Source organism: Eleutherodactylus coqui, chromosome 13 (assembly GCF_035609145.1).
Source record: "Eleutherodactylus coqui strain aEleCoq1 chromosome 13, aEleCoq1.hap1, whole genome shotgun sequence".
NCBI classification, from domain to species: domain Eukaryota; kingdom Metazoa; phylum Chordata; class Amphibia; order Anura; family Eleutherodactylidae; genus Eleutherodactylus; species Eleutherodactylus coqui.
The window spans coordinates 9,268,927-9,341,015 of NC_089849.1; the positions used below are offsets into that span (position 1 = coordinate 9,268,927).

The 72,089-nt window shown below is 45.7% G+C and overlaps 1 long non-coding RNA gene across 1 annotated transcript; it reads right to left on the reverse strand.

Moving 5' to 3' along the window:
- Positions 1 to 653: 653 nt before the first annotated feature.
- On the reverse strand, positions 654 to 28,435 carry LOC136588017 (uncharacterized). The gene is made up of 3 exons (XR_010787528.1): positions 28,330 to 28,435; positions 18,708 to 18,810; positions 654 to 724 (listed from the first exon to the last, which is right to left on the reverse strand). It is a non-coding gene; the product is annotated as an uncharacterized lncRNA (long non-coding RNA).
- Positions 28,436 to 72,089: the final 43,654 nt, after the last annotated feature.

Sequence of the window (72,089 nt, forward strand, 5' to 3'; positions counted from 1 at the left end):
CTTCCTTCCTATCCTTTTTCCTTCCATTCTTCATTCACTCAACATTTCCTGCCTTCCTTAATCCCTTTCTCTCTTTCCTTCCTTACCTCTTCTATTTCTACACTCTTTCCTTGTTTTCCTCTCTTGGTCCTTCCTTCTTTCCTTCCCAAATTTCTTTCTTCCTGCTCCTTTTTTTCCCTTCCTCTTCCTTGATTTTTCTTCCATTCTTCCTTCCTTAATGATTTCCTTCTTTTATCCCCTTCTCTTCTCTCTCTTTCTTTCCCGATCCTTACTCCTTCTATTTTTTCCTTCTTTTAATATTCTTACTTTCCTCACTTGTTTCTTCTACCTTTTGTGTCCCTTCTTCCCCTTTCCTTCCTCCTCCATATTGTTCCTATATTATTTCCTTCTTTTATCCCTTTCTCTTCTCTCTTTTTTTTCTCTTCTCCATGTCTTCTATTCTAAAGACAGGTCAGCAATATTAGAATATCAGAAAACCCCTTTAAGGTAAAAGCAAGCAGGACAACAATATTGGTCCCTTGAATCAGTAAAACCTTCCAGTCTAACAGAATCTACTTGTTTAAAGTGAACTTCCCCTTTTAAAATGTTTTTTGGAAGATGTTTCAACATTTTTATTACTATCAGAATATTGTCCATGGAAAATCATTGAAATCCCAGCAAAATATCTTTAAAAACCCATCTCTTTGATCAGAAGTAAATCTCTTGGTCCTCATGATCCCGCTGTCTGTAAAAAGGTAAAAAAAAAACAATTTTAAAAATAGAACAAAAAAATCAAAATGAATCAAAATTTAGAATTTTCCAAATTTACCCTGATTTTACCTCCAAAACAACTTCAGAGCGACTTCCTTATGCAAATGCCAAGAAATATTTCTCAAAGTTAACTTTACCCCTTGCGGCAATCGAGAAGCTTCTAACGATATAATAAGTCAACTTTTTTCTGCTTTTTCTTCTTTGCAAACGTTCTCCATCTCTGGCAGTGAAAAGTCTAATTAAATATTTTCCCCTGCGCTCACGCACCTCCCAGTATTATTCTCCTGTAAGACCTTGTCAGGACGACGCAAATCAGAAAAAAAACCTTCAAAATAGCAACTGCTTCACATCGCCCGAGGGACGAGGCCTTCTTAATTCCCACTTGTGTTTGCACCACTGTTCTCTATTATATATCACCCGTCTAGTAGAAGATGTCAAAACACTTTCTGCGGGAAATTACTGGAGATTCAGTATTATCTAAAGAAATGTCAAATTCTATTAAATAATCCGGAAAGGAAATTTAGTTTCTTGTTGTTGATTCAGATTGGATATTTAGTAGCAGAGAATGACAATATTTGGTACAAATACTCTGCACCCAGAGGTAGCTGAATAGCACTGCTGGTATCTGGCAAAGGTCAAAAATTGCAATAAACTCCTCCCCTTAAAACATGATTTGGTAATAATTATAGTCACATGTAAGAAGAAGTGCTTCATGGCTGCCGGTAGGCGGTGCCTCTTCTCATCTCCCTCTCCCTTTTGGCTGTCAGCAACCACTATGTCTTCAATGCACCATCTGCCAGCTGTCAGTGCCACCTGTAGGGTGTGTGCGCGTGCCTGGCCCACCACTTAAAGGGACAGCACATCCATACAGTTTTTCTATCCTCAACCAATCTTTCCCTGGTAAGTAAAGGCACCCACCTTTACTGGAGGATGCTGGGGTAACAGTTTCCGGTTCTGAGAAGGTTTCTATTTCTTTCTTGACATCTGGTTTTGACTCTTTCCTATTTACCCAGCTTTGCTGGATTCCACCTGTCCTGACCTTGGCTTGGTCTTGGACTACAATTTGCCTGATTGTTGCTTGCCCTGCTTATTTCACTGCTTTGCATGGACTCTATCTGTTCTGACCTTGGCCTGGTAAATCGACTACATCCCTGCCTGTCCCTTCAGTACTGTACCTCTGACTTGCCTAGTTAACTATCACTGCACTACAACTACTCTTGGGGCAGCAGCCAGGGAACACTTGCACCTAAGACCAGAAACTGGCAGTGTTTTCCCTGAATGAAGCTGCACGTAGTGACTGCGTATTTGGTCGTTCTTGCCTTTTTTTTGTTGCTGTCATATTCACTGCATTTTTCATGCACGCAAAAAAAAAGAAGGTTGCATAGATGACATCTGCCCCGGGCTTCCTCACACGACCGTATTTGCGCATGTTTTGAACACATAAAATATACACACGCAAAGCACAGAGAATAGAACCAATGGATTTCAATGGGTCAGTTCTCACGAGCGTGTTTTGTGGACACATTTTGCGCCCACACCCGCTTTATCTTTGTTTTGTGCAGCAAAGGTCCCCACAGAAGTCTATGGGAGGTGCGCAAATACACAAGCGGAGGCGTGAAATACTGCATTAAACCACAAAAAAAAAGAAAAAAACATATCTGGAACTCATTAAGCTAAATAGCCTTATAAATAAATCGAAGAGGTTTGTCACATGCGTGTGTGCAGTGGTCCTGTGTGCGCAGAAAGTACAGTACTATTCGCTGACCTGTGCAAATCAACATCAACAACCTCGTTCATGCACAAATACATCACCCTGAAGCACACATACTTGTGCATATGGTTGTGTGAAACTGCCCTTCATTCATATTCGCTGTGTACCTGCGCCATCCCATTGACTTTAATGAGAAATTTTGGTCTGTAATGTGGACCAAAGTAGGACATTCATGCGAGTCAGGAGGGTCTGAATACCCCAATACAAATCACGGGATTTATGCCGCCCGTATTGTGCATGTAAAAAATATGTGTGTTACGCGGAGCGCATATATGTCTGTGGCAATGAGCCCTAGGACTTTGGTTTCCTGAAAGCTAAAAAAAAAATATTAGTGTGACAAAATTATTAAAAATATAATTTAAAAGATGAGACCATTGAATTTGCTGAATACTTGAAAGTTTTCTTACAAGGAAAAGGGCAAAATTATTTAATGTTTTGTTGGTTTATTAAGGGCTCATTCACACTATTGCCTCATTAAAGAGCTCATTCACACCATTGTAGGCATTTACTATAGGCCGCCCGGACAAGCAGAAGATATGGATGAACTCTTTCTACATCCGATGGCCAAGCTCTCAAAGAAGCCCAACATGGTGATCATGGGAGATTTTACCCATCCAGACATTTGTTGGGAATCTCTCAGGTAAAAGTAATGGATCCAACAGATTCTTATCCGCTCTTGGTGACAACTTTATCTTCCAAAAGTTCAAAGAGAAAACAAGGGGATCTGCCATCTTGTACCTAATTCTTATCAACAGGGAGGGAATGGTGGAGGAAGTAAGGGTGGCTGGGACCGTAGGAGGCAGTGATCATGTGATCCTTGGATGTTGGATAATAAGGGGAGGAAGACCTGAGAAAACTCAGACCTCAAGGTTGGATTTCAAGGCCGAGTTTATTGGAGGTGGAAAGAGGGAAGAATCCAATGACTGGATGTTCTTAAGGACAGAAATGTCCAAGAAGGTTGGGAAATTTTGTGAAATGAGATTCAAAGCACAATCGTTACCAATCCCTAAAAGAAGGAAGAATGGGAAGCATTTAAAGAGACCTGGATGGATGAATGCAGAACTTGTACATATGTTAGAAACAAAAGAAAAATATGTTTATCAAATGGAAAGAGGGGGGAATATCTAAAATAGAATATAATGTGGTCTGCAGAAACTGTAGGGCAAGTGTCAGAAAAGCAAAAGCTAATAATGAATTGAGGCTTGCAACAGAGACCAAAAGCAATACAAAAGGATTCTGTGAGTATGTCAAAAGCAAAAGAAAAGTCAAAGATGCTATTGAATGCTTACAAGATTAAAATGGTGAATTGGTTAAGAATGATGTTGAGAAGGCCCAGCCAAATGAATTACATCCTAGGATAATAAAGGAAGCAGCGGCGGTAATTGCTGAACCCCTCACCATAATCTTTGAAAATTCCGAGAGAGCAGGAGAAGTCCCAGAAGATTGAAAAAGGCCCAGTGTTGTCCCTATCTTCAAAAAAGGGAAAAAGGTGGATCCAGGAAACTACAGGCCTGTGTGCCTGACTTCTATAGCGGGAAAGATCTTTGAACAAATTATTAACAGTATGTATGCAAGTATTTGGAGTAATTAACCAGAGCCAGCATGAGTTTGTAACCAACAAGTCATGCCAAATAAATCTAATTTCCTTCTATGACAGAATCACTGACTGGGTTGATCAGGGAAATGCGGTGGATATAGTATATCTTGACTTTAGCAAAGCATTTGACAAAGTATCTCATACTATCTCATACTATACTTATTGAAAAAATGACCAAATATGGGATTGACAAGGCAACTGTTAGGTGGATTCACAACTGGCTGAGTGATCGTACTCAAAGAGGGGTCATAAATGGCTGCACATCCAAGTGGAAGAATGTATCAAGTGGGAACCACAAGGCTCTGTCCTAGGCCCAGTGTTGGTCAACATTTTTATAAATGATCTCGAGGAGAGAATTGATGGGAAACTGATCAAATTTGCCAACGACACAAAGCTAGGAGGGATAGCTAACACTAGGGAAAATAAAGAGAGTATTCAAAAAGATCTAGAAAAGCTTGCACAGTGGGCGGCGACTAACAGAATGGGATTTAACAAGGAGAAATGCAAAGTCCTACATCTGGGCAAGAAAAATGAAGAAAGCACATACAGAATGGGAGGAATTGGACTAAGCAGCAGAACATGTGACTTGGGTATACTAATAGATCATAGACTGAACAAGAGTCAACAATGTGATGCAGCAGCCAAAAAGGCAAACACAATTCCGGGATGTATTAAGAGACGCATAGAGTCTAGATTACGTGAGGTAATTATCCCCCTCTACTTTTCCTTAGTCAGACCTCATCTGGAATACTGTGTCCACTTCTGGGCACCCCACTTTAAAAAAGACATAGACAAACTGGAGCAAGTTCAGAGAAGAGTTACCAAGATGGTGAGCAGTCTGCAAACCATGTCCTATGAGGAACGGTTAAAGGATCTGGGAATGTTTAGCTTACAGAAGAGAAGGCTGAGAGGAGACTTAATAGCGGTCTATAAATATCTGAAGGGCTGTCACAGTGCAGAGGGATCAGCCCTATTCTCATTTGCACAAGGAACAACTAGAAGCAATGGGATGAAACTGAAAGGGAGGAGACACAGATTAGATATTAGACAGTGGGGGAGATATACTATACTGAGCATCTAATATGTCCAGGAGGATCAGCAGACAGAACAAAGGACAACCAACGGCCTCTCATTGTACAATACTGGAGCTGGTCTCAGGCAACCAATTCTCCCCACTAGCCCAAATGGAACAGCCATCCCACAACTCTGAGAGCCCCCCATTACCAGTCAGACCACTGACTCATCTATAATGCCTCAAAATTCCGACCTTTCAGCATCGGAGTCTATGCTTCTTACCCACATCAAGAAACTGTTCCGAGATGAACTTCAGACTGCAGTACATGACATCTCCAAACAGATTAATGATTTAGGCCAACGTGCTAACGATCTTGAACACAAGACCGACGACATTATTGATGCGCTAGACCATGAGAGAGCAAGATGGGATGACTATGCTGAAAGGGTGGAAGCTCTCGAGCTAAAATGTGAAGACCTTGAAAACCGGAGCAGAAGAGCAAATATTCGTATCCGAGATCTCCCTGAATCTATCACCAACCTGAAGAAGGCTGCTAAAAATTTGTTCTCTGCCCTCCTCCCCCAAGTGGCTCATGAATCTTTCCGCGTGGACAGAATACATTGTGCCCTCTCAAGACCGACTAACATTGACCTCCCAAGAGACACAGTACTAAAGCTTCACTACTCTGAGATGCGGGACTAACTTCTATCGGCTGCCCGTAACCTAGATTCATTGCCGGGGGTTCCCCCCCTCTGTCTACATATTTGCTCATATTGCACCGTCCACCCTGGCTAAATGGCGAGCCCTGAGACCGTCACCCGGGCCTTGCAACAGGCAAACATCAGATATCGCCGGAATTTCCCATTTGCTTTACTGGTCCGCATCAACCAAAGATCGTTCTCTGTTAAGACACTGGAGGAAGGAAAACGTATGTTAGAGGAAGAACACATTCCCTTTGAAGCTGAAATCGGCAGGTCCCCCAGGCCACAACGACCGGCTTGCTCCTGGACAACGGTGGGAAATCCTCGCCACAGGGCGGCAACAGCTGAAAGTCGAGACCCGACCGTCTGAGACAGCTATGTATCCTACGATTTATCCTGTTTTGCATTTTCTGAGGGCCTGAAGTCTTCCAGGCTGCCCATTGGGGGGCCTGGGACAGTTCACTGCTCTTTCTCCTGTTCTTCAGTTCACGTTGGACATTAAACACCGGAAGGAGAATTCTTTGAGACCAGTGTGAGCGGTCTTATTCAAGTATGCTCACTGGCCTTATACAAAACATCATGTGATGATCTGCGCCTTGACCTTCGTGGATCGTTACGTGAAAGTTTGCATCTACTGATGTTTGTCCGGGTGAGACCCTGAAGCATACAATATACATATTGTTGGCCCCCGCGGTACTTGACGGATGTGAATAAGCACAACACCACCACAAGCTCCATACGGGTCTCATATGGATAAATGCAGAATTACATAGATATAGTGTCCTCCGGACTTTTTGGTTTAAACCAGTTTAGTTACTTAAAATGCCATGTTTAGACGCTTGTTATTATTATGCTATATTTACGTACTGGGACGGAGCGGAGAAACTTGATGCCCACTCCCTTCCAGACTCCACCCTCCACCCTCTATATGCATAGGGGGATACTCAGTTTGGGATTTCTTGGGTTTTGGAACCCAACATTGTTTGACACTTTGATAACTTTCTCATTTTCTTTCATGTTTTATCCTATGTTGAAATTTGCCTCCACACGCTGTTTGCCTAATGCTCAATATCTTGAGAGTCCTCAGTCGTTACGACAGAATTTTAGGGTTACTCGGCCTTCTCTCTCCTCCTCACAATGGTCACCATAATCTTACACAACGTTAAAGGATTTAACTCCCCACTTAAGAGAAAGAAATCTTTTACTCAGTACCTCAAAACTAGGCCTGATGTCATCTGTCTTCAGGAAACCCACTTCTCATCCTCCTCTGCTCCCAGACATCTGCACCCCCAATACTCGCGGACATACTCATCGTTAGCAGCCAAAAAACACCAAGGTGTCTTGGTCCTTCTATATAACTCTTCCCCCCTCGCGATCGACAACGTCGAAATAGACCCCTCGAGTAGATTTATTATTATACAAGGTATGTTACGAGATCAAAAAATGGTCCTGGGGAACTACTAAGCCCCGGTTAACGACCCCTACAAGCTATTCACCTAGATCTCCAGAAAACTTAAAACACTGCCTAAAGTCTCCATCTATTGGATGGGAGATTTCAATATGGTGCTCTCTCCTGCCCTGGACCGCTCGTCTCATTGTTTAGATAAAATTAGCCCTCATCAAATGGCTTCGATATCCGCTATGGTAAAAGATCTGGCATTAGCAGATAGCTGGAGAGAGGTCCATGGCTCGAGTAGGGGTTATACCTTTTTTTCGGCCCCTCATAAATCTTATTCGCGTATTGACTGGGCACTGGTCTCAACTCATCTACTTCCCATCCTTGCTCAGTCAAGACACATTCCTTGTGCATGGTTGGACCATGATATCGTCTTAACACATCTTGTAAGCCTCTCCCCCCAGCCTACATCTAGGAGATGGAGACTCAATGAGTCTCTACTGAAGGATCCCATAACCTATGCCCAGATATCGGATAAACTGGCAGAATTTTTGTCAACAAATGACAATGAAACCACACAGCCTGTGTGGATCTGGCTGGCGCGCAAAGCCTTTATGAGAGGCCAAATTTCCTGGATAGCTTCCATCAAAAAGAGGGAGAAAACGCAGGGATAACAGGCCTTGAAGAGGCGCTTCGCTTTACTGGAAATAGCAACCAGAAATGTCCTAGTATAGCCCTGACTAAAAATACACGGGACACAAAGCTTCAGATCAACCTTTTATTTACAACCCAGGTAGAGAGGGGCCTCCAGTGGACACAGTCCGTCTATTTCAAACTAGCTAACAAACCTGATAAATTACTGGCAGCCCGTCTCAGAATGAAGGAAAGGATTAATTTGGTCCACTCTAGTAGAGCAGAAAATGGGTCATGCACCTTGAACCCAGACAAAATAGCCCACACTTTTCTCGACTTCTATAACAAGTTATATAGATATAAACCTCAGAAATCCCCCTCTGCCCCTCAGGATTTTCTGAAGAACATAACTCTTCCACAACTTTTAGATCACCAAAGCGACCATCTTGGCCAACATATTTCAGTGGAGGAGACAGTCAAGCTCCTAAAGCCGGGTAAAGCCCCGAGCCCTGACGGTCTGACGGCCCTGTACTATAAAAAATTCGTCACCTCCCCTTCTCATCCCATAACACGTTTTTACAGTGATATCTTATCAGGAAAGACGGTTTCCGACGAGTTCTTAAAAGCACATATAACAGTTATTCCCAAGCCCAATAAGGAAAACACCTCACCCAAAAACTATAGACCAATTTCACTCCTAAATCTAGACTACAAGATTTTGACCAGTATCCTAGCAAATCTGTTAAATATCTTCCTTCCTGCATTGATCCATAAAGATCAGGTTGGCTTTATCCTCTCCCGACAGGCCCCAGACAATATTAGAAAAGTCCTCAACCTCATACATGACTCAAAAATCCTCAAAACCCCGCAGCTAACTCTGGCCCTGGATATTGAAAAGACCTTTGACAGCCTCTCGTGGTACTACCTTTTTGCAGTTCTAGGGAAGGCAGGCATCCAGGGGAACTTCATCATAGTGCTACGTGCTCTTTACTCAACTCCCTCAGCAGAATTAAAACTCCCTACTTCCATAGCAAATAAAATATCTGTGCAAAGAGGAACACGGTAAGGCTGCCCTCTGTCCTCAGCCCTTTTCGCACTGGCGATGGAACCCCTTGCCCAGATCATCAGAAAAAACCTGAACATCTCAAATGTGATGGCAGGAAACCAAGAATATAAAGTTAGCCTTTTTTTGCGGACGACATTCTCCTCACCCTATCTAGACCCCTCACCTCTCTACCAAATCTAATAACAACCCTAGATTCTTTTGCAGAAGTCTTGGGATTGGTAGTAAATAGAGATGAGCGAGCACCAAAATGCTCGGGTGCTCGTTATTCGGGACGAACTTTTCGCAATGCTCGAGGGTTCGTTTCGAGTAACGAACCCCATTGAAGTCAATGGGTGACCCGAGCATTTTTGTATTTCGCCGATGCTCGCTAAGGTTTCCTTGTGTGAAAATCTCGGCAATTCAAGAAAGTGATGGGAACGACACAGAAACGGATAGGGCAGGCGAGGGGCTACATGTTGGGCTGCATCTCAAGTTCACAGGTCCCACTATTAAGCCACAATAGCGGCAAGAGTGCCCCCCCCCCCTCCCAAAAACTTTTACTTCTGAAAAGCCCTCATTAGCATGGCATACCTTAGCTAAGCACCACACTACCTCCAACAAAGCACAATCACTGCCTGCATGACACTCCACTGCCACTTCTCCTGTGTTACATGCTGCCCAACCGCCCCCCCTCCCCCCCACAGCGCACACCAAAGTGTCCCTGCGCAGCCTTCAGCTGCCCTAATGCCTCACCACCCTCATGTCTATTTAGAAGTGCGTCTGCCATGAGGAGGAACCGCAGGCACACACTGCAGAGGTTGGCACGGCTAGGCAGCGACCCTCTTTAAAAGTGGCGGGGCGATAGCCCACAATGCTGTACAGAAGCAATGAGAAATAGAATCCTGTGCCACCGCCATCAGGAGCTGCACACGTGGGCATAGCAATGGGGAACCTATGTGCCACACACTATTCATTCTGTCAAGGTGTCTGTATGCCCCAGTCAGACTGGTAATATGTACCTTAACAGTAACCGCGTTGGTGGGAATGTGGTGGTGACTGCGGACCTAGTAGCACGGTTGTATTTTGTTGGTTTTCGGAATGCGGCCAGGATTAAGTGGGCCGTGGCGGGGGGATGGTGGGGGGGTCTCTCTTGTAGTGTCGGTAAAGGTGAAATTCTTGGTCTGCCACCAGACGAACCAATGCAAAGGCATTTGCCAAGAATGTTTGTTTTCCCTGTTGGAGGAGGAGGGGGATGTTTTTGAGGCACTACGTGTCCTCTACACGTGTCCGTGGTTATATGCACCTTTACAGTAACCGCGTTGGTGGGAAATGGCCTCGCCGCCATCATGTCTTTGGGAAGCCTCTGTTTCCACACCCCAGAGACATACCATTAGCAGCGGTATAGGCAGAGCCCAGAATTCGTAACATTTCAGCCGTAGCATTAGGGACAGGCCCCACTAACATATCACTAGCAGCATTATAGGAGGAGCGCAGTCTTCGTTCCATGTCAGCAATAGTAGCACTCAAGACAGGCCCCAGTAACAATTCCGAAGCAGCATTATAGCGGGAGCGCAGTCTTCGTTCCATGTCAGCAATAGTAGCACTCAAGACAGGCCCCAGTAACAATTCCGAAGCAGCAGTATAGTGGGAGCGCAGTCTTCGTTCCATGTCAGCAATAGTAGCACTCAAGACAGGCCCCAGTAACAATTCCGAAGCAGCAGTATAGTGGGAGCGCAGTCTTCGTTCCATGTCAGCAATAGTAGCACTCAAGACAGTCCCCAGTAACAATTCCGAAGCAGCAGTATAGTGGGAGCGCAGTCTTCGTTCCATTTCAGTAGCTGCAGTATAGCCAAGGCCCAAGTTACATTTATGTAGCTAAAGTGTAGGCCAACCCCACACACCTTTCTGTACCATGAGTGCAGGTGAAGAACATACAAATTGCTATGATTACACTGTAGGTGAGGGCCCCAAAAAATTGGTGTACCAACAGTACTAATGTACCTCAGTAAAAATTGGCCATGCCCAACCAAGATGGCAGGTGAAACCCATTAATCGCTTTGGTTAATGTGGCTTAAGTGGTAACTAGGCCTGGAGGCAGCCCAGTTTAACGAAAAATTGGTTCAAGTTAAAGTTTCAACGCTTTTAAGCGCATTGAAACATATAAAAATTGTTTCGAAAAATTATTTGAGTGAGCCTTGTGGCCCTAAGAAAAATTGCCCGTTCAGCGTGATTACGTGAGGTTTCAGGAGGAGGAGCAGGAGGAGGAGGAGGAGGAATATTAGACACAGATTGATGAAGCAGAAATGTCCCCGTTTTGGATGGTGAGAGAGAACGTAGCTTCCATCCGCGGGTGCAGCCTACGTATTGCTTATGTATCGCTGCTGTCCGCTGGTGGAGAAGAGAAGTCTGGGGAAATCCAGGCTTTGTTCATCTTGATGAGTGTTAGCCTGTCGGCACTGTCGGTTGACAGGTGGGTACGCTTATCTGTGATGATTCCCCCAGCCGCACTAAACACCCTCTCCGACAAGACGCTAGCCGCAGGACAAGCAAGCACCTCCAGGGCATACAGCGCGAGTTCAGGCCACGTGTCCAGCTTCGACACCCAGTAGTTGTAGGGGGCAGAGGCGTCACCGAGGATGGTCGTGCGATCGGCTACGTACTCCCTCACCATTCTTTTACAGTGCTCCCGCCGACTCAGCCGTGACTGGGGAGCGGTGACACAGTCTTGCTGGGGAGCCAGAAAGCTGGCCAGGCCCTTAAAGACTGTTGCACTGTCTGGGCTGTACATGCTGCTCGATCTCTGCACCTCCCCTGCTACCTGGCCCTCGGAACTGCGCCTTCGGCCACTAGCGCTGTCGGATGGGAATTTTACCATCAGCTTGTCCGCCAGGGTCCTGTGGTATAGCAACACTCTCGAACCCCTTTCCTCTTCGGGAATGAGACTGGGAAGGTTCTCCTTATAGCGTGGGTCGAGCAGTGTGTACACCCAGTAATCCGTAGTGGCCAGAATGCGTTGAATGCGAGGGTCACGAGAAAGGCATCCTAACATGAAGTCAGCCATGTGTGCCAGGGTACCTGTACGCAACACATGGCTGTCCGCACTAGGAAGATCACTTTCAGGATCCTCCTCCTCCTCCTCCTCCTCCTCCTCCTCAGGCCATACACGCTGAAATGATGACAGGCAAGCAGCATGGGTACCGTCAGCAGTGGGCCAAGCTGTCTCTTCCCCCTCTTCCTCATCCTCCTCATCCTCCTCCTCCTCCTCCTGAACGCGCTGAGATATAGACAGGAGGGTGCTCTGACTATCCAGCGACATACTGTCTTCCCCCGCCTCCGTTTCCGAGCGCAAAGCGGCTGCCTTTATGGTTTGCAGGGAACTTCTCAAGATGCATAGCAGAGGAATGGTGACGCTAATGATTGCAGCATTGCCGCTCACCACCTGGGTAGACTGCTCAAAGTTTCGAAGGACCTGGCAGATGTCTGCCAACCAGGCCCACTCTTCTGAAAAGAATTGAGGAGGCTGACTCCCACTGCGCCACCCATGTTGGAGTTGGTATTCCACTATAGCTCTACGCTGCTCATAGAGCCTAGCCAACATGTGGAGCGTAGAGTTCCACCGTGTGGGCACGTCGCACAGCAGTCGGTGCACTGGCAGATTAAAGCGATGTTGCAGGGTGCACAGGGTGGCAGCGTCCGTGTGGGACTTGCGGAAATGTGCGCAGAGTCGGCGCACCTTTACGAGCAGGTCTGACAAGCGTGGGTAGCTTTTCAGAAAGCGCTGAACCACCAAATTAAAGACGTGGGCCAGGCATGGCACGTGCGTGAGGCTGCCGAGCTGCAGAGCCGCCACCAGGTTACGGCCGTTGTCACACACGACCATGCCCGGTTGGAGGCTCAGCGACGCAATCCAACGGTCCGTCTGCTCTGTCAGACCCTGCAGCAATTCGTGGGCCGTGTGCCTCCTATCTCCTAAGCTAAGTAGTTTCAGCACGGCCTGCTGACGCTTGCCCACCGCTATGCTGCCACGCCGCGCGACACCGACTGCTGGCGACGTCCTGCTGCTGCTGACACATCTAGATTGCGAGACAGAGGTTGAGGAGGAGGGTGCTTTAGTGGAAGAAGCATACACCGCCGCAGATACCACCACCGAGCTGGGGCCAGCAATTCTGGGGGTGGGTAGGACGTGAGCGGTCCCAGGCTCTGACTCTGTCCCAGCCTCCACTAAATTCACCCAATGTGCCGTCAGGGAGATATAGTGGCCCTGCCCGCCTGTGCTTGTCCACGTGTCCGTAGTTAAGTGGACCGTGGCAGTAACCGCGTTGGTGAGGGCGCGTACAATGTTGCGGGAGACGTGGTCGTGCAGGGCTGGGACGGCACATCGGGAAAAGTAGTGGCGACTGGGAACTGAGTAGCGCGGGACCGCCGCCGCCATCATAGCTTTGAAGGACTCCGTTTCCACAACCCTATACGGCAGCATCTCAAGGCTGATAAATTTGGCTATGTGGACGGTTAACGATTGAGCGTGCGGGTGCGTGGCGGCGTACTTGCGCTTGCGCTCCAACACTTGCGCTAGCGACGGCTGGACTGTGCGGTGCGAGACATTGCTGGATGGGGCCGAGGACAGTGGAGGTGAGGGTGTGGGTGCAGGCCATGAGACGGTTGTGCCTGTGTCCTGAGAGGGGGGTTGGATCTCAGTGGCAGGTTGGGGCACAGGGGGAGAGGCAGCGGTGCAAACCGGAGGCGGTGAACGGCCTTCGTCCCACCTTGTGGGGTGCTTGGCCATCATATGTCTGCGCATGCTGGTGGTGGTGAGGCTGTTGGTGGTGGCTCCCCGGCTGATCTTGGCGCGACAAAGGTTGCACACCACTGTTCGTCGGTCGTCAGGCGTCTCTGTGAAAAACTGCCAGACCTTAGAGCACCTCGGCCTCTGCAGGGTGGCATGGCGCGAGGGTGTGCTTTGGGAAACACTTGGTGGATTATTCGGTCTGGCCCTGCCTCTACCCCTGGCCACCGCACTGCCTCTTGCAACCTGCCCTGCTGATGCCCTTGCCTCCCCCTCTGAAGACCTGTCCTGAGTAGGCGTTGCACACCAGGTGGGGTCAGTCACCTCATCGTCCTGCTGCTCTTCCTCCGAATCCTCTGTGCGCTGCTCCCTTGGACTTACTGCCCTTACTACTACCTCACTGCAAGACAACTGTGTCTCATCGTCATCGTCCTCCTCACCCACAGAAAGTTCTTGAGACAGTTGGCGGAAGTCCCCAGCCTCTTCCCCCGGACCCCGGGAACTTTCGAATGGTTGGGCATCAGTGATGATAAACTCCTCTGGTGGGAGAGGAACCACTGCTGCCCAATCTAAGCAGGGGCCCGAGAACAGTTCCTGGGAGTGTTCCCGCTCCTGAGCAGGTGTCATTGTAGTGGAGTGAGGAGGCTGGGAGGAAGGAGGAGCAGCAGACAGAGGATTCGGATTTGCAGCACTGGATGGCGCAGAACTGCGGGTGGACGATAGGTTGCTCGAAGCACTTTCTGCCATCCAGGACAGGACCTGCTCACACTGCTCATTTTCTAATAAAGGTCTCCCGCGTGGACCCATTAATTGGGTGATGAATGTGGGGACGCCAGAAACGTGCCTCTCTCCTAATCGCGCAGCAGTCGGCTGCGACACACCTGGATCAGGAGCTCGGCCTGTGCCCACACCCTCACTTGGGCCTACGCGTCCTCGGCCACGTCCACGTCCTCTAGGCCTACCCCTACCCCTCAGCATGCTGTATTACCAGTGATTTGATTTCCCAGGCAGGAAATAAATTGGCGCAAGCCTGCAGGCCAAATATAATTTCTTTTCCTTTTTAGCAAAGGGAAGACCCCACTGCGTATATTCAATGAACAAGAAGTTTAATATCTGTGGTGTGGCCCTCAAAAAGTGTCACACAACTATAGTGTAGCAGAGATATTAACTCTAGCAGAGCAGAGCAAGCCTGCAGTAAAGCGTAGCTGGTTGCGTCTGATTTTTGTACGTTGTACACGCAGCACACACGTACACGGAGACCTTAGGACTGACAAAGGCAGGCCGAATATAATTTCTTTTCCTTTTTAGCAAAGGGAAGGACCCACTGCGTATATTCAATGAATAATAACTGTGTTGTGGCCCTGCCTACACAATTCTGTCCCTGTAGTATCAATGGAGGGTGCAATGCTCTGCACAGACGATTTTTAGAAGAAAAAAAAATATGCAGCACAGCTAACAGCAGCCAGCACAGTACTGCACACGCTTAAATTTGGCCCTAGAAAGGACCGTTGAGGTTCTTGAAGGCTACACTCACTCCTAACACTCTCCCTGCCTATACACCACTTCTGTCCCTAATGCCAGGTGCAATGCTCTGCACTGCCGATTTTGAGAAAAAAAAAAAAAAAACACTGCTAGCAGCAGCCTGCACACAGGTAGATGTGGCCCTGAGAAGGACCGTTGGGGTTCTTGAAGCCTACACTGACTCCTAACGCTCTCCCTACAGCAGCACCAGCACGATACCACTGTCCCTCAGCTAACTCACAAGGCATGTGTGGCGAGCCGCGGGAGGGGCCGACTTTTATACTCGGGTGACATCTGATCGCCCCAGCCACTCACTGCAGGGGGGTGGTATAGGGCTTGAACGTCACAGGGGGAAGTTGTAATGCCTTCCCTGTCTTTCAATTGGCCTGAAAAGTGCGCTAACGTCTCAGAGAGGAAACTGAAAGTAACCAGAACACCGCGTGGTACTCGTTACGAGTAACGAGCATCCCGAACACCCTAATATTCGCACGAATATCAAGCTCGGACGAGTACGTTCGCTCATCTCTAGTAGTAAACAAGGATAAAATGGAAGCCCTATTCCATAACATCTCCCCACACTCCCAGAAACTTATAGAACTAAACTTCGGCTTCAAGGCATGCCCACATTACATTACCTACTTGGGTATTAAACTCACTCCCAATTTAGACGCACTATATAAGTGGAATTACCCCCCTCTGTTTGCTTCCCTAAAAGCTGAACTGAAAAAGTGGAGTCAACCCACCCTCTCATGGATAGGCCGTATCAGCTTGGTTAAGATAAACATCCTGCCTCGCCTCCTTTATCCATTTAGATGCCTCCCTATAGAGGTTTCTTCAAAAGATTTACAACAAATGCAGAAATCCATCTTCCAATTTATCTGGGGAAATAAAAGACCCAGAATTAAACAAAACGTGATGCAGTACCATAAAAGAGTGGGAGGTCTGTCAGTACCTACCCTGAAAAAATATTATTTAGCAGCCCAACTGTCGCAAATCCCCCTTATGTTTGCAGGCACAGGGAGACCCTTGTGGGTGGATCTGGAGGCTTCTCTCTTAGCCCCCACGGACCTTGGGGTAATCTTTTGGGACAGAGATTGGAAATTCCCAAATACCCGCCACCTATCTCCATTAACCTACCGCCAGTTTCTGATCAGGAGGAAAAATAGATTTAAATACGCCATGATGTCACCTATTTCGCCGCTGCTACTGGTTATCCCCAATCAGGCATTTCCTCTGAGTTTACAAGAAGAAAGCTATCAGTGGTGGTAAGCTAGGCGCATTACGCTCGTTTATCACTTTATGCCATGTGGCAAACTTCTCTCCTCGCACGGCTGATCAACAAATATTCAGTTCCAGAACGCCTATGGTTTGAAATAAGGCAAATATACGGCTTCCTGCGCTCCCTGCTAAGCGCCGCTGGCCCCTCCGTCACCCCTACACCCTTCGAAGGAACCTGCATTTGGTCTCCACTCCAATCAGGCATAATATCCTCACTTTATGCTAGCATGAACAAACCCCTCTCAGAAACCAAAATCCCTTTCATGCAACGCTGGGAGTCGGACCTCGGCATCTCCCTTTCCCTACCTGGATGGCAACATTATTGTACCTTTATTTCAAAGGGCAGTCACCAAGTAACTCTTGCTGAATCTTCGGTAAAAATCCTACATAGGTCCTACCTAGTCCCCGCAACGATCCACAGATACTCTCCATCCACTTCCCCGAACTGTTTTAGGGGCTGCGACAGCCTGGGCTCGATAGCCCACACATGGTGGACCTGCCCTTTGGTTGCCGCGCTTTGGAGAAGGGTAACCAGTCTTATCTCTGTGCGGGGCATTGCCTCTCTCCCCATCTGTCTGCCTCCTGGCCAACAAACCTCTGGGTTTCAACAATCAACAACATAAGCTTTCGCAACAGATATGCATGGCGACTAAAATCTATATCGCATCTCAGTGGCTGTCACCCACTCTCTCTCCAGAACCAATCATCGCAAGAATATCGAGAATGATGCTTTACGAAAAATTGTCGGCCGTGAGGGAAGACAGTATGGACCTGTTCCTTAAGACTTGGAAACCCTGGGCAGAGTTCCTAGATATACCAGGCTTAACTAGGCCCCTTTTTTCATGAGCCGTTGATCTGAGATTGGGGGTCGGCTCGCCCCCGACACTTCAGAGAAGGAGGAAAAGCGGGTGACCCGACTACATACTGAAATAGCAGATATAGGAGGGCCGTGAGCGGGAGACGGGAGAGGTCGGGGGATACAGACGTAAATGATGAAAGGGGTGATAGGGACATCACATACCACATGTGGGTAAAGACGGGGAGGGAGGAGGAGAAGAGGAGGACTGCGAGTAAATAGGCTAACCCGTTAGATCTCATCAAAACAATCTGGACTCTTAATCATATATCTATGGTTCTTATTTTCTATATGTTTACTGATCCCCAGATGCCCCCTGCGTGGGGAATTCCTTAAAGCAGAACCTTTTCTTACATTGAGAAATTTCAATAAAATATTTTGAGACGAAAATTTGGAACAAAAAAACCCACATAGCCCTCACAGAGCTCCGCCCATGGAAAAAAAAACAATGGGACTGTGTGCAGCGATGCAAAAAAATATTTTACAAATGAAAGTTTTTTTAATTGTGCAAGTAAGTCATGAAACTAGGAGGTTAGTATGTTATATTTTTATGGCTGCAGTGGTAGGAATTAAAAAAAAAATATATTGCTTTGTTTGTTTTATGTGAAATCTGGTAAAACTTTTTTTTCCAGCTTTTTTACCGTAATATTGGAAAAGAATAACTATATTTATTTTTACTTTTTTTGGTCCCACTAGAGGACTTGAACTTGTGGTTGTCTGATTGCTTGTAGAATATGCTACAATACTCCTGTATTAGAGACGATATTGTGCTTCTGATGTCAGCCTATTAAATCCTACCACAGTCAGGGCTTAATAGGCTGAAATCCATGGAAGGTCTGGCAGCCTTCCTTTATGCCACGGACTTCCGTACAAACACATCAGCACCCTACCATGCTGTGTGGGCAATGAGCCACTGGTTGGACACCCCCCTCCTCCGACTAGCTGTTTAGATAAAACAGTCAATACTAAGTAGTAAAACGGTCATGACTTGAGCTAGTAGTGATCGCGGCTGTTCTAAGCAACCATCAGGTAAAAAGTGTGCTTGGCTAAGGGGTGAGAGGGGGCAAAAATAATTCAAAAACTGTTCAGTTTAGTCTTAGGCCCCTCTATTAGATCACTTCTTGCAATGCGTTATAATAGGATTATCAGGAAGTAAGGCAACATGGTTTTCAAGATCTCTGCTTGCTGTCATTCAATAGGAACTTTATTAATTAACTTACAAAGGACACAAATCAGACCTTGCTATGCGATGGACTCGGCTGAGGTCACCTCTACATGGAAAGCCTTCATCTTCCATTATATCTGAAACGATGTGCAGCATACAGGGGTCCGCAGTGGGGTCACATTCTGAGGTAACTCACCCCAAACTTTCAGTTCAGGCATCTCAAAGACTCATGATCTGCTCTCCTTGGTGTTCCCGTCCCATCTGCTCCGATTCTTAAGGTCGTTTGGTTCCCATAAGCCCTAAAAGAAAACCACATGTTACACAGAGGAGGGAAGTGTCCTCCATGACGGTCCAGGCCTGAGAATGTTTAGCTGCACAAATACGGACACTGGTCTGTTCTATGTCAGAGAGGACAAACACTGCATTCCCTACGGATGAGACGGCACACCACAGCTGGGAACAATCAGCCGGACCCTGCACTGAACCGTAGCACCTTCTACAGAACCACAAGAGTCTGTCATTCATTCTTGAATATCGGGGACAGTATTATAGCAGTTATATTCTTGTACATAGGGGGCAGTATTATAGTAGTTATATTCTTGTACAGAGGAGCGGTATTATAGTAGTTATATTCCTGTACATAGGGGGCAGTATTATAGTTGTTATATTCTTGTATATAGGGGGCAGTATTATAGCAGTTATATTCTTGTATATAGGGGGCAGTATTATAGTAGTTATATTCTTGTACATAGGGGGACAGTATTATAGTAGTTATATTCTTGTACATAGGAGCAGTATTATAGTAGTTATATTCCTGTACATAGGGGGGGGGGGGGCAGTATTATAGTAGTTATATTCTTGTACATAGGGGGCAGTATTATAGCAGTTATATTCTTGTATATAGGGGGCAGTATTATAGTAGTTATATTCTTGTACATAGGGGGACAGTATTATAGTAGTTATATTCTTGTACATAGGGGGCAGTATTATAGTAGTTATATTCTTGTACATAAGGGGGCAGTATTATAGTAGTTCTATTCTTGTACATAGGAGCAGTATTATAGTAGTTATATTCTTGTACATAGGGGGCAGTATTATAGTAGTTATATTCTTGTACATAGGGGGCAGTATTATAGCAGTTATATTCTTGTACATAGGGGGCAGTATTATAGTAGTTATATTCTTGTACATGTGGGGCAGTATTATAGTAGTTATATTCTTCTACATAGGAGGCAGTATTATAGTAGTTATATTCTTGTACATAGGGGGCAGTATTATAATAGTTATATTCTTGTACATAGGAGCAGTATTATAGTAGTTATATTCCTGTACATAGGAGCAGTATTATAGTAGTTATATTCTTGTACATAGGGGGCAGTATTATAGTAGTTATATTCTTGTACATAGGGGGTAGTATTATAGTAGTTATATTCATGTACACAGAGGCAGTATTATAGTAGTTATATTCTTGTAGATAGGGGGCAGTATTATGGCAATTATATTGTAGCACATAGAGGAATTATTATTTTTGTAATATTCATGTTTATAGGAGGCGGTATTATAATTTTTTATTCTTGTACGGTATGTCTAGTGCAGAGATTCATTACTGATTTTCTTACATTCATCAAAATAAAAATTATTAAACACTTGTCGTGTTAATGTCAGTAGTGGCTACAATTTCCATTAAAGGGGTTGTCCCGCGCCGAAACGGGTTTTCTTTTTTTCAACCCCCCCCCCCGGTCGGCGCGAGACAACCCCGATGCAGGGAGGTAAAGAGCGCTTACCTTAATCCCCGCGCTCCGGTGACTTCAATACTTACCGCTGAAGATGGCCGCCGGGATCCTCTGTCTCCGTGGACCGCAGCTCTTCTGTGCGGTCCATTGCCGATTCCAGCCTCCTGATTGGCTGGAATCGGCACGTGACGGGGCGGAGCTACACGGAGCCTGCATTCTGCACGAGCGGCTCCATAGAAGACAGGAGAAGACCCGGACTGCGCAAGCGCGGCTAATTTGGCCATCGGAGGGCGAAAATTAGTCGGCACCATGGAGACGAGGACGCCAGCAACGGAGCAGGTAAGTATAAAACTTTTTATAACTTCTGTATGGCTCATAATTAATGCACAATGTATATTACAAAGTGCATTAATATGGCCATACAGAAGTGTATAGACCCACTTGCTGCCGCGGGACAACCCCTTTAAGTTGTGCTCTGTACATTACTTTTTTTATAGTTTTTTTTTGTTCTGTGGTGACATTTTCTATAAAGCAGATCATTTGGGTTATGATTAGTCCTCTATTACGCCCATGTACTTGTCTCTTATATTGTTGGTGGCTTCTATGTGACTAACACTGTCAATAAGACAATGACAAGATTCCTCAGCTCCTATTGATGTTGCTGGAGGCACTTTTTGAGGTCACTGCATGATTTTCAGTTTTCTTTTGATATTTTGAGTTTTGACAAGTTCAGAAATTCAATCTGCCTCTACCAAGAACCTTCAATGACAGAAATGTTGTTCTTCAGAAACATCTTTAATGTCACACTGTCACTTTTTTGACATGAAACGATTTCTTCTATCCCAGCAGTATGTAAAAATCATGAAAAATCTAAATTTTTGACACATTTTAAAGTAATATAAATGAAACAAATATTATCTAAGTTTTATGAGTTTGCAATCATCCCGTTCTCTGATGAGCCTCCATATGGGAGGCACCACCTCTGTGTAGGAAAGGCTTGGATCTCCAGTGTTCTTTTGACCGTGTGTACTGCAGGCTTGTTTACACTTGCGTATACAAGGGTCATATTGCCTTAATTTGGGGGTACGGGTATTGGCCAAAAATATAAGTGATTCACAGCAAGTTGTGGAGCCATCAGGTTTTTAGTCAACAATTCTGACCACTGTTCATTGACTCCTTCTATTCCGATGGCTAACATTCGAAAGACAACATTCAAGATGAAAAGGCTGTGGTACATGCAGATACTGATGCACCTTCAAGCTGTGCTTTTCAATTAAAGTAATGGACCATTACTGGTAGTGATTAGTGTTGAGCAAACTTTTAAATAGTTTTTTGGCTGGTTTACCAAATATGAGCAAAAGCTTAGCTTCATTACAAATTAATTTAACACGAACCCAAACTTCATTCACCATTGCTAAAAGACTACCTAAGAGCCATAAAAGACGTCCTCCTCCTCCAATGTATGCGCTACATAAAGGTGATTAAAATGAAGAAGGAAACCACATAAACAAAGGGAGAAAAAACTAGGATGCAGATGTCCTTGCTCAGATGAGAACCTAGGATCCGAGCACTGCAAGGCAACAGTGCTAGCCACTGAGCCACCATGCTGCTTCTTCCTCAGTTTTCTTCTTAATAAATGTAAGCACTTTATATTCAAATTTTTTTATTATGAAGAAGAAATTCACACAAACACAGGGAGAACATTCAAACTCCATGCAGATGTTGCCCATAGTCAGATTTGAACCTAGATCCCCAGCACTACAAGGCAACAGTGCTAATTGCTGAGCCACCACACTTGTTCTTTCTTACTCATAGGACAGTAAGAAGGACCAAAATAAACACTAAGAGAACAGAAACACTGCATGCAGAATTTTCCTTGGTCCTTGTCCCAGCTTTGCAAAGTCACAATGCTAACCACTGAGCCACAGTGAGGAGTAAGAAGGCTTATTAGAGTGTGGGAAGAAACCCAGACAAACACAGGGAGAACATACAAACTCCATGCTGATTTTGTCCTCTGTCAGGTTTGAACCTGGGACCCCAGAACTGCAACAGTGCTTGCTTTTGATACACCATGGAAGGAGCATGGTGACTCAGTGGTTAGCATTGTTGCCTTGTAACTCTGGTGTCCTATGTTCAGATCTCACCAAGGATAACATCTACATGGAGTTGTATGTTCTCCCTGTGTTTTATCTATCCAATGCATACATTTATTGAGGAGGAGGAAAAAGAGGATTTTTTACTCACCGTAAAATCCCTTTCTCGTCTCGTCATTGGGGGACACAGCAAAGACCGTGGGATATAGCTACTGCCACTAGGAGGCGACACTAAGCATAAAAAGTGTTAGCTCCGCCCGCTGGCTATATTCCTCCTGCCGACACCCAGCTGATCAGTTTGTGTACAAGCAGTAGGAGAACAACCACGCGGGAGCGAAGTTCATCAAAAGTAACGATAAGACACCAAAAGCTACAGTTGCAACTAAAAAACAGCACCATGTGAGACTTACGGAGCCAAGATCCCGGTCAGTACCTGAAAGTGGTGCCATTGATAACAACAGAAAAGATGGGCGGGTGCTGTGTCCCCCAATGACGAGACGAGAAAGGGATTTTACAGTGAGTAAAGAATCCTCTTTTCTCGCTAGTGTCATTGGGGGACACAGCAAAGACGTGGGATGTTCCAAAGCAGTCCCCGAGTGTGGGAAAGTCTAACAAAAAATATGCATGCGGTCAGATTACAGCTGTCTGTAACACTCTCCGACCCAGCGAGGCATCAGCCCACGCGAATGTATGTACTCAATAGAATTTAGTGAATGTATGCGGCGATGATCAGGTAGCCGCCCTACCCAAATCTGAGGCAGAAGCACCATTGTGAACTGCCCACAAAACCCCTCTGCCCTGGTGCAGTGAGCCATTACCCTCAATGGAGGAGGCCTACCCTTTACTCGGTACGCCTCCAATACCGCCGAATGGACCCAGCGAGAGATGGTCACCTTGGAGGCCGCCAGGCTTCGCCTTGGCCCCTCCAGAACCACAAACAAAGAATCAGAAAGCCTAAATGATTCTGTTAGGTCTAGATAGATTCTTAATGCGTGGACCAGATCTAAAGTATGCAATGCTTGCTCCCTCGGATGGACTGCTGCCGGGCAAAAAGAGGGCAAGACAATGTCCTCATTAATATGAAAAGCCGTCACCACCTTGGGAAGGAAAGAGGGCACTGGACGCAAGACCACGTTGTCCAGATGGAAAACCATGAAGGGAAGCCTGGCCGAGAGCGCAGCCATTTCGGATACCCTCTGAATTTAAGTAACTGCAATTAAGAAGGCAATCTTCCAGGACAGCATCGTCCACGGTACTTCTCGCAACGGCTCGAATGGATGAGCCTGAAGGGCGTCCAGGACCAAATTTAAATCCCAGGGTGGCACCAGAGATCAGAATGGCGGCATGGAATGTATGATCCCCTGCATAAACATATGCACCGCTGACCTAGATGTTAAGGGCCAATGAAACAGAATGGACAGGGCAGAGACCTGGCCCTTGAAGGAGCTAGAACTGATTCCTATCTCGAGCCTGTCCTGGAGGAATGACAGAAGACGGGCCACAGAGAAACGCAGGGGCTGAACACCCCGCTTTTCACACCACAGGAAAAAAACTTCTCCAGACACAGTGGCACACCCTTGACAAAGAAGGTTTCCTTGCCTTAATCATTGTCTGGACCACCGAGTTTGAGAAACCACGAGCCTTCAGAACCGCAGCTTCACCAGCCATGCCGTCAAATGTAGCGTGGACAAACTGGGGTGGTAAAGGGGAACCTGTGACAGAAGATATTCTCGTAGCGGAAGTCACCATGGTACGTCGGCTAGCAGATTGACGAGCTCCACGTACCACACCCTCCGTGGCCAATCCAGAGCTATAAGGATCACCGGCAGACCTTCCCTCCGGATTCTCCTGAGCAAGCAAGGAATGAGGGGAATTTGGGGAAATGCGTAAGGGAATGACACCCCTGACCATGGGGTTGTCAAATCATCCACTGCCCGGGCCCACGGGTCCCTCGATCTGGCCATGAAGACATGATGCTTGCGATTGAGATGGGACGCCATCAAATCTATATCCAGCTGACCCCATTTCTGGCAGATCGCCTGAAAAATCTCGGAATGTAGTCCCCATTCCCCCGGATCCACTGTCTTCCTGCTGAGGAAATCAGCTATCCAGTTCTCTACCTGGAATAAAGATAGCCGACAGCACCTGGAGATGATCTTCTGCCCATGACAGAACCCCCTCCACCTCTGCCATGACCGTCCTGCTGCGGGTACCTCCTTGGTGATTTATATAGGCGACAGCAGTTGCGTTGTCCAACTGGACCTTCACTGAACACCCCGACAGCTGAGGTGCAAAAAACTGCAGTGTCTTGAGAACCACGCGCACCTCTAACACATTGATCGGAAGGTGCCCCGATCAATGTGCCTTGTGCCACCCGGCTCCCTAGCGTGCCTCCCCATCTGGTCAGACTGGCATCCGTCAAGAGCACCTGCTACTGAGGTGGCAGGAATGACCTGCCCCACTGTATTCTTGGGGAGTCCAACCACCAATGGAGAGAATGCTGTGCCCTCGGCGGGATCAGAATCCTGCGATCGAGGGAGGCCACTGACTTGTCCCATCGTGACAGAATGGACCACTGCAGGGGGCAGGCATGAAATTATGCAAACGCAATCGCCTTGAAGGCTGATACCATGAGGTCCAACACCTTCATCCCTTGCCGGCTCGTCACCGGAAGCCGCAACTCCAGGGAGCGCACCTGTTCCTGCAGATAGCAGTGTTTCTCAGAAGGGAGACACACCTGGCCAAGGTGGGTGTTGAACATCATCCTGAGAAAGTCCATGCACTTGGATGGCATAAGCGAGGATTTCTGGCGGTTGATGACCCACCCGAATCTGGATAGAGTGTCCCTTGTAATCTGCAAACTTTTCAGGTTGCCCTGGCAAGAGGGGGCCTTGAGCATAATGTCATCTAAGTACGGTATGGCCACGATCCTTCTGGAATGGACTGCCATAACCGCGCCAGAATCTTTGTATAGACCCTGGGGGCCGTCGCCAGTCCAAAAGGAAGAGCCACAAATTGAAAGTGATCTTCCTGGATGCAAAACGCAGATACTGCTGATGTGCTGGGTGAATGGGGACATGCAGATACATGTCCCTGATGTCTATGGATGAGAGAAACTCCATAGATGCCACGACAGAATGCAGAGACTCCATACGGAAATGTTGCACCCTCACAAGCCGATTCAGCCTCTTCAGATCCAGGACCGGCCTGACCGGCCCGTCCTTCTGGGGCACCACAGAGAGGTTGGAATAAAACCCCCTGAAGTACTGCGCGGGAGGAACCCGCATAATGACGCCTTAAAAAACAAATTCTGGATCGCCTGGCGAAAAGCCACGGCTTTCTCCGCACAGCCCGGAGTCCTGGACCTAAAGAAGCGATCGGGGCAAGCAATAAACTTGATAGAGTAACCGTCTGACACGACCTCCTGCACCCAGGCATCGGAGGTCTGGGACAGCCATACTTTGCTGAACCGAGAGAGTCAACCCCCCACTCTGTCCAAAAGGGGTGGGAGCTGCGCCTCATGCGGAGGACTTAATGTGCGGGGTTCTGCGGAGAGGGGGCCTGGCCGCCAAGACAACTTGGGCCTACCAGATGACCTCCCCATCTGTGTCCGTTCCTGAGGACCCTTCCTGATTTCCGGCCTAACCGGACTCATTTCTTTTTTGGCCGGCTCTGAGGAAGATGGGCGTTCTTACCCCCCCCCCCCCCCCCCCCCCGTAGCCTCGGAAATAAATTTGCCAACCAGGCGCCGAAAGACCAGACCCCACAAAAGGCCAACTAGTCAAAGACCCATTGGAAGAGGCATCCGCCTCCCAGGATTTAAGCCACAGAATATGCCGCGATGCCACCGAAGCTGCGAAAGCCCGGGCTATCAGCTTTGCCGCATCTAGTGATGCTTCACACAGAAATTTTCCCGCTTGCTGAATCTGCAGTGCCATTTCTGCTAAATCTTTTGGGGGCGTGCCATTCTAGTGCGTAACTGCTTTGCCCAATCCGTGGCTGCTTTACTTACCCAGGTGGATGCAAATACCGGCCTGAGTGTCGACCCTGCTGCCTCAAACACCAACCTGGCTAACATGTCCAGTTTCCTATCACTCACATCCTTAAAGGGGTTGTCTCACGCCGAAACGGGTTTTTTTTTAATTCAATAGGCCCACCGTTCGGCGCGAGACAAACCCAAGGGATGGGTTAAAAAAAAAAAAGTTTATTACTTACCCGAATCCCAAGCGACTTTTTTCTTCCTTTACCAAGATGGCCGCCGGGATCTTCACCCACGATGCACCGCGGGTCTTCTCCCATGGTGCACCGTGGGCTCTGTGCGGTCCATTGCCGATTCCAGCCTCCTGATTGGCTGGAATCGGCACACATGATGGGGCGGAGCTACGAGGACCAGCTCTCCGGCACGCCCCATTCACCATGGAGAAGACCGGTCTGCGCAAGTGCGTCTAAAAACGCCAGAAGACAGCGAATTCAGACGGATCCATGGCGACGGGGACGCCAGCAACGGAGCAGGTAAGTGAATAACTTCTGTATGGCTCATAATTAATGCACGATGTATATTACAAAGTGCATTAATATGGCCATACAGAAGTGCTGAACCCCACTTGATTTCACGAGACAACCCCTTTAAGGGAGGAGACATTGGCCATGGGCAAGGTGGTGTGCCTACCCAAATAGGATACCGGCGGATCAACCGTTGGCGATACCGACCACTTCTCAACCAAATTTTCTGGAAAAGGGTACATCACCTCCAGACCCTTGATCTGGCAAAGCGCCTCTCCGGGAAATTCCATTACCTGGCTACTACCATGTCAAAATCCTCTGGCGGAGGGAACGTTTTTGGAGGCTTTCTTCGCCTACAAAAAGAAAAAGATACTGACGGCGAGGCGGGCACTGGCTCAGATAACTGAAAAGTATCCCGCACTGCAACTTCAACCATGGCTGAAAGCTTGGAAACCTGCTCCAGCTCCAAATCTGAATCCTAGGAGGAATCAGATAACATCTTCAAAGATTCGCCATCCTCCTCCAAAGACGGCTGTGACTCTGTGACCGGCCTATATCTTTTATGGGCATGCTCTGCGCCACGGGTCCTCCTCGGGCACTGAGGTGTCCAGGGACCAATCGAGCCTATCTAGGATTGCCCCTGAAGCTCATGTAAGATCCGACACTGCCTTGGACAAGGAGCGGGCCCACTCCGGCTCCACCACAAGAGGGGGCTGCGCTGGTGGCGCAAGCTGTGCGGCCGCCTGTCTCGCAAGGGCGCAATCACCTCAAAGCGGCTCCACCTGTTCACACGGAAACTTCACCTTACAGAGCATGCATAATGCGTAGCTCTCGCTGACCCCTGACCAGGTTCCTGAGTCACTGGGCCGGACATGGCGCTGAATGGAACTGCGCTGCAACCATGCCAAAAACAAGGGTGGGGGGTGCAGGCTAGCAGGAGGGGGATACAAACAGGGAAGGAGCCTGCTACGAGGCAGAGCTCACCCATGTCTGTTGCTGCGGTGATAAGGTCTTCTCCAAATGTGCCCTTTGCCATGGCTGACGAAGCTGCTGTTGCTGCTGCTGCTGCTCATACCACCATGGAAGGAGCCCACAGAGGGAGGGAGAGAGAGCAGGAAAAGGCCCTCTTCTTAAATTTTGCGCCGTGCACAGGTGGGGGGGGGGGGGGGGCGTGGCCGATGACATCACTGATCACTGTTAGCCTGCAAGGAGCCTCCAGGCGATGTGCCCGCGCTGGAAACCTCCCACTGATGTTACACGCCGGGGGTGGAGCCACCTGCCAACCCAGAACTGTGCCAGAGAAGAAAAACACTGCTGCCATAACCCCCAAAGTACCAGAAACTGGTAACCCTTCACCCCCCCCCCCCCATTGAGCACTGCAAAGGAAGGGAAGGTGGGAGCGACGAAGTGGAGAGCACCCAGAGCTCCAGGGGAGAGAGAGTGGGGAAGAAGGAAAAAAGGAGTGGGGGGGAGGAGGGGGCATACTCACCATCCTGATGCCCCTGGGCAAGGTCCCACAGTGGGCCATCACTTCCAGCAGAGCGCTCAGCCTATCATCGCCTGCCCTGCGCGGGGAGGGGATGCTGACCACCAAATGGGGGGCTCTTTGGCTGGTGGGACACACGCGGGAGTACCCAGGTGGTCCTCCTTTTTCTTCTGAGGGCACCAGGCCAACAACAGAAGGATTCCTCTTCTTCTGTTCGCCTCCTTGGTTGGGTTAAAAGGCAGCGTTAATCCTCCCCGTTAGCCCTGGCCCATCCGGAAAATCCTTTCAACCCTTGTGAGTGAGACCATCCGCCTCCTATGGACACTAAGCGGAAAACTGATCAGCTGGGTGTCGGCAGGAGGAATGTAGCCAGCAGGAGGGGCTAATACTTTTTTTGCTTAGTGTCGCCTCCTAGTGACAGCAGCTATATCCCATGGTCTTTGTGTGTGTCCCCCAATGACATGAGCGAGAAAATTTTTTAGTGGGTTTGGCTGAGACGAATTAATGGAGGCTTGGGTTCATACCAAACCTAACTTTTAGCAAGGTTTGACCCAAAGCAGAGTTTGATTGTTTTGGTTTTTCAACACTAGCTGTGATATTAGGCTCTGGATACACATTTTCGTTTGAGGTCTCATTTAATAAACACATAATTGTTTCCTGTACAATCTGATAATCTGGCACTATTAGGGGCTCTTTGATTTCCCTCCTTGACATCCACTACTTGCTATAGACTTGATGGAGAGATGGTCCATAGGAAGACGTGGACACTCACCCCGGACCCATAAACACGTATGACTACATATGACAAGGTAGCCAGGTGGGGCACAGCGGGTAATGGGAGCTCTTCAGCTGCTGACATGATAATATCACTACAATGAGTGGGACACTGAGGAGAGTTGTCAGACCATGAAAACTGAAGCCTGCTAATTTCTGATGGGGTCACACGGGTCTCAGGAGGAAAGTGTCCAGTTCTACAAGACAAAGCAGTTAGACAAGTCCCTGCGAACACATTCAGGCTCTGGGATTCTTCACATTTCTTGAAGGATTGAAGCGCTTTGCCTCCTCCTTCTCATAGTAACTTCCATAGATTGCATGCAGCGGGACATCATCCGGTAATGAGGAGTCAGCGCTACAGAAGCCCATGAGATGAAGACCATGACTACTGACCAGCTATGGAGACAGTGGGAACTATTCATGTCTTATTATGGTTTAGGTTTGATCCCTCATAAGCCATGTATATTTTATATAAGTATATGTCCCACTGTATATGTATATATGTGTGTACACAAGCAGATAAGTGAGTGCAGCTCTGCAGTATAATGCAGGGTGTAACTCAGGATCAGTACAGGATAAGTAATGTATGTACACAGTGACTCCACCAGCAGAATAGTGAGTGCAGCTCTGCAGTATAATACATAATGTAACTCAGGATCAGTAATGTATGTACACAGTGACTCCACCAGCAGAATAGTGAGTGCAGCTCTGGAGTATAATACAGGATGTAACTCAGGAGCAGTACAGGATAAGTAATGTATGTACACAGTGACTCCACCAGCAGAATAGTGAGTGCAGCTCTGGAGTATAATACAGGATGTAACTCAGGAGCAGTACAGGATAAGTAATGTATGTACACAGTGACTCCAGCAGCAGAATAGTGAGTGCAGCTCTGGAGTATAATACAGGATGTAACTCAGGAGCAGTACAGGATAAGTAATGTATGTACACAGTGACTCCACCAGCAGAATAGTGAGTGCAGCTCTGGAGTATAATACAGGATGTAACTCAGGAGCAGTACAGGATAAGTAATGTATGTACACAGTGACTCCACCAACAGAATAGTGAGTGCAGCTCTGGAGTATAATACAGGATGTAACTCAGGAGCAGTACAGGATAAGTAATGTATGTACACAGTGACTCCACCAGCAGAATAGTGAGTGCAGCTCTGGAGTATAATACAGGATGTAACTCAGGAGCAGTACAGGATAAGTAATGTATGTACACAGTGACTCCACCAGCAGAATAGTGAGTGCAGCTCTGGAGTATAATACAGGATAAGTAATGTATGTACAGAGTAGCTGAGTGCAGCTCTGGAGTATAAGTATACTTTCACATAAGTGGAATATTTCCACAATATGCACCTGAAGACATAGAAGATTCCAAACCAAAATCTGCATGTATGCATTCATGTTATGGAGTGAGAATTAGTAAGAGCAGATTAAGCTGTGTCTTCAGGTGTGGATTGTGGAAGTACTCATGTGAAAGCAACCTTATACATGATATAACCCCGGACCAGTAGGGGATTCATCATGTCTTGTATTTACAATGTGCTGGAAGTCAACCCCTTAGTGATGGCCCAATAGTATTTTTACGTCCTGCTGTTGCAGGACGTGTATGGAGGGAGATAGCGCCGCTATCTCCCTCCATACAGTGCGGGTTTCAGCTGTTTATTACAGCTGACACCCGCGGGCAATAGCCGCGATCGTCCGTTTGGGCAATTGTGGCTATTAACCCTTTAAAAGTTGCTGTCAATTCTGACAGCGGCATTTAAATCCCCCGAACGATGTTCGTGGGTCCCATACGGCCCCCCCGCGGTGAGATCAGGGGAGCGGTGCAGGTGCCATGGCAGCCGGGGGCCCCCAGGACTGCCTCAGCAGACTGCCTATCAAGCCATTCCCGTGGGGTGGCTTCATAGACTGCCTGTCAAAAAGCAGTATGACGTAATGGTAATGCTATAGCATTACGTCATACTGCAGGAGCGATCAAAGCATCTCTGGTTGCGGTCCCCTAGGAGGACTAAAAGAAAGTGTAAAAATAAGAACAAAAATGTTTTACTAATTATTAAAAATAAAGTAATAAAAGTTAAGAAAAATCCCTTTTGCCATATTTGAAATTAAAAAGTCAAAATATTAAACCAAAAATATGTATTTGGTATCGCTACGTCCATAAAAGTCCGATCTATCAAATTAGTGCATTATTTTACCCGCACGATGAACGTGGTCTGAAAAAAAAAAAAAAGAACGCCAGAAATGCACTTTTTGGTCACCCTATCTCTGAGAAAAAATGTAATAAAAAGTGATCAAAAAGTCAATTGTACGCAAAAATTCTACCAAAGGAAACGACAGGACGTGCCGCAGAAAAAGAGCCCTGACTCAACAATAAAAAAGTTATTGTGCGCAGAAAATGGACACAAAAAATAATTTTTAAAAATTAAATATCCTAAAAAAAAAATACAAGTACTACAGCAAAAAAAAAAAACTATACAAGTTTGGTATCGTAGTAATCGTACTGACCCATAGAATATAGATATCAGGTCATTTTTGTTGCAGTTCGTGCGCCGTAGAAACAAAACGCACCGAAAGATGGTAGAATATCGTTTTTTTTTTCATTTCTCTCCACTTAGAATTTTTTTAAAGTTTTTCAGTACATTATATGGAATAATAAATTGCACCATTGAAAACTACAACTCGTCCCACAAAAAAAAAAGCCCTCATACAGCGACGATTTTTTAAAAGGGAGGAGGAAAAAACGAAAATGGAAAAAAGCAAAAAAGCTCCGTCACTAAGGGGTTAATCTGCCTGCCTGATACATTTGGTGTCGCAGTGGTAGTAGTGCGCACCATTTGAGCAATCTTCTGTGCGTCCGTCGCCAGCCCTACTTGAGCGATCTCGGAAGGAGATGATGGCAGTATCCTGCGTGCAGCCCGATGGATGAGCATTCTCTTGGCGGTCCAGCTGCCCGGTTTTCTCACTGCGGGTTCCCTGCAGCTTCTGTCATCACACGTTCTTCATTTTCAAAGACCTGAACGTTTTTCAACACACACAAATCTCTGCCCTGAGGAGGAACACAATTAGTGATCTGCCAGGCGGCTGCGGCCCCCGAACCGCTCTGCACACCCTCTCATGCTTACCAAACATCCCAGGAATTAGCAGTGGGCAGCACGGTTCAGTGCAAGGAGGACGTGGCGCAAGTGTTCACAGCTTATAGGAGGGGATGCCCCTTTAAAGAGTCGTCCTCTTCTGTCATCTGAACACTAATCCACTATTTCTCCTATTTATTTGTTTCTTGGAATGCTGGGAGAGAAAAAAATAAATCTTTAACCCCTTAGTGACGCGGTCTATATGAGACCCAAGGAGGCAATCATTTTATGGGGATTTTCATCTCCACTTTTCAAAAGCCATAACTTTTTTATTTTCCGTCGACATGGCCGTATGAGGGCTTGTTTCTGCGTGACGGACTGCAGCTTGAGGGCTTAGTCACACGGGCGTTTATTGCCGCGATTTGCGCATGCGCATGCGTCCGGCGATTTTTTAAAACCATTGCTTTGCAATGGTATCGGACACATGAGCGCTTTTTATGCGCTCGTCCGATAAATTAGAGAACAGAAATCGCAGATCGCACCTATCTGCGATCTGCGATTCCTGTTCTCTTCTCTATATGCGCTCAATGGGGCCGGCGGCAGCAGCGCCGACCCCAATGAGAACATATAGAAGATAAATCATTCTTCTCTGCCACAGCTGGAACAGCTGGAACAGCTGTGGCAGAGAAGAACGATGTTTGCCCATTGAATTCAATGGAGCGGCAATACAGCCGCTCCATTGAAAGCAATGGGCTGCCGGCGTGCGCGGGGTTAATTGTCGGGAAGGGGTTAAATATATAACCCCTTTCCTGCAATGCATCCTGAAAAGTGAAAAAATAAAAAAAAAGTATGTACTTACCTGTTCCCTGCAGCTGGAGATCCCGGCGGAGGTCCTGCAGTGGGTGTGAAGGGGGTGTTACTCAGGCTTGCCCCTGATTGGCTCAGCCTGAGCCAATCAGAGGCTGATCTCAGTCACACCCATTCATGAATTCATGAATGGGTGTGACTGAGACTTGCTTCTGATTGGCTCAGCGCTGAGCCAATCAGGGGCAAGCCTGAGTCACACCCCCTTCACACCCACTGCAGGCCGGCCGCCTGGATCTCCAGCTGCAGGGAGCAGGTAAGTACATACTTTTTTTTTATTTTTTCACTTTTCAGGATGCATTGCAGGAAAGGGGTTATACATTTAACCCCTTCCCGACAATTCATCCCACACTCACCCGCAGCGCTTGCATTCAATGGAGCCGCTGTATTGCCGTCTCCATTGAATGCAATGCGCTGGACAGCTCCGGCCCGTTTCTAATGAAACGCGGCTAGGAGCAGATTTTCGGGCGATTTTTGGGCCGATTTTTCGGCGCCGGTCACGCGATTTGCGCATGCGCATCCGTCATGCGATGCGCAAATCGCGTGAAAAAACGCCCGTGTGACTAAGGCCTGAATTGGCACTGACTTTTGGGCGCACATAATGTGTTGTATAACTTTTATTCATTTTCTTTGTAGGGCAGGGAGAAAAAACACCAATTCTGCCATTTTTTTGCAGTGTTACTCGTGCAGCATTAATGACATGATACATTTGTCCTGCGGGTTGGTATGATGACAACAATACCAGAATGATATTTTGGGGTGTTTTTCCAATTTTACATAATAAAAACCCTTTCTTTTGGAAGAATCTTTGTTTTTCTTTGCATCGCTGCATTCAAAGTCCCATAACGTTTTTCATTTTCCGATTAGCATGAGGTTTGTTTTTTTGCGTAATGGGTTGTAGTTTTTATTGGTACCATTTTGGGCTATATGTAACTTTTTTGATCTTTTATTGCATTATTGGGGGGGGAGGTAAAATGAAAAAAAAAGTATTTTGGCTCTGTTGTTTTGCTTTAGTTTTTTTATAGTATTTGCTGTGCACGATGAAGAGTGTGCTCAATATATTGTACAGGTTACTAAAGCTGCAACAATACCAAATGTGTTTTGTTTTCGTTTTTGCAAGCAGAGAAGGGAAAGTGCACAAAAAAGGGTTTAATGACTACTTTTTAAGTGCTTTTTCTTTCATTAATGGGAGGGGACTTGAACCTGCAATGCTGGGATTGCTCTCATAATACACTGCAGTACTTCAGTACTGCAATGCATTATCAATTATATAGTGATCTCAGGCTATAGCAGACCTGGACACCATTGACTATCATCCACGTGCCTTCTCAACCAATCGGCCTTCCATGATTATATGTTGGAGGGGCGATGATGTCACAGAGGAAGCACCTTTCCTCTATGAACCCTTTACATGAAGCAATCAACGTTGATTAAGGCATATAAGGTGAAAAATACAAATTGGATTGGAAAGGGTTAAGCTCTACCTAAGATTGAACTGGCCCTTTAAAGTATTGTGGTATTGCATTGTATGTTAGGAAAACATTCATCTCCACAGAGATTCAAGCTTCAGAGCTGGGAGTTCTGTAGAAACTGTTTGGGTAAGAATACAAGGAGAGAACAACAGAAAGGACACCATTGTAGGCATTTACTATAGGCCGCCTGGACAAGCAGAAGATATGGATGAACTCTTTCTACATCAGTTGGCCAAGCTCTCAAAGAAGCCCAACATAGTGATCATGGGGGATTTTACCGATCCAGACATTTGTTGGGAATCTCTCAGGTAAAGTAGAACTTTTAAATTCTTATTTTGTATCTGTTTTCTCTCAGAAAGTAGATGGAACATCAACTGATCTTCCCTGTGCTATTGGGAAATACAAAAATGCAGGCTATCTGTAAGCAGAGAGATTCTGAGGGAACACTTAGCTAACTTTAATGAATTCAAGTCTCAAGGTCCAGATGAATTACATCCTAGGAAGCAAAGGAAGCAGCAGAGGTAATTGCTGAACCATAATTTTTGAAAATTCCTGGAGATCAGAAGAAGTCCCAGAAGATTTGAGAAGGTCAAAAGTTGTCCCTATCCTCAAAAAAGGGAAGAAGGTGGATCCAGGAAACTACAGGCCTGTGAGCCTGACTTCTATACCGGGAAAGATCTTTGAACAAAATATTAAACAGCATATATGCAAGTACTTGTATGAGAATGGAGTAATTAACCAGAGCCAGCATGGGTTTGTAACAAACAAGTCATGCCAGAAAATCTAATTTCCCTCTATGAAAGAATCACTGGCTGGGTTGATCAGGGAAATGCGGTGGAAATAGTATATCTTGACCTTAGTAAAGCATTTGACAAAGTATCTCATTCCATACTTATTGAAAAAGTGACCAAATATGGCATTGACAAGACAACTGTTAGGTGGATTCAGAACTGGCTGAGTGATCGTACTCAAAGAGTGGTCATAAATGGCTGCACATCCAAGTGGAAGAATGTATCAAGTGGGGTACCACAAGGCTCTGTCCTGGGCCCAGTGCTGTTCAACATTTTTATAAATGACCTGGAGGAGGGAATTGTGGGAAACTGATCAAATTTCATGATGACACAAAGCTAGGAGGGATAGCTAACACTAGGGAAGAGAGAGAGAGGATTCAAAAGGATCTAGAAAAGCTTGCACAGTGGGCAGCGACTAACAGAATGGTATTTAACAAGGAGAAATGCAAAGTCCTACATCTGGGCAAGAAAAATGAAAAAAGCACATACAGAATGGGAGGAATTGGGCTAAGCAGCAGCACATGTGAAAAAGACTTGGGTATACTAATAGATCATAGACTGAACATGAGTCAACAATGTGATGCAGCAGCTAAAAAGGCAAACACAATTCTGGGATGTATTAAGAGAAGCATAGAGTCTAGATCATGTGAGGTCATTATCCCCCTCCATTCTTCCTTAGTCAGACCTCTTCTGGAATACTGGGTCCAGTTCTGGGCACCCAACTTTAAAAAAGAAATAGACAAACTGGAGGAAGTTCAGAGAAGAGTTACCAGGATGGTGAGCGGTCTACAAATCATGTCCTATGAGGAACGGTTAAAGGATCTGGAAATGTTTAGCTTGCAGAAGAGAAGGCTGGGAAGAGACTTAATAGTTGTCTACAAATAGCTGAAGGGCTGTCACAGTGCAGAGGGATCAGCCCTATTCTCATCTGCACAAGGAAAGACTAGAAGCAATGGGATGAAACTGAAAGGGAGGAGACACAGATTAGATATTAGACAGTGAGGGGGATCAATGAGTGGAATGGGTTGCCACGGGAGGTGGGGAGTTCTCCTTCAATGGAAGTGTTCAAACAAAGCCTGGACAAATATCTGTCTGGGATGATTTAGTGATCCTGCACTTAGCAGGGGGTTGGACCCGATGACCCTGGAGGTCCCTTCCAACTCTACCATTCTATGATTCTATAAGTGAGAGTGTCATCAGAAAAGCATCTCTTGTACAAATCAAGTTTTTATATTAAACACATTTTTAAAGAATTTTTAGCGGTGATTTTCACTTTTAATGTCAGGATCTATATTTAAAAAATCCTGAAATCCTGCAGTTCTCACACAAACCACTAGGATTAATAATAGTCTGACACTTCCTGTTCTGTACAGAAAACTTCTCAGCCTTCGGCTTTTTTCCCACAAGCATATTTCGGCCGCCGTTTTCACGGCCGGCTGATATGTGCTGTGATCTGATGCATTGGATTCCGATGCATCAGATCACATGGCCGTATTCCTGAGACGTAAAAGCTTAAGTACTTAGCTGCCTGTCCTTCCTGGGTCATACCTTTGACAAAGTTTTTCATTAAACCCAGCTTTCTTGCAGGCCTACTGTCCCACTGTCCCACATACAACAATATTTAGTGACCCCAGTTGCATTCCTAAGAGTACAGCAATGACTTCTGTTCGGCATATTTGACTGAGTCGAGGAGGGTGTCATGTTTGCATAAGTCTCCTTCATGTGAACTGCATGACCAGCAGGAATAGAAGGAAGACGGTTGCCATTGTGAAGTAATACAGCTTTCACACTAAGCTTGGAGGAGTCTATGAATCGCCTCCATTCAGTTGGATCATGGTTCAAATTGAAACACTTCATTAAGCCATTAACGTCGCAGCAAGCAACCAGAAGGAAGCCGATCCCTCTGAGGTTCTCTGTCCTGTGAGACCCTGACATCACGTTGGAGAAGATTCCATTGCTGTAGTCTTGACCCTAGAAGTTCTGCCTTCTCCTTTGAGAAGTCAAGGTCTCCAATCTGATCACTCAATTCCGCTTGACACATCTGTGCGGTGTATCATATTTTACCTCAAAGTCAGGGTCATGGGATGTGGAAGGCTTGCTGGGTTCTTCCACACTTTCCTCATTTTCTACTTCAAGCTCATAATGTTGTGGTGGAGTAGGAACTGGTAAACTATCTGAATGTGGAATAGGTCGAATAGCAGATGGAAGATTCGGGTATTGAACTGTTCCTGATTTCTTCATTGACAGTCCTGCCTTTATAGGCGGAGTCATGCAGAAATAGCCGCCATCTGTATGGTTTGTAGGCTCCAGCCAAACCATAGGCACACCTAAAGCCATAGATTGTTTTTTTTTTCAGTCATTCTCATAGTTTAACTGAAGAAGAGCTGCAACATATATGTGGAGCCCATGACGTATCCTGGTCCCCTACCTTCATACCGAAGTAATGGTGATAGGCGGTCTTCACAAGAGGCGTCAGATCGCGTTTCTGTGACGAAAATGTTATTTCACCACAAATGTAACAAAAATTATTCACTACTAGAGATGAGCGAGCATACTCGTCCGAGCTTGATACTCGTTCGAGTATTAGGGTGTTCGAGATGCTCGTTACTCGTAATGACAATGATGTCATTGAATGGCTGTGATTGGCTGTGTTTCTGGAGGCGGGGATTTCAACCACTGCGTCCAGAAAGCAATGCTCTGCCGGGGACCAGGAGGGAGCGACAGCCTGCAGCAGCACCGCAGAACGCCAGGAGAAGTGAGTAATGATTTTTATTCTTTGCTCCGCTGTATTCCCGGCGTATAAGGTGACAGTTGGGGGGTCGTCTTATACGCCCGGTCGCCTTATACGCCGGTATATATTTTTATTGTAACACATTTCTGGATGAATTGCAGGGAAGGGCTTATATATTTAAGCCCTTCCCGACAATTCATCCCACGCTTGCCGGCAGCCCATTGCTTTCTGTGGAACCTGCTGTATTGCCGGCTCCATTGAATTCAATGGGCAAACATCGTTCTTCTCTGCCACAGCTGTAACAGGAGAACGATCTTTATGCTGACAGGGGGGGGGGCCCACTCTTGCCGCTATTGTGGCTTAATAGTGGGACCTGTGAACTTGAGATGCGGCCCAACATGTAGCCCCTCGCCTGCCCTATCCGTTTCTGTGTCGTTCCCATCACTTTCTTGAATTGCCCAGATTTTCACAAACGAAAACCTTAGCGAGCATCGGCGATATACAAAAATGCTCAGGTCGCCCATTGACTTCAATGGGGTTCGTTACTCGAAACGAACCCTCGAGCATCGCGAAAAGTTCGTCCCGAGTAACGAGCACCCGAGCATTTTGGTGCTCGCTCATCTCTATTCACTACATTTACACATTTTCGCGGCATTTTGATGTAGCAAATTTTACACTTTAAAGCCCTCCAAAACCGGAAATTATGAAAAGACAGAAAAACAGAAACAATATGGAGCTCAGTCATAGCAACATTTATTATATCTATAACCTACAAACATGTGGAGAACGTTGTGTTATGTCAGCTGAGAGGTGCGACGCCTCCCTCCCCAAGAAGAAAAATTCCCACAAAATAAAAATGTAAACTCTAAAAATGACCTGTCACTGTATCTCCAAAGCCGGAGCTAATCGGCCATTTTTAGGGTGATTTTTGAATTCAGCAGATGGAAATACATAAGAATATGCAAATTTTGAGCCCGAAACAAAATCCTCGCTGTGCAGTGTAATCAATGGGAGTGCGCCAATGTGCAGTGATTACAAATGCTACATGTGATACTCCATGTATTTGCACTGGAAATTAATGGGGCCCGTTACTTTTTATTTTTCTTTCGCTTGCAAGAAAACCAGAATATTCACACCGCTAAAAATGCAACATGCACCAAATACAGTGTTTTTGTCGGTAAATACGCTTCAAGGACCAATATCAGCATGCGGTTTCCTCCCGCGATGACTGTGAGGTCCTGTAATATCGCCATATGTGCACGCTGTATTCTAGCGCCCCGCAGTATGACAGTCAGGTGGAGGACAGTTTAGCGCAGCATCTCCTCTGCCGCTCTGTGGCAGCCCCTCGCGGTCGCTGACTGCCCCTCTGACAAACATGTTGTGTTTTTGTCTGAGGACTTAATGAGGGGCTTGGAGAAGATTAAGGGGTGAAGGGCAGAGCGGTGCTCTGTCAGGGGGAGATGCTGCTGACAACCACCTGACACATCCATTGCTTTCATGTAGAAACTGTGAAATGTTCTGCTGGCGGTGACTGACAGCCCGACACACCGTGGCGCTCCGCACGCTTTCATGTTCAAAGGCGTAATCCTACCTGCAAAGGTGAAAGTTCAGGATAGGGCATCACGTTAACAGGACGCTGGGCAGAGACATGCAAAGATGACCTCTTAGTGTGTATGACAACCGTACAGGACCAATTCTACTGCCATATACATATATATATGTAGATTGCAACACAGCAATCCTCCTGACCTCTAAATATATATAATAAACTGCACCACTTCTCCAGAGCTGCACTCACTATTCTGCTGCTGAAGTCACTACTTGGAGGCAGATAGATATGAAATAGATAGGAGATAGATAGATATGAGATAGATAGATAGATATGAGATAGATAGATAGATAGATAGATAGATAGATAGATAGATAGATAGATAGGAGATAGATAGATAGATAGATAGATAGATAGATAGATAGATAGATAGATAGATAGATAGGAGATAGATAGATAGATAGATAGATAGATAAATATGAGATAGATAGATAGATAGATATTAGATAGATGATAGATAGATAGATTTGAGATAGATGATAGATAGATAGATAGATAGAAAAATGGATGGATGGATAGATAGGAGATAGATAGATAGATAGATAGATAGATAGATAGATAGATAGATAGATAGATAGATAGATAGATAGGAGACAGATAGATATCTTGGTAGCACAGGAGCTGCTCAATAATCTGACGTTTTTCTGCGCTCTTGAGAAGAGTCAGCTGATGCTTCCTGGGAATGTGGAAAGTGTCTTCTGGAAGGTGCAGAACTCAACTTGATAATCTGCTCATTTTTACCACCCAGCTATGTCAAAACTGCAGGTACTTCAAAGCCGGAATGTGATCGCCGGGGGCCCCGTCTTAATTAAAAATTAAGTAGCTCCTGTGAAGCTGCATCAATTTGTATCTCAGCTGCAGCGTTTTGCAAGCATAAGCTTTCACTCCCAATTGTGGAGATGTGACAAATACACTGCAACACTGTCTACACTGAATCTAAAGATGGTAATTTACTATACAGTATGCAAGAAGACCTGAGCAAGCTAAATGGATAGATAGATAGATAGATAGATAGATAGATAGATAGATAGATAGATAGGAGATAGGAGATAGATAGATATCAGGTAGATAGATAGATAGATAGATAGATAGATAGATAGATAGATAGATAGATAGATAGATAGGAGATAGGTAGATAGATAGATAGATAGGAGATAGGTAGATAGATAGATAGATATGAGATAGATAGATAGATAGATAGATATGAGGTAGATAGATAGATAGATAGATAGATAGATAGATATGGGATAGATAGATAGATAGATAGATATGGGATAGATAGATATGAGATAGATAGATAGATAGATAGATAGATAGATAGATAGATAGATAGATAGGAGATAGATAGGAGATAGATAGATATATAGATAGATAGATAGATAGGAGATAGATAGATAGATAGATAGATAGATAGATAGATAGATAGATAGATATGGGATAGATAGATATGAGATAGATAGATATGAGATAGATAGATAGATATGAGATAGATAGAAAGATATGAGATAGATAGATAGATAGATAGATAGATAGATAGATAGATAGATAGATAGGAGATAGATAGATAGGAGAGAGATAGATAGATATGAAATAGATAGATAGGAGATAGATAGATAGATAGATAGATAGATAGATAGATAGATAGATAGATAGATAGATAGATATGCGATAGATAGATAGGAGATAGATAGGAGATAGATAGATAGATATGAGATAGATAGATAGATAGATAGATAGATAGGTATGAGATAGATAGATAGATAGATAGATAGGAGATAGATAGATAGATATGAAATAGAGGGATAGATAGGAGATAGATAGATAAATAGATAGATAGGAGATAGATAGATAAATATATAGATAGAGATGAGATAGATAGATAGATAGATAGATAGATGTAAGACTGCTGCTCTTTTGATTCGGTGATGCTGACAACGGGCAGGCATGGAAGCTCTAGTACCCCGCTGTACCACCTCCAACTTGGATACAAGATGTGAAACGGCCAGGCATGGAGGCTCCGGTACCCTTGTGTACCGCCTCCAGATTCGGTACTTGATGTGATACAGGGGGCATGAAGGCTCTAGTACCCTGTTGTATCTCCTCTGGCTTGGATACAAGATGTGACACAGGCAGGCATGGAGGCTCTAGTACCCTGTTGTGCCACCTCTAGCTTGGATACAAGATGTGATACAGGCACGCATGGAGGCTATGATATGTGATATGGAGGGCATAGAGGCTCTAGCACTCTATTGGGCCACCTCTTGCTTGGATACAGTATATGATACAGGTGGGCATGGAGGCTCTACTACCCTGTGGTATCGCCTCTAGCTTGGATACATGATGTGATATGGGGCGGGCATGAAGGCTCTAGTACTCTGTTGTACTGGCTCTAGGTTTGATACAAGATGTGATACGGTGGGCATGGAGGCTTTAGTACCCTGCTGAGCCACCTCTAGCTTGGATACAAGACATGATACAGCGGGCATGAAGGCTCTAGTACTCTCTTGGGCCTCCACTAGCTTGGATACAAGATGTTATGGGCACCATGAGACCAAATGTCTTTCAGCCAAGCGCCTGGAAATAGTTCTGACAGGCATGAGGGTGTAACGATGGCACCTCCTGTCTCTGAATGGCGGACAATGAAACAGTTGGAGCTGCTCATGCTTGTCAGATGATCACACGACCCTCTCTACTGGTGGTCTGTCCAGGGCATCCTGAGTCTAGTCACCTTCTGTACCCTCACGCATCCACTGGTCCCAATATAGTGACCTAGATTAGGGTCACTACAGCATTTATATGATCAATTAAAATGGAAATGTGTATAAACCTTTAAATATTCAGTTGTTTGTGATACTTAAGTGCCCATGCAACTTAACCCTGCATTAGACTGGTAATCCATGCAAGCCTGCTATTATGTATGCCAATCACCCCAACAAAGCCTAGGTATTGGCTAGCTAGCTAGCTAACTAGTTGCTAGGGGGCCTGTCTTTAGAGGATAAGCCCTCTGCATGAGTTAGGTGAGAGGATGCATATAAAAGGGGAGAGAAGGTAGAGTCTAGGGAGTCCAAGGCCTAGGAGGAACAAGCAAGGAAGCAATATCAGAGAGAAGCCAGTGCAGAAGGAAGAAGGAAAAGTGTGAGTACTAAAGCCAGTTTAGTTTATTTAACGAACAGAAAGTCAACAGCAGAGAGATGTTAAGTAAGAGAAAAGTTAGAAAAAAGAAATAAGTGAGAAAATAAGAGATAAAGAGAGAAGGAAATCTTTATAGTCAACATCAGAAAACAAAAGCTGAACAAAGAGGTATTCCAACCAATAACTCCGGAATGTAAGAAAAAGTGATCCCCATTTTCAATTGTAATTATCTGCCTCAAGCAAACGCAATGCAACTTGTATGACAGCCACAAAGTGAAGATCTCTTTATTCTATTGTTTTACTTTTTGATCCTGTCTCCTGGAGTTCCTTCCCACCAGTGAACCATCTGCACTGAGGTACCACACTACACTTCAGGAGGAAAAGGAAAATTTTCCTTTTTTATTATATTTTTTCCTTTTATTATTATTTTGTCTGCAGTAGGTTTCAACCTACATATGGACTGGCGTCACAAACTTGACAGACCACCATCTTACCCTGCCTGACTTCACGGGTAGCACCCAATGCCAAAATAGAACACTCTTGAAACTGCGGTGTTGTTTTTCCCACAGGTTGGGTTTTCGTAAGAGGGGGAGTAGTGGAGCCACCGCCGCTGCCATTGCTTTCACCCACATCTGTCCGTGGCCTCTGGGCACCACACTAACACCTCCTAACAGTCTGTTTAGAAAAGTCTGGGGGAGGGGGACAATTCATGAAAAGGACCATCCAGCTTCTCACATCCCAATAATGCGCCCCTCTCGGACTCTGGTAACAGGGTGAAATCTCTTCTCTGCGTCGTAGAGGCGTTTAGTGGCCAACAAGCTCTACACAAGCGGAAGAAGAGGTCACTACACTCAAGGAGCCTCCGAGAGCCTCTTATAAACCAAGGGAAGGGGGCGGGGGAGGGACCACTTTTAGGGTCTCTGGTGACAAGACCGTTCATCTAATCACCACAACTCTCATCATTTATATATCTGTCTGAGATGGACCTGCATGCCGGGTTCTGTAGCAAAGCGACAACTTCATCTAGGGGTGGGAGTGTTTTTGACAAAAATTGTATATTGGTCTGCTCCTGTAATAAGATAGATAGATAGATAGCAGATAGATAGATAGATATGAGATAGATAGATATGAGATAGATAGATATGAGATAGATAGATAAATATTAGTTAGGTAGATATGAGATAGATAGATATGAGATAGATAGATAGTTAGATAGTAGAGATGAGCGAACGCGTTCGTCCGAGCTTGATATTCGTGCGAATATTAGGGTGTTCGGGATGCTCGTTATTCGTAACGAACACCATGCGGTGTTCTGGTTACTTTCACTTCCTTCCCTGAGACGTTAGCGTGCTTTTCTGGCCAATTGAAAGACAGGGAAGGCATTACAACTTCCCCCTGCAACGTTTAAGCCCTATACCACCCCCCTGCTGTGAGTGGCTGGCGAGATCAGGTGTTCGCCTAATATAAAAGTCGGCCCCTCCCGCGGCTCGCCTCAGATGCGGTGTGAGTTAGATGAGGGACAGTGCTGTTTATACCGGAGCTGCTGTAGGGAAAGAATTGGTAGTTAGTGTAGGCTTCAAGACCCCCCAAAGGTCCTTATTAGGGCCACTGATAGCTGTGTGTTGGCTGCTGTTAGCAGTGGCATTTTTTTTTTTCTCAAAATCGCCTCTGCAGACCGTTGCACCTGGCATTAGGGACAGAAGTGCTGCATAGGCAGGGAGAGTGTTAGGAGTGAGTGTAGCCTTCAAGAACCTCAACGGTCCTTTCTAGGGCCATATTTATCCGTGTGCAGTACTGTCCAGGCTGCTGTTAGCTGTGCTGCATTTTTTTTGGGCTTCTCAAAATCGCCTCTGCAGAGCATTCCACCCTCCATTGATACTGCAGGGAAAGAATTGTATAGGCAGGGCCACAACACAGTTATTATTCATAGAATATACGCAGTGCTGCCTGTTGGTGGGAAAAAACTGAAAACAAATCTATTTGTCCAGCCTCTGTCCGTCCTTACGGGCGGTGGACACGTGTGAGCTGCGTGAAAAACATTGCTAAATCATACGCAGCCAGCTACGCTTTACTGCTGGGTTCGCCATTTGCTTTCCTTAATTGGGAAAAAAAATACCTGCTCTGCCAGAGTTATAATAACTCTGCTACCCTCACGTTCTGTGACACATAAGCAGGGACACAGCACAGTTATTAAACTTCTCATGTTCATAGAATATACGCAGTGCTGCCTTTTGGTGGGAAAAAACTGAAAACAAATCTATTTGTCCAGCCTCTGTCCGTCCTTACGGGCGGTGGAGACGTGTGAGCTGCGTGAAGAACAGTGCTAAATCATACGCACCCAGCTACGCTTTACTGCTGGCTTCGCCATTTGCTTTCCTTAATTGGGAAAAAAAATACCTGCTCTGCCAGAGTTATAATAACTCTGCTACCCTCACGTTCTGTGACACATAAGCAGGGACACAGCACAGTTATTAGACTTAGATAATTCATTCACTAGAGGCAGTGGGGCCTTTCGTTTTCCAAAAAGGGCAAAAATTATATTTGGCCTGCAGTCTTGCGCCAATTTATTTCCTGCCTGTGAAATCAAATCACTGGTAATACAGCATGCTGAGGGGTAGGGGTAGGCCTAGAGGACGTGGACGCGGCCGAGGACGCGGAGGGCCAAGTCAGGGTGTGGGCACAGGCCAAGCTCCTGATCCAGGTGTGTCGCAGCCGACTGCTGCGTGATTAGGAGAGAGGCACGTTTCTGGCGTCCCCACATTCATCGCCCAATTAATGGGTCCACGCGGGAGACGGTTATTAGAAAATGAGCAGTGTGAGCAGGTCCTGTCCTGGATGGCAGAAAGTGCTTCGAGCAACCTATCGTCTACCCGCAGTTCTGCGCCGTCCACTGCTGCCAATCCGAATCCTCTGTCTGCTGCTCCTCCTTCCTCCCAGCCTCCTCACTCCACTACAATAACACCTGCTCAGGAGCGGGAGCACTCCCAGGAACTGTTCTCTGGCCCCTGCTTAGATTGGGCAGCAGCGGTTCCTCTCCCACCAGAGGAGTTTATCGTCACTGATGCCCAACCATTCGAAAGTTCCCGGGGTCCGGGGGAAGAGGCTGGGGACTTACGCCAACTGTCTCAACAACTTTCTGTGGGTGAGAAGGACGATGACGATCAGACACAGTTGTCTTGCAGTGAGGTAGTAGTAAGGGCAGTAAGTCCCAGGGAGCAGCGCACAGAGGATTCGGAGGAAGAGCAGCAGGACGATGAGGTGACTGACCCCACCTGGTGTGCAACGCTTACTCAGGAGGACAGGTCTTCAGAGGGGGAGTCAAGGGCATCAGCAGGGCAGGTTGCAAGAGGCAGTGCAGTGGCCAGGGGTAGAGGCAGGGCCAGACTGAATAATCCACCAACTGTTTCCCAAAGCGCACCCTCGCGCCATGCCACCCTGCGGAGGCCGAGGTGCTCTAAGGTCTGGCAGTTTTTCACAGAGACGCCTGACGACCGACGAACAGTGGTGTGCAACCTTTGTCGCGCAAAACTCAGCCGGGGAGCCAACACCAACAGCCTCACCACCACCACCATGCGCAGACATATGATGGCCAAGCACCCCGCAAGGTGGGACAAAGGCCGTTCACCGGCTCCGGTTTGCACCCCTGCCTCTCCCCCTGTGCCCCAACCTGCCACTGAGATGCAACCCCCCTCTCAGGACACAGGCACTACCGCCTCATGGCCTGCACCCACACCCTCATCTCCGCTGTCCTCGGCCCCATCCAGCAGTGTAGTTCAGCGCACCGTTCAGCCGTCGCTTGCGCAAGTGTTCGAGCGCAAGCGCAAGTACGCCGCCACGCACCCGCACGCTCAAACGTTAACCGTCCGCATCGCAAAATTCATCAGCCTTGAGATGCTGCCGTATAGGGTTGTGGAAACGGAGTCCTTCAAAAGTATCATGGAGGCGGCGGCCCCGCGCTACTCAGTTCCCAGTCGCCACTACTTTTCCCGATGTGCCGTCCCAGCCCTGCACGACCACGTCTCCCGCAACATTGTGCGCGCCCTCACCAACGCGGTTACTGCCACGGTCCACTTAACTACGGACACGTGGACAAGCACAGGCGGGCAGGGCCACTACATCTCCCTGACGGCACATTGGGTGAATTTAGTGGAGGCTGGGACAGAGTCAGAGCCTGGGACCGCTCACGTCCTACCCACCCCCAGAATTGCGGGCCCCAGCTCGGTGCTGGTATCTGCGGAGGTGTATGCTTCCTCCACTAAAGCACCCTCCTCCTCCTCCTCCTCCTCTGTCTCGCAATCAAGATGTGTTAGCAGCAGCATGTCGCCAGCAGTCGGTGTCGCGCGGTGTGGCAGCACAGCGGTGGGCAAGCGTCAGCAGGCCGTGCTGAAACTACTCAGCTTAGGCGATAAGAGGCACACGGCCCACGAACTGCTGCAGGGTCTGACACAGCAGACCGACCGCTGGCTTGCGCCGCTGAGCCTCCAACCGGGCATGGTCGTGTGTGACAACGGCCGTAACCTGGTGGCGGCTCTGCAGCTCGGCAGCCTCACGCACATGCCATGCCTGGCCCACGTCTTTAATTTGGTGGTTCAGCGCTTTCTGAAAAGCTACCCACGCTTGTCAGACCTGCTCGTAAAGGCGCGCCGGCTCTGCGCACATTTCCGCAAGTCCCACACGGACGCTGCCACCCTGCGCACCCTGCAACATCACTTTAAGCTGCCAGTGCACCGACTGCTGTGCGACGTGCCCACACGGTGGAACTCTACGCTCCACATGTTGGCCAGGCTCTATGAACAACGGAGAGCTATAGTCGAATACCAACTCCAACATGGGCGGCGCAGTGGGAGTCAGCCTCCTCAATTCCTTTCAGAAGAGTGGGCCTGGTTGGCAGACATCTGCCATGTCCTTGGTAATTTTGAGGAGTCTACCCAGGTGGTGAGCGGCGATGCTACAATCATTAGCGTCACCATTCCTCTGCTATGCATCTTGAGAAATTCCCTGCAAACCATAAAGGCAGCTGCTTTGCGCTCGGAAACGGGGGCGGGGGAAGACAGTATGCCGCTGGATAGTCAGGGCACCCTCCTGTCTATTTCTCAGCGCGTACAGGAGGAGGAGGAGGAGCATGAGGAGGATGAGGAGGAGGGGGAAGAGACAGCTTGGGCCGCTGCTGACGGTACACCGGCTGATTGCCTGTCATCCTTTCAGCGTGTATGGCCTGAGGAGGAGGAGGAGGAGGAGGATCCTGAAAGTGATCTTCCTAGTGAGGACAGCCATGTGTTGCGTACAGGTACCCTGGCACACATGGCTGACTTCATGTTAGGATGCCTTCCTCGTGACCCTCGCGTTGCACGCATTCTGGCCACGACGGATTACTGGGTGTACACACTGCTCGATCCACGGTATAAGGAGAACCTGCCCACTCTGATTCCCGAAGAGGAAAGGGGTTCGAGAGTGTTGCTATACCACAGGACCCTTGCGGACAAGCTGATGGTAAAATTCCCAGCCGACAGCGCTAGTGGCAGAAGGCGCAGTACCGAGGGCCAGGTAGCAGGGGATGTGCGTAGATCGAGCAGCATGTACATCCCAGGCAGTGCAACAGTCTTTAAGGGCCTGGCCAGCTTTATGGCTCCCCACCAAGACTGTGTCACCGCTCCCCAGTCACGGCTGAGTCGGCGGGAGCACTGTAAAAGGATGGTGAGGGAGTACGTAGCGGATCGCACGACCGTCCTCCGTGACGCCTCTGCCCCCTACAACTACTGGGTGTCGAAGCTGGACACGTGGCCTGAACTCGCGCTGTATGCCCTGGAGGTGCTTGCTTGTCCTGCGGCTAGCGTCTTGTCGGAAAGGGTGTTTAGTGCGGCTGGGGGAATCATCACAGATAAGCGTAGCCGCTTGTCAACCGACAGTGCCGACAGGCTAACACTCATCAAGATGAACAAAGGCTGGATTTCCCCAGACTTCTGTTCTCCACCAGCGGACAGCAGCGATACGTAAGCAATACGTAGGCTGCACCCGCGGATGGAAGCTACGTTCTCTCTCACCATCCAAAACGGGGACATTTCTGCTTCATCAATCTGTGTCTAATATTCCTCCTCCTCCTCCTCCTGCTCCTCCTCCTGAAACCTCACGTAATCACGCTGAACGGGCAATTTTTCTTAGGGCCACAAGGCTCAGTCAAATAATTTTTCAGAACAATTTTTAAAAGTTTCAATGCGCTTAAAAGCATTGGAACTTTAACTTGAACCAATTTTTCGTTACACTGGGCTTCCAGGGAGCCACCCATGCTGTAGGTGCACACGGAGTTTTTAATACATCTGTACACTTCTAAAGAACCCCAGTCTGACTGGGGCATGCAGTGTGGGCCGAAGCCCACCTGTATTACGCACAACATTACTACCTCAGCTGTGTTGGGCAATGCAATGGGATATTTCTATGTACCGCCGGTGGCTTCCTGGCACCCACCCAGGCAGTGGGTCCACAGGGAGTTTAACCTACATGTGTCCACTTGTAAAGAACCCCAGTCTGACTGGGGCATGCAGTGTGGGCCGAAGCCCACCTGCATTAAGCACGACATTACTACCTCAGCTGTGTTGGGCAATGCAATGGGATATTTTTGTGTACCGCCGGTGGGTTCCAGGGAGCCACCCATGCTGTAGGTGCACACAGAGTTTTTAATACATCTGTACACTTCTAAAGAACCCCAGTCTGACTGGGGCATGCAGTGTGGGCCGAAGCCCACCTGTATTACGCACAACATTACTACCTCAGCTGTGTTGGGCAATGCAATGGGATATTTCTATGTACCGCCGGTGGCTTCCTGGCACCCACCCAGGCAGTGGGTCCACAGGGAGTTTAACCTACATGTGTCCACTTGTAAAGAACCCCAGTCTGACTGGGGCATGCAGTGTGGGCCGAAACCCACCTGCATTAACCCTTTCCAGTCCACTGTGTGACCTGTGAAGACATTAGGGTTTAAGGCTGTACAGCTCCGTTGTTGGTAGACGTCCGTCGGGGTTCTCTTACTGTATATTGCCAGCCTCTCTGCTGTCGGAGCCTATCCTACGTGTCAGCTCATGCAGTACTGGCTTTAGCCAGCATATAGCGCCGTTGTATAACGGCAGAAAAAGAGTAAGCCCCCTAGGAAAACCATATACAAATTGGATTGGAAAGGGTTAAGCACAACATTACTACCTCAGCTGTGTTGGGCAATGCAATGGGATATTTCTATGTACCGCCGGTGGCTTCCTGGCACCCACCCATGCTGTAGGTGCACACGGAGTTTTTACTACATCTGTACACTTATAAAGAACCCCAGTCTGACTGGGGCATGCAGTGTGGGCCGAAGCCCACCTGCATTAAGCACGACATTACTACCTCAGCTGTGTTGGGCAATGCAATGGGATATTTCTGTGTACCACCGGTGGGTTCCAGGGAGCCACCCATGCTGTGGGTCGACAGGGACTTCACAATAGGGAGTTGTACCTGCCTGTGTCTATGAATTAAAAAGCCCGGTCTGACTGGGGCATGCAGACACCTTGACAGAATGAATAGTGTGTGGCACATAGGTTCCCCATTGCTATGCCCACGTGTGCAGCTCCTGATGGCGGTGGCACAGGATTCTATTTCTCATTGCTTCTGTACAGCATTGTGGGCTATCGCTCCGCCACTTTTAAAGAGGGTCGCTGCCTAGCCGTGCCAACCTCTGCAGTGTGTGCCTGCGGTCCCTCGTCATGGCAGACGCAATTCTAAATAGACATGAGCGTGGTGTGGCATGAGGGCAGCTGAAGGCTGCCCAGGGACACTTTGGTGTGCGCTGTGGGGGGGAGGGGGGGCGGTTGGGCAGCATGTAACCCAGGAGAAGTGTCAGTGGAGTGTCATGCAGGCAGTGATTGTGCTTTGTTGGAGGTAGTGTGGTGCTTAGCAAAGGTATGCCATGCTAATGAGGGCTTTTCAGAAGTAAAAGTTGTTGGGAGGGGGGGGGGCCCACTCTTGCCGCTATTGTGGCTTAATAGTGGGACCTGTGAACTTAGGATGCAGCCCAACATGTAGCCCCTCGCCTGCCCTATCCGTTGCTGTGTCATTCCCATCACTTTCCTGAATTGCCCAGATTTTCACACATGAAAACCTTAGCGAGCATCGGCGAAATACAAAAATGTTCTGGTCGCCCATTGACTTCAATGGGGTTCGTTGTTCGAAACGAACCCTCGAGCATCACGGGAAGTTCGTTACGAATAACGAACACCCGAACATTTTGGTGTTTGCTCATCTCTATTAGATAGTAGAGATGAGCGAGCGTACTCGGAAAAGCACTACTCGCTCGAGGAATTTGCTTTATCCGAGTATCGCTGTGCTCGTCCCTGAAGATTCGGGTGCCGCTGCGGCTGACAGGTGAGTCGCAGCGGGGAGCAGGGGAGAGCGGGCGGGAGAGAAGGAGAGAAAGATCTCCCCTCCGTTCCTCCCCGCTCTCCCCTGCAGCTCCCCGCCGGCACCCGAATCTTCAGGGACGAGCACAGCGATACTCGGATAAAGCAAATTACTCGAGCGAGTAGTGCTTATCCGAGTACGCTCGCTCATCTCTATTAGATAGATAGGAGATAGATAGATAGTAGAGATGAGCGAGTGTACTCGTCCGAGCTTGATACTCGTTCGAGATGCTCGTTACTCGTAACGAGTACCACGCGATGTTCGGGTTACTTTCACTTTCATCTCTGAGACGTTAGCGCGCTTTTCTGGCCAATAGAAAGACAGGGAAGGCATTACAACTTCCCCCTGCGACGTTTAAGCCCTATACCACCCCCCTGCTGTGAGTGGCTGGGGAGATCAGGTGTCACCCGAGTATATAAATCGGCCCCTCTCGCGGCTCGCCACAGATGCATTCTGACAGAGATCAGGGAAAGTGCTGCTGGTGCCAGAGCTGCTATAGGGAGAGTGTTAGGAGTATTTTAGGCTTCAAGAACCCCAACGGTCCTTCTTAGGGCCACATCTAACCGTGTGCAGTAGTGTGGAGGCTGCTTTTTGCAGTGTTGCACTTTTTTTTTTTTGTATATCGGCCATGTAGAGCATTGCGCCCTGCAGTAATTATACATAGTCCAGGGCCAGTAGTGGTGGTGAGGCAGGGACAGAAGACATATTTATTGAATATAGGCAGTGGGCCTTTCCAAAAACATTTGGGAAAAAAAATCTATTTGGGCTGCCTGTGACTGTCCTCAGTGTTCTGGGTCTGTGCTGGGGGTAGTTGTCCTCCTAATTCATACGCAGCCAGCTAAGTGTTACAGCAGGCTTGCGCAAAATTATTTCCTGGCTCTGCTGTGCGTTCCGTAAGCGAAGTCAGCCTCCAACCACAGGCCAATAAGTGGCACATTTAATTACAGCGTTCTGTTTCTGCACTACTGGTAATACAGCATGTTGAGGGGTAGGGGTAGGCCTAGAGGATGTGGACGCGGGCGAGGACGCGGAGGCCCAATTCAGGGTGTGGGCACAGGCCGAGCCAGTGCAGTGGCCAGGGGTAGAGGCAGGGCCAGACCGAATAATCCACCAACTGGTTCCCAAAGCGCCCCCTCGTGCCATGCCACCCTGCAGAGGTCAAGGTGCTCTACGGTGTGGCAGTTTTTCACAGAGACGCCTGACGACCGACGAACAGTGGTGTGCAACCTTTGTCGCGTCAAGATCAGCTGGGGAGCCACCACCACCAGCATGCGCAGGCATATGATGGCCAAGCACCCCACAAGGTGGGACGAAGGCCGTTCACCGCCTCCGGTTTGCACCCCTGCCTCTCCCCCTGTGCCCCAACCTGCCACTGAGATCCATCCCCCCTCTGAGGACACAGACACTACCGTCTCCTGGCCTGCACCCACACCCTCACCTCCGCTGTCCTCGGCCCCATCCAGCAATGTCTCTCAGCGCAGCGTCCAGACGTCGCTAGCGCCACTGTTTGAGCGCGAGCGCAAGTACGCCGCCACGCACCCGCACGCTCAAGCGTTAAACGTGCACATAGCCAAATTTATCAGCCTGGAGATGCTGCCGTATAGACTTGTGGAAACGGAGGCTTTCAAAAGCATGATGGAGGCGGCAGCCCCGCGCTACTCGGTTCCCAGTTGCCACTACTTTTCCCGATGTGCCGTCCCAGCCCTGCACGACCACATCTCCCGCAACATTGTACGCGCCCTCACCAACGCGGTTACTGCCAAGGTCCACTTAACAACAGACACGTGGACAAGCACAGGCGGGCAGGGCCACTATATCTCCCTGACGGCACATGGGTGAATTTAGTGGAGGCTGGGACAGAGTCAGAGCCTGGGACCGCTCACGTCCTACCCAACCCCAGAATTGCGGGCCACAGCTCGGTGGTGGTATCTGCGGCGGTGTATGCTTCCTCCACTAAACCACCCTCCTCCTCTTACGCAACCTCTGTCTCGCAATCAAGATGAAGATGTGTCAGCAGCAGCACGTCGCCAGCAGTCGGTGTCGCGCGGCGTGGCAGCACAGCGGTGGGCAAGCGTCAGCAGGCCGTGCTGAAACTACTCAGCTTAGGAGAGAAGAGGCACACGGCCCACAAACTGCTGCAGGGTCTGACAGAGCAGACCGACCGCTGGCTTGCGCCGCTGAGCCTCCAACCGGGCATGGTCGTGTGTGACAACGGCCGTAACCTGGTGGCGGCTCTGCAGCTCGGCAGCCTCACGCACGTGCCATGCCTGGCCTATGTCTTTAATTTGGTGGTTCAGCGCTTTCTGAAAAGCTACCCACGCTTGTCAGACCTGCTTGTCATACCTGCAACATCGGTTTAATCTGCCAGTGCACCGACTGCTGTGCGACGTGCCCACACAGTGGAACTCTACGCTCCACATGTTGGCCAGGCTCTATGAGCAGCGTAGAGCTATAGTGGAATACCAACTCCAACATGGGCAGCGTAGTGGGAGTCAGCCTCCTCAATTCTTTACAGAAGAGTGGGCCTGGTTTGCAGACATCTGCCAGGTCCTTGGAAACTTTGAGGAGTCTACCCAGATGGTGAGCGGGGATGCTGCAATCATTAGCGTCACCATTCCTCTGCTATGCCTCTTGAGAAGTTCCCTGCAAAGCATAAAGGCAGATGCTTTACACTCGGAAACAATGGCGTGGGAAGACAGTATGTCGCTGGATAGTCAGAGCACCCTCATGTCTATATCTCAGCGCGTTGAGGAGGAGGAGGAGGAGGGGGAGGAGCTTGAGGAGGAGGGGGAAGAGACAGCTTGGCCCACTGCTGAGGGTACACATGCTGCTTGCCTGTCATCCTTTCAGCGTGTATGGCCGGAGGAGGAGGAGGAGGATCCTGAAAGTGATCTTCCTAGTGAGGACAGCCATGTGTTGCGTACAGGTACCCTGGCACACATGGCTGACTTCATGTTAGGATGCCTTTCTCATGACCCTCGCGTTACACGCATTCTGGCCACTACGGATTACTGGGTGTACACACTGACCGACCCACGTTGGTACACCAATTTTTTGTGGCCCTCGCCTACAGTGTAATCCAATTAATTTTTGGCCCACCTGCATTACAGCTGACGTTACATCAGCTGTGCTGGGCACTGCAATGGGACATATTTATGTACTGCCGGTGGGTTCCAGGGAGCCACCCATGCCGTGGGTCCACACAGAGTTGTAACTACATGTGTCCACTTCTAAAGAACCCCAGTCTGACTGGGGCATGCAGTGTGGGCCGAAGCCCACCTGCATTAATCATGACATTACCTCAGCTGTGATGGGCAATGCTATGGGATATATTTATGTGCCGCCGGTGGCTTCCTGGCACCCACCCATGCTGTCGGTCCACAGGGACTTCACAATAGGGAGTTGTACCTGCCTGTGTCTATGAATTTAAAAGCCCGGTCAGGTTGGGACATGCAGTGTGGGCCGAAGCCCACCTGCATTTAATCTGACGTTAGCTCTGCTGTCCAGGGCACTGCAATGGGATACATTTATGTACAGCCGGTGGGTTCCAGGGAGCCACCCATGCTGTGGGTGCACACGGAATTCCCATTGCGGAGTTGGGGATTCCCAGTTGTACCTGCTTGTGACTATTTATAAAAAAGCCCGGTCTGACTGGGGCATGCAGACACCTTGACAGAATGAATAGTGTGTGGCACATAGGTTCCCCATTGCTATGCCCACGTGTGCAGCTCCTGATGGCGGTGGCACAGGATTATATTTCTCATTGCTTCTGTACAGCATTGTGGGCTTTTGCCCCGCCCCTTTTAAAGAGGGTCGCTGCCTAGCCGTGCCAACCCTCTGCAGTGTGTGCCTGCGGTTCCTCCTCATGGCAGACGCACTTATAAATAGACATGAGGGTGGTGTGGCATGAGTGCAGCTGAAGACTGCGCAGGGACACTTTGGTGTGCGCTGTGGACACTGGGTCGTGCCGGGGGGGGTTGGGCAGCATGTAACCCAGGAGAAGTGGCAGCGGAGTGTCATGCAGGCAGTGATTGTGCTTTGTTGGAGGTAGTGTGGTGCTTAGCTAAGGTATGCCATGCTAATGAGGGCTTTTCAGATGTTAAAGTTGTTGGGGGGGGGGGTCCACTCTTGCCGCTATTGTGGCTTAATAGTGGGACCTGTGAACTTCATATGCAGCCCAACATGTAGCCCCTCGCCTGCCCTATCCGTTGCTGTGTTGTTCCCATCACTTTCTTGAATTGCCCAGATTTTCACAAATGGAAACCTTAGCGAGCATCGGCGATATACAAAAATGCTCGAGTCGCCTATTAACTTTAATTGGGTTCGTTACTCGAAACGAACCCTCGAGCATCGCGATAATTTCGTCCCGAGTAACGAGCACCCGAGCATTTTGGTGCTCGCTCATCTCTAATAGATAGATAGATAGATAGATAGATAGATAGATAGATAGATAGATAGATAGATAGATAGATAGATAGATAGATAGATAGATAGGAGATAGATAGATAGATAGATAGATAGATAGATAGATAGATAGATAGATAGATAGATAGATAGATAGATAGATAGATAGATAGATAGGAGATAGATAGATAGGAGATAGATATGAGATAGATAGATAGTAGATGCATGGATTAGAAGACAGCTTTATGATGTTTATAAAATGTAATTGACGTTCTACTTCATGACGAGGAGGATTAGCTTTTTGGCCATTAATCAAAGCCGGCTCTGGAACATGTTAGAACTCTCCCGCTGCTGCAGAGGCAGCGCATAATAGCCAGAGCAAGCGGGATTTCAGTGACTAAGATGTTTTACCTGCATAATAAATCCCCATAAAATCTGAAAATCATAATAAACTGAAATTCTGAAGTCGTCTCCTTGTTGAAATTTCCAGACAAATGGTTTTCCGGTGTATTAATGTCTGGGAAAGCTGGGTGACGACCATAATGGATGCCATTACGACGCCCACAGTTAAGCCATTGATCTTTACTAGAGACTCCTGAATGGCAAATTCAACCTAGTTATGGAGTCTCATATAGGATTAGGGGTGAAATCATACTTGTCTCCGGTCACGGAATGCCCAATGGCTCGTGGAGAAAGGGGCAACCACACTACTAAAAGAGTTGGCAGATCTCCTGGGTGGGGAGCAAAGGGGAGAGTCGTCCAGGGGGGTTAAATAGTTTTTATAAAGTGCCTGAATGTGGTAGAATACAAAATCACACAATAATTTCCTCTTTTGTTGCAGTCGCCGTCCTGCCGATGCGATCACATGACGTATGAGTGCACCACCGTTGCAGAGGGACGCAACGCACAAGAAAATATTCTATCTACAAAGTGATCAGTGAGGATCCGGGGATGTGTCCTTGTATGACTGGGCAGTTCTGCAGTTTAGGGCTCTGGAAAAGTTGGGTGAAGGTCAATGGGGTAAATTAGCAGCTTTATTCCTTTTCTCCACCGTAGTTTGACAATGTGGCGCGATGTTGATAAATTTGGTGTTTCTTTAAATATGCCAGGAGTTGTGGATTCACTTTTGTACAGCACCCGGCTCCTGCAATGTCAGTGTGCACAGATTTGGGGCCTTTAAAAAAAAACTGCAGGTCATAAAGGTCTCTAAAAATCCCCCTCTACTAAAGCCCCGCCCCCATTCCAATTTGGAAAAATTGAGCGAGAGGCAGAATACCGGTTGTTTTTGGTGTAAATCAATAGTAAATCTGTCTAAACTCATTTGCACAACTTACTCCTGAGTTCTGCCGCAGCACCAGTAATACCTGTGCCTCAATGTGCTAAAATTTAAAGGGCACTTCCACCCTCAATGCATTAAAATTCTGGTGCCAATATTTCCCAATTTTGGCATAGACACCAAAATTGTCTTGTTTTCCTGGGTTTACGTTGGCCACTGGCACTTTTTCAAAAGTGGGCGATGTCTAGTGTTTGCACCAGAATGTGGTGTAAATTATAGCCTAGGCCGGCTCCAGCACCCAGCAAACCTGGGCAGGTGCCAGGGCCCACTGTCCCTGGGCTGGCCCGCTCAAGGGTGGGCTTAGTCTGATCCTTGCTCTTTTATATTAATTGTCTCTGCGTCTTTAAGATGAGTGTGCAATTGACTATGACAACGGCACTGGAGGAAGCCAAGAGCTCCCTGGGTGCCTCTTCTGTGGCAGGAGACCTAGTGAGGCCTATAAATGACTCAGGAGGCACAGTGGGGCCTATAAATGACTCAGGAGACCTAGTGGGGCCTATAAATGACTCAGGGGCTCAGTTGGGCTTTATTTATTATATAGGAGGCACAATTGCCAATAAATGATGCAGAAGGCAAAGTACTTCTCATAAAATGCCTTATCAGCAGATTGGGTCCTATAAAGGACTAGGGGCACCGTGAGGTATTAGTAATTACCCAGGGGACACAGTAGGGCCTATGAGTGACTCAGGAGGCACAGTGGGGTCTTATTAATTACCTGAGTCCTCCTGGGGCCTGTAATTGACTCAGTGGTCACATTAGGGCCTGTAATAGACTCAGGAGGCACAATGGCGTCTTATTAATTACTTGCGTCCCAATGGGGCCTATAATTGACTCGTGAGGTACAGTGGTGCCTATAAATGACTCAGAGGACACAGGGAGGCCTATAAATTACAAAGTGGGCAAAGCGTGGCTTACAAATTACTAAGGGGGCCCACTGTGACTCTGTTATCAAGAGGCCATGTGAACCTGGAGCTGGCCCTGATTATAGCTGACACTCCTAGCTGGCCCACGTTTCAGTATGATACATGGAGGTGCCACTAGATAGGACAAATATATTAAGAATCTCGGTACTCTTAATACATTGTCGCACTTACAACGATGAAACATTTACTTAGACTGATGTATGAAATAGCGGTCAAAGTAAATCCGCCCGCAGTGCTTCTACATGTATACCGCTCTGTAGAGGCAGGTTCTTTAATATAAGCACTTTTCCTGGTTCCAAAACTTAAGACTCCCAGACTTTGTAGCCGAGTGCCGTACTTCTTGCCCCCCCTCCATACATAACAGAGAACCGTAGAGGCAACAGTGACACCCAGAGGTGGTAGAACACACTGCAAGTGTGCAAACTATTACTTTGATTTCGGCAGGCCTACACAGCAAGTAAAGTTTGCGTGGGCAGAAACTGTAAAATCTCTTACAAAGAGGATAATCAGCAGCGGAACATCCAGGATTGTCATGCAAGGAGAATATGTGTGTGACTGTGGGGAATGTGTGCGCCGCACTGTGGGACAGTTTGGTTTTTAGATCAGATGATCATGTCTGGGGATGTTCTGTGCACAATATGACGGTATTACAGGCACAGTATGGCAGTTCTATTGTTGCCACCGTATGGAGGTATTATATGAGCACTGTGCCCGTCGCATTATGTTGGCACTAATTCCATGTTGTGGGTGCTTTATAACGTAATGATGTGTAATGATGAATGTGCTCGGAGGTATTCTGTTAGCGCTGTATGATGGTATTATGGTGAATATATGACGGTATTATCGTGGACAATATATGGTCACTTATGTAAGTATTGTATGATGGTATAATGTGAGCATTCTTTAGGGTATTATATGGGCACTCTATGATAGTATTATGTGGGTACTCTTTGGCAGTATTATATGGTTATTCTATCATGTGACTATCTGGGCACTGTTAGGTGTTATTATTTTTGCACTGTATGACAGTATTAAATGGGCGCTCTATGGCACTGTTATGTGAGTATTCTATAATGTAATGATGTGAGCGCGGTTGGGTGTTACTATGCTAACACTTTATGATAGTATTACATGGGCACTCTGTGACAATATTAGAGGGTTTTTGCGCCATGATATGCTGTGAGTATTGTTCCATGATATTATGTAGTCACTTTGTAATAGTGCTTTGCTGAAACTATGTGTTGGCTTTATATCGACATTGGTGGTATTATGTGGGCACTCTATGGCAGTATTAAGTTGACATTACATGATGGTATTGTGTGGGCTCTCCATGACAGTATTATATTGACCATATATGGTGGTATGCTATTCACAGTGATATTGTATGGGTACTCTATGGCAGTATTGAGTTGACACTCTACGGCGGTATAACTGACATTGTTTGGAGGTATAATGTGGGTGCTCTATAACAGTATTAAGTGGACATTACATTATATCATTGTGTGGGGTCTCTATGACAGTATTATATTGACCATATATGGTGGTATCCTATTCACAGTGATATTGTATGGGTACTCTATGGCAGTATTGAGTTGACACTATACGGTGGTATAACTGACATTGTTTGGATGTATAAGGTGGGCGCTGTATAACAGTATTAAGTGGACATTACATTATATCATTGTGTGGGGTCTCTATGACAGTATTATATTGACCATATATGGCGGTGTTATATTGACACAGGTGGTATTGAGCGGGCACTCTATGACAGTATTATTTTTACACTTTATGGAGGTATTACATTGACATTGGTTGTATTACGTGTTCGCTCAATGGCAGTATGAAGTTGACATTACATGATGGTATTGTGTGGGTACTCTATGACAGTATTATGTTGCCGTTACACGGTGTTATTATAGTGGCTTTGTTTATGGGCACTCAATGACAATATTATGTTGACAATATGCGGCAGCATTACATTTGCATCGTTTGGCAGTATTACTATATGTAGGTCGTGTTTGGTAAGATCATTATATAAACTAACACTTTTACCCCTTTTTTCCAATGGCAACAAAGGGTTAATTGCTGCCATTTTCCTTCTGCCTACAATGTGGGTTGGTGCTTTAATGAGATATTTAAAACGGCTAAATGATTAAGATTGGATTGACAGGTGTAACTGGTAGCATAACATCTTGGCTTAAAATTAAGTCGGCCTCACCCATTTGTCCCCCGCAGGCATCAGCCGAATACTTCTAACAAACATCGCTCAGATCTGTCAGATTAATGGAGTTTGTGCAATTAAACAGGAAAGTCACGTTACCATGGTTACACAGATTCCATTTACCTGATATTACACCGCCGCTCAGCTTATATAAGATCAATTATTTGTATCAGGTGCGGAAACTAAGTGATCCGGGAGCTGCGCGATCCCACCTCATCCTCACCGCGCGTTCCTTTATATCTTTGGCGCGCCCGTCCGGACAGGGACCCGCAGATCCCTAATAGGATTAGACAGACCTTCCTGCTAAGTCGTTAAAGGGTGTCTCTTTCGGTGAGTCTTTGTGTTCTCTGCAGAAATCCCTTAATTAAAACATTCTATTATCATATGCCAACGAACATAATGTCTTAATGGGTGCGAACGACCGCCGCTCGCCTCCGAGGAAGGAAAAATACTTCTTCTTGTGCCGATCTTGTACAAATCTGCACTTTTCATACCAGAACGTTTACTTCTTAGCAAGTGTAAGTGTATGCCCCCAAATCAGAGCCCAGACCAGCAGGGAAGCACACATTAACCCTTCCATTAATTTTGGCCACCAGGGAAGCTGGCATTAACCCTTCCAGTACCCTAGACCAACGGGGAAACAAACATTAAGACATCTACTACCCCAGACCACCAGGGGATCAGGTATTAACCCCCTCCTCTACTGGTAATCTAGCGGATTCATGTCACTTTCCCCATGGTGCAAGATACTGAATGGGTTAATATCAGCTTTCATGATGGTCTTAGGTAGAGGACAGCCTAATGACGGTTCCATACAGAGCGGTCCTGGCTGTCTGTGGCAGCTGCTACCCACCCGCACCAGCGATGATGAGCGTCAATGCTGATCGCTGCTATTAACCCTTTAAATGCTGCTGTCAGTTCTGACAGTGGCATTTGGAGGTCCCGAATGGCACACCCATAATGAGATTATGCCGTTCGGTTACCATGGCAGCCTGGGGTCTTCTGAAGGCCCCCCAGACTGCCATAACTCATTGTCAGAATGCAGTATAATCATATTGCATTATACTGTATGAGTGATCAGATAATTACAAGTTCAAGCCCCCTATAAAAAACTAAAAAAAATGTTCAAATGAGTTTTAAAAAGTCTTATTAATTATTAGAATAAATAAAAAGTAATAAAAGTAAAAAAACAACACATTTTCCCATAGCTCTAAAAAAACCAAAATAAATATATCTGTAAATGCGATTTGTCAAAGTGATGCATTATGTATCCGGGTGAATGTTGTGAGAAAAAAAAACACACGATGCCAGGTTTGCGCTTTTTTGAACATCGTGTCTCCAAAAAATGAAATAAAAAGTTATCAAAAAGTTGTGTGCGCTCCAAAATGGTACTAAGAGAAACTACAGGACTGCAAACAACAAGGATGGAAAGATAAATAAGTTACGGCCATCAGAAAATGGCAGAAGAAAACAATTGTACTTTTTTCCAATGATACATTAATTATTTTCAAGTAGTGCAGAAAAAAAATCTACATCCATCTGGTATCATTCTAATCCTACCGACCCACAGAATAACCTTATCGTGTCCTTCTTGCCACAGTGTGTATGCCGCTAAAACAAGACCTCCCCCCCTCCCCCAGAGATTCCATTTCATTCCACTTTGAAATTTTTCCATGCGTCATATAGTCCCGCCGAAAAATACAACCTGCCTGCAGATACAACCCCCGCCCCCAGATCGCTACGAGGGGTGAATAATAGAGTTAGGATTTTTTGAAAGTGGAGAGGAAAACTGAAAATGGGGAAAAAAATGCTGCGTCACTAAGGGGTTAATTATGCAGCAATGCGGGGGTCCGGGCCGCACGGTCATGGCTCCCGGATCTTCTGCTGTAGGCCTCTCCTAACTCAGAAGATACAGATTTGCGCTGAGGTTTCTGGGACGATTTAACCAACTTTTGGCAAAGAGTAAACAGAGGTTGTAAAAACCTGGCAAACCTTAACGGAGGGCGAGCGGTAAACAGGAACCGCGCTCCGCGGAGAGGACTGCGGTCATCGTGTTTGTTATGTCTGATAGAGAAGCATCCGGCTCATTACGGCGATTAGCTGCGAAGATTTCACCAAACGATTTCCGCTCATATGGAAATAAAGGGAAACACATTGGTGTACGGCAGAGACGTAACCTGAAGCTTCTGGGCCGCCATGCAAAACCTGGAACAGGGCCCCTACCTTCCTATGTGGCTGAGAGGACATTGGGCCCCTCAGACACCGTGGCCCAGGGACTTCTGCCACCTCTGCACTCCCTATAGCTGCACTCCAAGGGTTAAAGGCCCCCGTTTCACAGACCATCGATGGTGAATGCTTGCATCTCCAATCACCGGCCCATGTGACATCCAATGATCAGTCGGTGACCGAGCGCACACTTGTCTGTCTGCCGACCGTGTCTTTTGCGTGCACAGAAGACTGTTGACTCGTTGGTGGCACATCTCCCTATAATTTGGGGGCACACACGCCGCCCATTAATATATACCATATGGGGACGAGTGATGTTAGTAACGATGGTTTGTCCCCGTACAACAGATAATCTGCCCGCGGGCACAAAAGGAGCGATGCCAGTAAAACAACCCTGAGGGCTCATTAACACGGACTACAAAATCACACAGAAGCTCGCTGCGCAAAAAAATCGCAACTAGCGCTGCAGACAATCATGTGAACGGGCTATTTGCCGCTATCAAGTCCCAAGCTTAATTAGTAGTCAAATTGCCCATTCACACAATTGGGAGCTGCGTGTTTTAGCAAAAAAGGGGGCGGCAGCTACTGGAAGAGAGAGGGATGAAGTAAAGCCCTGGGGGAACCCCCTTCTCTGTCGGGTTTCCCTTCATCTTAGTGGGGCTGGAGAGATATCCCCAGCAGCGCAGATGCCAGGGTTCCCTTGCAGGGGAGAAGAAGGAATTCCCCAGCAGAGAGGAGAGAGTGGGGGCGGACCCCTCTTTTCCTGCTGCTGGGGAATTCCTTCTTCTCCCCTGCAGGGGAACCCCGGCATGTGTGCTGCTGGAGAATTAAGCACCCTTTGCCAGCTGACTCACATAGTCTCCCATAGGAGTCTATGGAGGCTTTTGCGATTTTCTGCAATGAGATAGGTCAGCATCTATTTTTTCACGCAGCAGGGAATTTCAGTCATTGAATTTTGCCTCGATCCTATCTTTTTTAATGCAATCTTTTTCGTCCGTGTGAAGCAGGCCACCGGCCCACTGAGGATATTTCTGCCTGATTTTTGGTCCAACCAGTCAGAAATAGCACTCATTCATTATTTGGGTGTATGCACACGGGTTCTTTTACTCGGACTGATAGCCTGAGGGAAAACCTTACAGCATGTGCTATTCTTGCCTGATTTTCGGAGGAGTGTAACACACGCCAATGTGCGGAGCTCAGCACATCCCGTCCACCTGCCGGCCAATCCGAGTTGCCTCCAAGAATCTCAGGTGCAACCTCTTTAATGAACGTGTGCAAGTAGCCTGATGGCTCTCTCACACGAGTGTGTTCTACCTCATATTACACACACGGGTTTTGTGCACGTAATACGCGGTACTAGTCTCAAGATTGACTTCCAGTTGTGCCTCTCACACAAAATGCGCATGCAGCAAAGAACGCAGCATGCGCTATAGGGGTGCGTATTATGCGTGCAAGATAGTAGATGTCAGTGTGGGGCGTTCAGCACACGGGCAGGATGTCCAATTGGGCGCAACTTTTTTAATGCCCGTGTGCATGTACCATAAGGCTGTACTTACACAGGCAAGTGTCCATGTACCGCAGACAAACAGAGAACTCCGAAACCTGCGATTGTCACTGCGAATGCGATGTGCTTTGGGAGAAAATCGCATGTTGTTTTAATAGGAAAACTTTCAAAATCGCATCGCTCCCGCATGAAGCTCGCATGTACAGGCAGCAACATGAGCTGCCCTGGACTACCGAAGTCAAACAGGCAATTGGTTGTTATAAGATTGCGGTTCCATCTTGGAATACCCAAAGTGGTGACTGGCAACCAATGGATCAGAAGGACAATGGCAAAGAGGAGGACAGGTAATATAACTCTCCCCTCCAGTCTCTGGGCACAATTCTCTCCATGGGACCAGAGGGGCACCTTAATTTATGGGGGCCTCCCTTAACAATTACTAAAAAGTTTCCAAGTTATTTAATCTGCGGGGGGGGGGGGGGGGGGATGCCTGTAATCCTGTAGCCTGCTACTTACTTGATTGGTGCATCTAACTGGTGTACTGGACAATATATATATATATATATATATATATATATATATATATATATATATATATATATATATATATATATATATATATGTTGTAACTGCTTAGCCACGTCACTTTAAAAATTCCCTAAGGAAGCCGTGGATACTGCACACATTGCTGTATAGTTTTGTGCTAGCTCAGAAGGAGGGGTCTAAACAGGTTTGGACAGCATGGAAGGGCAGCATACTGTGCAGCAATCATTACTCACTTGCAGTACCAATTCTCACCACTACCGCTAGTGAAGATTTCTCATAAACTCCAATGAAAGAGTGGCAATCTCTCCTTCAGCCAAGAAAGAAAAGCTGTCTTTAAGATACAATAACTTTGGTATAAAGTGGCTCTAAGACACATTGATCTGCTTATTTGATTCTGCATGAACAGCTTTATACCATGGCAGTCCTGAAAATAAGGCTGTGAATAACCCTTTAAGATGCCAAAATGGTTATGAGCTGATAATTGCCACAAATGGCAGCCATTGTGCCCTTTAAGACATGAACCGCAGCTCACGTGTAACGATTAATTGATGCCGAGAGTCGACTTCAGTAATGTTTAGCATACAAGTCGCTACAAGCCAGCACAATGCCATGTATTTATAAACAGAGCATAATTTGTCTGCCTCGCATCCTCCAATTTTAAGGTCACATGTGGCCACCATATTGTCTCATTTTCTTCTCTTTTTTTTTCCATTATATTTAATGCATTCCGTAAAAAAGTGTCCTTTAAAATAGGCACAAATGCTCAAGGCTGCGGCCAAATTACTGCAAGTTTCATAAGAATACGTAAATAGTAAAATGGGACAATGGACGTTTAAAGGATCACGAAAGCTTCAAAGAGGAAGAAGACATCTTGGTCCAATGTGGCTGTAAATCAATATGAAGGGCAGTAAATGTCAATAAATGAGCGACAGCGCCACGAAAAATAGGGACACATGAGGGACTGCAGAGAGGTTTTGCATGTTAATGGAGATTTTGGCAGTTAAATTGTTACATAGTTCACAGCGCTGTCCCCTCTTACATATAAACTGAGACATCAAAAGCTGCTGCAGCGTATTCAATGCATCTTCTACACCAGATTCTGGGACCATGTGGCTTAGACTCAGGCGTAGGATGGGCACCTCAAAGCACTTAGGACCGAAACTCTATAATACTATATATAACAGCTACGATATCATCTATCCAGCAATAAAAGGGTTAAACACTATATGTTGGCAGCAAATCAGTTAGAAACTGGCTACTTATACAGTGAAGCAACCTGCGTAACCGAGATGAAGAACGCCGGAGGGAGAGCCAGCCCCCATCACTACTGAGCACCGTGGAAAATTAGACACTGGATTGGGTTACAGCGAAAACCGATACATTGTAACAAGGAAAAAACCGTCACAGGCAAACACTGATCTACAACCGTAATCAATCCAACCTTCATCTATACTAAACCAAAAAACGGAAAACTAGAGACACGAATCAGATCACATGTAAAGACTCTGCTATATACTTAGAGGTTATGGAGAAACTCCATAGTGGGGAGAATTACAGTACTTATATTTTTGCACATGGGGGCAGTATTATAGTAAGTATATTCTTGTACAGAGGGGGCAGTATTATAGCAGTTATATTCTTGTACATAGGAGCAGTATTATAGTAGTTATATTCTTGTACATAGGAGCAGTATTATAGTAGTTATATTCTTGTACATAGGGGGCAGTATTAGAGTAGTTATATTCTTGTACATAGGAGGCAGTATTATAGTAGTTATACTCTTGTACATAAGAGCAGTATTATAGTAGTTATATTCCTGTACATATGGGCAGTATTATAGTAGTTATATTCTTGTACATAGGGGCAGTATTATAGTAGTTATATTCTTGTACATAGGGGGCAGTATTATAGTAGTTATATTCTTGTACATAAAAGCAGTATTATAGTAGTTATATTCTTGTACATAGGAGGCAGTATTATAGTAGTTATATTCTTGTACATAGGGGCAGTATTATAGTAGTTATATTCTTGTACATAGGTGGAAGTATTATAGTAGTTATATTCATGTACATAGGGGCAGTATTATAGTAGTTATATTCTTGTACATAAGAGCAGTATTATAGTAGTTATATTCTTGTACATAGGAGGCAGTATTATAGTAGTTATATTCTTGTACATAGGGGGCAGTATTATAGTAGTTATATTCTTGTACATAGGGGGCAGTATTATAGTAGTTATAATCTTGTACATAGGTGGAAGTATTATAGTAGTTATATTCATGTACATAGGGGCAGTATTATAGTAGTTATATTCTTGTACATAAGAGCAGTATTATAGTAGTTATATTCTTGTACATAGGGGGCAGTATTATAGTAGTTATATTCTTGTACATAGGTGGAAGTATTATAGTAGTTATATTCATGTACATAGGGGCAGTATTATAGTAGTTATATTCTTGTACACAGGAGGCAGTATTATAGTAGTTATATTCTTGTACATAGGGGGCAGTATTATAGTAGTTATATTCTTGTACATAGGGGGCAGTATTATAGTAGTTATAATCTTGTACATAGGGGGCAGTATTATAGTAGTTATATTCTTGTACATAGGGGGTAGTATTATAGTAGTTATATTCTTGTACATAGGGGCAGTATTATAGTAGTTATATTCTTGTATATAGGGAGCAGATTTATAGTAGTTATATTCTTGTACATAGGAGGCAGTATTATAGTAGTTATATTCTTGTACATAGGGGGCAGTATTATAGTAGTTATATTCTTGTACATAGGGGGCAGTATTATAGTGGTTATATTCTTGTACATAGGGGCAGTATTATAGTAGTTATAATCTTGTACATAGGAGCAGTATTATAGTAGTTATATTCTTGTACATAGGGGGCAGTATTACAGTAGTTATATTCTTGTACATAGTGGGCAGTATTATAGTAGTTATATTCTTGTACAAAGGGGGCGGTATTATAGTAGTTATATTCTTGTACATAGGGGGCGGTATTATAGTAGTTATACTCTTGTACATAAGATCAGTATTATAGTAGTTATATTCTTGTACATAGGGGCAGTATTATAGTAGTTATATTCTTGTACATAGGGGGCAGTATTATAGTAGTTATATTCTTGTACATAGGAGCAGTATTATAGTAGTTATATTCTTGTACATAGGGGGCAGTATTATAGTAGTTATATTCCTGTACATAGGGGCAGTATTATAGTAGTTATATTCTTGTACATAGGGGGCAGTATTATAGTAGTCATATTCTTGTACATAGGAGCAGTATTATAGTAGTTATATTCTTGTACATAGGGGCAGTATTATAGTAGATATATTCTTGTACATAGGGGCAGTATTATAGTAGTTATATTCTTGTACAAAGGCGGCAATATCCTAGTAGTTATTTTCTTGTACATAGGGGGCAGTATTATAGTAGATATTTTCTTGTACAAAGGGGGCAGTATTATAGTAGTTATATACTTGTACATAGGAGCTACAGTTATAGTAGTTATATTCTTGTACAAAGCGGGCAGTACTATAGGGGTTATTTTCTTGTACATAGGAGGCAGTATTATAGTAGTTATAGTCTTGTACTTAGGATCAGTATTATAGTAGTTATATTCTTGCACATAGGGGGCAGTATTATAGTAGTTATATTCTTGTACATAGGGAGCAGTATTATAATAGTTATATTCTTGTACATAGGGAGCAGTATTATAGTAGTTATATTCTAGTACATAGGAGGCAATATTATAGTAGTTATATTCTTGTACATAGGGGGCAGTATTATAGTAGTTATATTCTTGCACATAGGGAACAGTATTATAGTATTTATATACTTGTACATAGTGGACAGTATTATAGTAGTTATATACTTGTACATTGGAGGCAGTATTAAAGTAGTTATATTCTTGTACATAGGGGGCAGTATTATAGCAGTTATTTTCTTGTACATAGGGGGCAGTATTATAGTAGTTATATTCTTGTACATAGGAGGCCGTATTATAGTAGTTATATTCTTGTACATAGGAGGCCGTATTATAGTAGTTATATTCTTGTACATAGGAGGCAGTATTATAGTAGTTATATTCTTGTACAAAGGGGGCAGTATTATTGTAGTTATATTCTTTTACATAGAAGCAGAATTCTACTAGTTATATTCTTGTACATAGGAGGCAGTATTATAGTAGTTATATTCTTGTACATAGGGAGCATTATTATAGTAGTTATATTCTTGTACATAAGAGCAGTATTATAGTAGTTATATTCTTGTACATAGGAGGCAGTAATATAGTAGTTATATTCTTGTACATAGGAGGCAGTATTATAGTAGTTATATTCTTGTACATAGGGGCAGTATTATAGTAGTTATATTCTTGTTCATAGGAGGCAGTATTATAGTAGTTATATTCTTGTACATAGGGGCAGTATTATAGTAGTTATATTCTTGTACATAGGGGCAGTATTATAGTAGTTATATACTTGTACATAGGAGGCAGTAGTATAGTATTTATTACATTGTACATAGGTGCAGTGTTATAGTAGTTATATACTTGTACAGAGGGGGCAGTATTAATAGCAGTTATATTCTTGTACATAGGGGGCAGTATTATAGTAGTTATATTCTTGTACATAGGGGGCAGTAATATAGTAGTTATATTCTTGTACATAGGGGACAGTATTATAGTAGTTATATTCTTGTACATAGGGGGCAGTATTATAGTAGTTATATTCTTGTACATAGGGGGCAGTATTATGGTAGATATATTCTTGTACATAGGAGACAGTATTATAGTAGTTATATTCTTGTATATAGGGGGCATTATTATAGTAGTTATATTCTTGTACATAGGAGACAGTATTATTGTAGCTATATTCTTGTACATAAGGGGCAGTATTATAGTAGTTATATTCTTGTACATAGGAGACAGTATTATAGTAGTTATATTCTTGTACAAAGGGGACATTATTATAGTAGTTATATTCTTGTACACAGGGGGCAGTATTATTGTAGATATATTATGTACATAGGGGGCAGTATTATAGTAGCTATATTCTTGTACATAGGAGCAGTAATATAGTAGTTATATTCTTGTACATAGGGAGCAGTATTATAGTAGTTATATTCTTGTACGTAGAGGACAGTATTATAGTAGTTATATTCTTGTACAAAGGGGGCAGTATTATAGTAGTTATATTCTTGTACATAGGGGGTAGTATTATAGTAGTTATATTCTTGTACATAGGGGGCAGTATTATTGTAGATATATTATGTACATAGGGGGCAGTATTATAGTAGCTATATTCTTGTACATAGGAGGCAGTATTATAGTAGTTATATTCTTGTACGTAGAGGACAGTATTATAGTAGTTATATTCTTGTACAAAGGGGGCAGTATTATAGTAGTTATATTCTTGTAGAAAGGTGGCAGTATCATAGTAGTTATTTTCTTGTACACAGGGGGCAGTATTATAGTAATTATTTTCTTGTACAAAGGGGGCAGTATTATAGTAATTATATACTTGTACATAGGAGCTACTATTATTGTAGTTATATTCTTCTACAAAGCAGGCAGTACTATAGGGGTTATTTTCTTGTACATAGGGGGCAGTATTATAGTAGTTATATTTTTGTACATGAGAGCCGTATTATAGTTGTTATATTCTTGTACATAGGGGGCAGTATTATAGTAGTTATATTCTTTACATAGGAGCAGAATTATAGTAGTTATATTCTTGTACATAGGGGGCAGTATTATAGTAGTTATATTCTTGTACATAGGGGGCAGTATTATAGTAGTTATATTCTTGTACATAGGAGGCAGTATTATAGTAGTTATATTCTTGTACATAGGGGGCAGCATTATAGTAGTTATATTCTTGTACATAGGGGGCAGTATTATAGTAGTTATATTCTTTACATAGGAGCAGAATTATACTAGTTATATTCTTGTACATAGGAGGCAGTATTATAGTAGGTATATTCCTGTACATAGAAGGCAGTAGTATAGTAGTTATACTCTTGTACATAGGGAGCAGTATTATAGTAGTTATATTCTTGTACATAGGAGGCAGCAGTATAGTATTTATTACCTTGTACATAGGGGCCGGTATTATAGTAGTTATATACTTGTTCATAGGAGGCGGTATTTGAGTAGCTATATTCTTGTACATAGGGGCAGTATTATAGTAGTTATATTCTTGTACATAGGGGCAGTATTATAGTAGTTATATACTTGTACATAGGGGGCAGTATTAATAGCAGTTATATTCTTGCACATAGGAGGCAGTAGTATAGCATTTACTACCTTGTACATAGGGGACAGTATTATAGTAGTTGTATACTTGTTCATAGGAGGCAGTATTATAGTAGTTATATTCTTGTACATAGGGGCAGTATTATAGTAGTTATATACTTGTACATAGGTTGCAGTATTAATAGCAGTTATATTCTTGTACATAGGGGGCAGTATTATAGTAGTTATATTCTTGTACATAGGAGGCAGTAGTATAGTATTTATATACTTGTACATAGGGGGCAGAATTATAGTAGATAAATTCTTGTACATAGGGGGCAGTATTATAGTAGTTTTATCCTTGTACATAGGGGGCAGTATTATAGTAGTTATATTCTTGTACATAGGGGGCAGTATTATAGTGGATATATTCTTTTACATAGGAGCAGTACTATAGTAGTTATATTCTTGTACATAGGAGACAGTATTATAGTAGTTATATTCTTGTACAAAGGGGGCATTATTATAGTAGTTATATTCTTTTACATAGGGGGCAGTATTATAGTAGATATATTCTTGTACAAAGGGGACAGTATCATGGTAGTTATTTTCTTGTACATAGGGGGCAGTATTATAGTAGTTATATTCTTGTACATAGGGGGCAGTATTATAGTAGTTATATTCTTGTACATAGGGGGCAGTATTATAGTAGTTATATGCTTGTATATAGGGGGCAGTATTATAGTAATTATATTCTTGTACAAAGGGGGCAGTATTATAGTAGTTATATTCTTGTACATAGGGGGCAGTATTATAGTAGTTATATTCTTGTACAAAGGGGGCAGTATTATAGTAGTTACTTTCTTGTACAAAAGGGGCAGTATTATAGTAGTTAAATACTTGTACATAGGAGCTACTATTATAGTAGTTATATTCTTGTACAAAGCGGGCAGTACTATAAGGGTTATTTTATTATACATAGGGGGCAGTATTATAGTAGTTATATTCTTGTACAAAGGGGGCAGTATTATAGTAGTTACTTTCTTGTACAAAAGGGGCAGTATTATAGTAGTTAAATACTTGTACATAGGAGCTACTATTATAGTAGTTATATTCTTGTACAAAGTGGGCAGTACTATAAGGGTTATTTTATTATACATAGGGGGCAGTATTATAGTAGTTATATTCTTGTACATAGTAGCAGTTTTATAGTAGTTATATTCTTGTACTTAGGAGGCAGTATTATAGTATTAGTATACTTGTACATAGGAGGCAGTATTATAGTAGTTATAGTCTTGTACATAGGATCAGTATTATAGTAGTTATATTCTTGTACATAGGAGGCAGTATTATAGTAGTTATATTCTTGTACATAGGGGCAGTATTATAGTAGTTATATTCTTGTTCATAGGAGGCAGTATTATAGTAGTTATATTCTTGTACATAGGGGCAGTATTATAGTAGTTATATTCTTGTACATAG